Genomic DNA, 72,089 nt, shown 5'->3' with positions numbered 1-72,089 from the left:
TGAAATTATTCTAGCATGCAATTTGTTCAAAGCATGTAACATAAATTGCAGTTCAACTGCATTGCTTTAGAAGAAGGTTTCTGTAATTTATTTGCTGAATGAGACCTCAGAAATGGGTTTATTTCTTCCTTCCAGTACCAACTTCCTCTTGTAATTAATGCAAATAAACTGGCAGGGCCTCATGATTTGCTATATTCAGAATCTTTCATGATAATGAAAGGTTGTACCCATATATTTACCAAGATGTGATGGAGAAAAGACATCTCTGTTTGCAAAAAATATTTTGTCTGGAGTAGACAGAGGTGTGTACTTCTGCAGAACTATGATTTTATTCACCCACCCTCTAATTTTCAACTGTTTCCCCTTCAGATTTGGAATTACTCGGGTGGTGACCTAATCCTATTTTTAGGTTCATAACAATTTCATATTCTTTTTTAAATAAAAATGTATTCTTTATGCAGATGGTTTTCTAGGAGGCTCTCAATCCAGATAACTCCAGAATGCTAACTTAAGCAAAGCTTCATTGACACCTTCCACGTCTGCCCCAGGAGAAGTAGGGACTGCAGCTGGTTAGCATAAATCTGTTTGTTGGAAAACAAATCAAACCACACCTAATTTATTGTTCCTTGCTTACTAGAAAGGGGACAGGCATGGAGATACATATGCTTTTGGCCAGAATTAGAGTAGCATATCCTCAAACTTCTGTGTTCATAAGATGAATGGTTGTGGCCTGATAACTTCCTATATCTAAAGAAGGTACCACAAAAGACAGAGCCAAGGATGTGCTGATAGATGTAATTTTTTTTTTCTCAAAAAAGCATACAAGAAGTTTTGTTGACTGGCTCAATGTGAACTTGTTTTTTGGCGGTGGTAACTTAATTTTTGTGAATGGTTTTGAGGTTTCTAAGGCTTGTTTGTCATTCATCTCCTTCTCCAGATTATTTCAGGAGGACTGTGGTATAGAAAAACCACTGACAATGATTGTCCCAGATTCACCCAGCACAGAGGATGTGCTGCAGAGTTGTTCCATTTGGCTCAAATTCAGAGGCGTATGTACTGGCACCACAATAAAGAAATCCACAGGAAAAATCATTCCTGCGACTTGATCACTATCAAATGTAAAAAGAAAAAATAGGGAAAGGTTGTGAAGAACTGTTGTTTAAACCTCTCTCATACCAGGCCAGTAACAACTATATATCTTCACAGCAGCAGTTTTGTGATATCTTTTTATGACTAAAACTATAGCTAGGAATAATAATGCTTTAAATGTTTAACAACAAAAAAAAAAAATTGTGTCTAAATACTTTATCTATGAGGAACAATAGAAGTATTTTAAAAAGAAATCCCAAAAGTCTAAAGTAATTACAAATTTTGAAATATCACCATTTTCCATATTATTCTGGAAACCAGTACAAAATGAATGGGCATATTAGTGGTTGATTAAGTGATTACAGGGGATACTTACTAATAATTTATTTTTTTCTTAATTTGTAAAAAAAAAGACCTTTTATTCATTTTTAGTGACAAACATCTTTCACAAAGTTCAGATTTCACTGTGAGAGCAGAAACCTTCTCCATGAGTAACTCAATTTTCTAACTATGAAATTAATGTTTTCATAATTAAAAGAGTGGTATTAGAGCTGTGAGACATAGTGAAATAATAATGAAAAAGCTCCATGCATGAATATGTTCAATGGATATACTAAAAATTTTACTTTTGCACAGGTTCATTGTAAAAAGTGTTGGCAAGATCTGAAAGCACTCAAGAGCTTGAAGAGTTGAAAGATGCAGAGGGACATAGGTTGTGAAGGATATACAGCCTGAAGAATTTTTCAGAGTACTACAAGGCTTAAATAAGTTTGAGAAAACTAGAAATTGTCATTATCTGATTAACAGTTTATTGTGAAACTTTTGTACTTGATACACATTTCCAGATCTCATCATCTGCTAATACTTCAGCTATTTCTCTTTCTTCTTTTATTATTTGCCTCTCTAAGTCAACTCAACATGTTGTTTATAATTGCTGACAGTCTTTCTGTTAGACATGCTCTACATCCCTCCCAAATCTGCTTTTATCTTTTACACAAAATAAAGCTGCTCTTATTGCAGCCATTAATGGCTGTTGGCCAATCTCAGAACCAGTACTGCTGAATCTTTGACCAGCTTCTCTGTTTATCCTCCCTTGTGATTAATTTCTCTGCAACCTCATCACAAAACCGAATACAATTCTTTTCTTACTGACTCCCAGACGTGCATTCTAGACTGATCTGCTTCTCTCTAGACCAAGAGTCACTCAAGGAGAAAGCTAAAGTAGTTTCATCGTCTCCCTCCCCACAACTTTGTTTGGCAATATTTCCACTGCTTATTTTTTCTGATCCGTATCTTGCTAGTCCATGCTAACTCAGAATCTCCTGTAGATCTCTCTGCTTAGGCTTTGCCCAAATGTTAGTCTCTGTAAGAAAAATATGCTTAAGAACATTCCCATTTAAACTAAATTAAACCAAAGCGTGCGACTAAAGAATGAAACTCCTTAAAATTCAAACCATCTTGCATCTTTTCTTCTCCCTGCTGCATATTATGATGTCAGATCTATTCTGAATACTGCAATAAAAGAAATTTTCTGCAATGATCATGTAACATATCTCTGTATATTCCTCTGTTGCTAACCCTTCTTCCTTATCAAACCCAATCTGCTTGTCTTCCTTTCAGAAGGTTCTATCTGCATCTTCACTGAAACCTTATTTTTCACTTAAGACTGTAGGTGCAGATTTTATCTCTCTCTAGTCCTTCCAAACAAGCAGTTGCTCGGAGACTGGCTGGGCATCAGTCTGCTAGTGGGAGGCGTTGAATGCTTGCCTTTGAATCACTTGGATTTTTTTACTTAGTTTTTCTTTCATGTATTCAAGTGTCCTTATCTTGACCAATGCGTTTTTCTCACTTTTCCTATTCCAGTTCTCTCCTGCATCCTGCTATGGGGATGAGCAACTGACTGATTGGTGCTCAGGTAACTCAACTGCTGAGTTACTGGCCAGGGTCAACACATCACATGAGAAAAATGTTGGACTTTTTCTCCAAAAATTCCCCTGGTATGACACTCTTAGGAATCCTGCAACTTCCACCATTTGATGGCAGTTGTGTAATTCCAGCTTTAGGAAAATTTGACATAATTTGATCTAACTTGTAGTGAAAGCGTCTGTATAGCAAACCAGGTCATGAAAAGCTTTTCTCATATCTACTTTCAAACTCTTAGACTACAGTTATACAGTTTGAAATTTCAATCCTTGCCAAGTAAGACTCTGAGAATGAACCAGTACCCGCTTTGTAGTGCACTAGAGGGGAGGGGATAGCCCTGTTTCATTGCTTTATTTTTTTGCCGCTTTTTTTTTTTTTTTTACCTTTTTGAGAATTTCTTTTGCTGGTAAAAATAAAGATTATATAGAAAATAAATGCTGCAAATGATAGTGTTCCTTTCCCATCCTCATCACATGAATGTTAATGCCATAGAAACACTAAAGAAAATATATCCAAAAGTATGCACATTTGCAAAATTTGAAAGATTTTTTAAAAGCATCTTGCTGTTTAAGCAAGTTTAAGCATATTCAGTTTCATCATGTATGACTGTTCATCCTTCATTCCTATTTTTCAAGGTCAAGAGATCTGCCTGTCATTAAAAGCAGAAAAAAATATAGAAATAAGAGAATAAGGAAATAACTGTCAGAGTGTTACTGTCTGGACTATCAAGCTGGTTAACCCCCTGAAGGGTTTAACTTACATTTCTATACACTATTATCAAGACAAAAATCAGAGTGAAATGAGCTGGGCTTGACTCAGTCAGTAAGATAATGTTTCATCACTTGCATAGCAAATGATTCCTTGAAGGAGGCAGGTACTAGCTAATCAGTATTAAACTTTTTTGGCAAACTGAGCTTTTGAAGTGATTGCCAGACTCAGATACCTGGGGTAGATCTTCAAGAAACAAAGCACACCAAAATAAAAATTAAATAGCAAAAATAAAATACAAGCCCCCCCAAAAAAACACAAAACCTCAACAAACCAAAAAAGCTTGCTTTATTGAACAAGTATCACCAGCAACTTAGAGCACAAAGTGTGTCCAAAAGACACTTTCTGCTCAAAGTAGGATACTATTTGAGCAGTAGTATCCTCAGCATTACCACATCTTCTTGCACATGTACAGCACAAGCAAGTCCTTTCAAATGCTATTGTGCTTCTCCAGATAATGCAAAACACAATTTCTATATCAGTTTGTGAGTGAACTGTTATGATAAAAGTAAATTTATGCAATACATTTGAAGTGTTAATGATTTATTTAATTTTACACAACATTAATTATCATGTTATATCTCAAACTACTGAAGCCATACAAATATAAGCCTAATACTTTGAATGGTGTGTATAAGTAAGTGTTTTGGTATTTTATTTTTAAAAAATTAAGATGTTACTTATGTGCTGATATATATCATAACTTGGCAAAATAAAATCTTAAGTGCTTTGCTTAGCTTTTATAATCATAAAAGTCTTGTCCTTGAGATTGTACATAAGTTCTCAAAACTTACTCTTTTTTATTGCTGATAATTGTAGCATTTTCACTGAAGACATTTATAGAAAAGAAGCTGTGAACTTTGCGCCCTGAACTTAAAGACCTTAACTTAAATTCCTGGACCAATTTTTCAATCAGGGCTTGTCTGCATATATGATTGATTCATGTTGTAAATGCTGACTTTAGGAAGAGAAGCTGAAATTAATATGGAATTAAAAACAAAAGCATCTTGATCAGTTTTGACATAAAAAATGCTCTGATTTATGTTCTTTCCTAATAGCATTAGGGGAAATGTTACAAAGGTAAGAAATGAATGTTTTTTCTATCACCATGAAAAAAACAAGAAGTTCTAACTAGACCGAGATTTTTTTTCCAACTATTTCACTATGCAGCCAAAATAGAAAATACCAAGAAAAATCTTTGCACAGTCTCCACAGAGTGGTAAGGACAAAACAATTGGATTGTACCAGAGTCATGCTCCATGCTCTTTACTCTGGGAGATGTTTATATTTTTGGAATTAAAAAGTCTTTGGCAAAGACTGCATTGACAGGAGGAACTGAATCCAGGACTTGTCATTCCAGGAGTATACTCATTTCCAGAACCCAAATGCAAGACTTTTTGCCCTAAAATCTGTCTATTCTTTAGAAGGAGGAATAGAAAGAAAATGCAACTCAGTGATGCAACTCACTGTGCATCTACTTCTGGGAGGTATTATTGCCCAGAAAACTAGGACCAAAGACCGCAGTCAACACTTTCTATCATCAGGCTGTGATGACAATCATGTGGCTTTTCTCCAAGCTCTTAAACACATAAAGGAATTTCTGTCTATCAATTCCAGCTCTTAGGAGTGACAAAGCCACAAGCTGGTGCTTTAGTCTGAGGAAGCAATCCAAAACGTGCTTCTTGGCCAGCTTTGGCTTACCTCTTTTCATATGCTGGGCATTAAGTGGCCCATGGAGAAGTTCTATTCACATAGCCTTGCTCTGCTCTGTGAATTACAGAGACAGTCTGAGGTGTCTCATTGTACTGACTGACATTTTGAGGATCTGGACAAATGCATCCCTTTGTGAATTCTACAGGACCAAGCACAAAATCTAAGTTACAAGGGGGATATATACATATATTTTTTTGTCTCCAAACATTTAAAGAACTTTCGGTCTAAGCCAAAGGTCTGTGGGCAAGTAGGACTAGGTTTTGAAAAACATTGTGAGAGATTTTTAGAGATGATAAGGATGATGAGCCTGACTCAGTAGGTCTGTATTATGCAAGGTGTCAACAACCAGAGCACCACTTGCTATCTGCACTAAGAACCTGTTATACTTGCAAATGGTGACAAACGGTGCTGTCTGTCATGTCAAGCCATATCATGTGAGACCTAGTCTGCTTTGGAAAAGCATATTTATTTCAAATGCAACCTCATATTTACAGTGGTTTTTTTTCTTTGTGTTTAATGTTTTTCCATCCTCTACAACTCAAGGCTTTCTGAGGCAAAATCGGTTTTCATTTATTCTTTTTTTTTTTAATTTCTATTTTTAAAACATGGACAAGTGACCAGGAGTTCAAGAGAGCCATTACAAAGCAAAACAAAACTAAAGCTGGTTGAAAGAAAAAGACAATATATTGTCAGGTATATTTAAGGATCTGGAAGTCATTTGACTCTTTCTGAATACATGGATAGGTGTTTCTATAGTTGTACTGATTTTACCTAAGTTTCAGTATTTATTTTTACACATTTCTGATTGTTTGACTGTGTGAGTAGGTGTTAATTTCTTTGCTAGCTAAAGCTCAATTTAACAAAGGACCTAAGTGTTCACTTAGCAGTAAGCACTGGGGTAGAGCCATTCATGGTATTAAAAGTAGTGTATGAATCTTTAAAACTTAAATTGTTTTCTGCTTATCTTTGCTGAATGGTTCCAAATTTTCCATGATCAAGCTTCAATTCAGCAGAATCATAGAAGAATTTGGTCATTGTAAAACTAGGTTTCACTGGTACATCTGAAAGTAGTTTTTAGAAATTATTTTCTTAAAATATTATGGACTTCTTTATTTGCATTCTGGACTGGTTTAAATCTCCATTATACTGACCAGCCTTAGGGAAAAGCACAAAATATTTTCAGATTTTAACATTGGAGTTGTACATTGAGTTTATGCAACACAGATGTCAGAAACAAAATCTGTTGAAGCATTACTGAGAACAGAAAATCTATTTACTGACAAGGAATCATGAATTCTCAGCATTTTTAAAATCAATATACTTGGAATATGTTAGAATCCAGCCATATCAGTGGAAAGTTTCCCTGCTGCCAGTTAAGAGGATGAACATTCATTTAAAAATATTTAAATTTTTTGTCACCTCTTGTACAACCAGTTTTATTTCTATAGATCTGTGTCATTGACTGCTCAAGACAGTCTATGATTCTATAGAATCATGGAATTTTTTGGTTGGAGGGGACCTTAAGGGTCATCTATCTCCTTCTTCCCTGGCATTGGGAAAAACACCTTCTCCTAGACCAGAGAGCTCAAATCACAGAATCGTATACTCATAGAATATTCTGAGTTTGAAGGGACCCATCAAGATCATTGAGTTCAACTCCTGCCCCTGCACAGGACACTCCCAGAATTATGCCTTGTGCCTGAGAGAATTGTCCAAATGATGAATCCAGTCTGGCCTTGAGCACTTCCAGTGATGGAGCGTAGACAACTTCTCTGGGCAGCTTGTTCCAGCGCCTCACCACCCTCACAGTAAAGAATTTCTTCCCAACATCTCATCTAAATCCACTCACTTTCAGTTTAAAGAAAGGGAGTCTGTTTTATCCTATCATTACAGACCCTTGTAAAAAGTCCCTCTTCAGATTTCTTGCACCCCACCTTTAGGTACTGGAAGGTGCTGTAGGGTCTCCCAGGAGCCTTTTCATGTCCAGGCTGAACAACCCCAATTTTCAGCCCAATATTCATGAGAGAGGTGCTCCAGCTTTCTGATTATCTTTGTGACCTGCTCTGGACTCGTATAGTACCACATAATTTTTGCTAACACATAGTGCTGCTTTTATCCTTTCAGAAAACTTGGTGCAGTTTTATTTCTTCTATATAAAATATTTCTGAAAACTGAATTGAGCAGACTACGAAACATTTCCACCAGATTTAATCATGTTTCTTTTTTTTTTTTTCTTTTCTTTTTTTTTTTTCTCCTTTTTTTTTTTATTCTTTGTTTTTAACCTCTGGAAGAATTCATCTATACTTTTGTATTTTGTAACATTAAGAAGAGTTAAAAAACATACCAAATTGGTGTCAGACTTAGATATTAAATGAGTCAGAAGGGAGACTTCATCCCAAACACCAAATTGCTGTTTTTTTTTTTTCATATTCTGATAGAATAGATTATTTCAATATTGCAACACTAGATGTCATCACATCATGGTCCAACATGGTGAGACTATATTTAAGCTTTTACCAGGATACAGATGAGTGAATAATTCAAAATTAATAATTTATGTACTGGATTTTGCTGCCTTTTTTTTTTTTCTTTTTTTTTTTTTCTGCATGAAATATTCAAAAGCAGATTACAAGGTTCTCTTAAGTATTCCCTACCAGAATTTATTTGCAAGTTGTATCCATTTTGTATCCTAACAAATTTTAACTGCTCATTTTGAACTTTAAATTCACAATTAGTAATTTATTAGAATGTTACTTCTGTTCACAATTTATTGAACAGCAGCGTAAAGTGACAAGCTGAAAAGACAAATGAAAATCAGAACTAACAAAAATTCAGATCTGTTACTAAATCAATATCTCCAGTAAAATAGCAGTTAATATTTTAAATTTATCTAAAAAATATTAAAATAAAATTAAATAGTAAAAATATGTTTATTTATGGTAATTGCTAATCTTTCTGTAAAATGCTCTTTAAAAAACAAAGTGTTTTCCTTGAAATCATCTTAAAACAAGTGTAGTAACAAGCATACATTTTGACCAATGAATGACGAGTTTTTAAAAAATATTACTGCCCATTTATGCACTTCTCAATACAATTGGATTCCACAATTAATGCTTTCCTGCATAGATATTTGTGGAACTTATTTAGAAATTACCTTGTTTATACTGGGCTTTTTATCTTCCTCCCTTTTCTCCTGTCTTGTGTTCTTGCATATTACACCAAAAGGAAAATCCCCATATCTCCATAAATTTAGTCAAATGCAAACATAAAAAGTGTTGATGCCAATAAAACAAAAAGCAGAAGGAAAACATACAACTTTGCAGCAACACCTACTTTTAAAGCAGCTAAAAGTTCTTGATTATTCCAGTAACTGGGACTTCTGAAATGAATTTGTAAATGCAGAAAGGGCCGTTGAATTCATTACCTTATCTGATGAGTCTTTAACACAAAATGTAAAGCCAGTGTGAGTAAAGGAAACTGAACCTTTTATTAATACCCCTCAGACTACAGAGCAAGGCTTACTTATGTTTTTCTACTGATAACCCAATTAGCATCAAATTTTGTTCTGCAAAACAAAAGGTTGAGAAATAATCCCTGTCTAGACTAGACCATGAGGACTCAGCTGCTCTCCTACATTTTTGGATGACTGGTCTACCAACTTCTAAAAACTAATTAAACTTTTTTCTTGAGAACAGGAAGAAAAAGTTCAGATCACACACCTCAGTTTCACTGATAATGCCACAGCAGCAAAATCAAGGCATCATGCTCTTGTTAGGCTTTCCATTGCATTCTCATGTATTCCAACACCAAAGTGCAGTACCACTTTTAAGATACTTAGATAAGGATTCATGGAAACAATACAGCACACTCTGGATGTTTTTGTGTTATTTAGTGTGCTTACCTCATGCATTTTCCTTAATAGGCTGGAATTTTCTTCTTGCTCTCTGGCATTAGTACTTTATTAGTACTTTATTTTTTTTTTTTTTGTATTGTTGGTGACCAATATCCATTTAAACTTGAGCTATATCTCAGATTAGTCTCAATGGTTTAGTTAGTCATTATTTTAACCATTCACACTTCTTGCTGACATCATTATCTGTGATTCAAAATAGATAGATGCTACTGAGAGGTTTTGATTTTTAAAAAATTGTATTATGTGGATCTCTTTGCATATATATACATTTTTTCCTTGGCACCATCATTTCTTAGTCCCTAGTCTGGCATTTTTTTTGATCTTGCACTTACTCCTAGAGCACAACCTGATTTCTTTTGATGGAACCACAGATGCAGGGAGATATTCCCCAGAGCTCTTAGCTCTCAAGGCCTGTTTGCATTAACTTATGATCTTGTTACCAGCCACTTCTTGGGCTGAAATCAGTGCAAGAGCAAGTTAGTGCTCATTGCTTGTGACTGTTTTCTCTGCTGTGCTGATTCCTTAATGGCTATGTTCTGTGGGGGATGGAATGAGGAAGGCAGTGACCTTGGAAAACACTAAAAAGACAGAGCCAGGGTTTATTGAAACAGATTTTTACATGTCTTTTTGCAGCCTAGGGAGGTGTAATAGAACAATTTATTGTGATTAGCTGAATAACTTGGAAAAGAATGATGAAGAACAGTAAGAAAGGGAGGCCTACTGTTATATTTCAAAGTATTGCAGCACTAAATCCAACTTCCTGCTCTTTTCATAAAAAAAGTCTTCAGATTCTACATTATAAATATTCAGATCTTGCAACAGCAGCTAAGGTATGGTGTATATTTAATGATAATATTCCAATAATTGCAACTGAAGAATGGGACTTAGGACATGAAGTTCTCTGCCTCTTACTAATATTTCCTAACCATTTAATAAACAAAACAAGAAAGAACCTAGTTATTTATAGCAGTAAGTAATTATATTCCTTTATATTTTGGTAGCGTTTCAGTATAAGAAGGGCATTTTTATTAATTGATTTGCTATTAGGAGGCAATTAATAAATACTTTATTCAAATATGAATAGAGAGTAAGTATGATAGCTACCTAAAGACTTGATGATCAAGGTCTAAAGCCTTGATCTGATTGCCTAAATCCAGTAGATTTGTTACTATTCTTATGCTTATAAATAATTAAATCATTAAAGCATTTCAGGGATGCAACATCATGTTATTTATTAAGCTTTCAGATATGAACATTTGATCCTAATCATCTTATAGGAGCACAGTTTCCTATATGAAGATTGAGTGTAGAAGCTAATTCTCTCACTGCTATTATAAAAAAAAAGAGGGAGGGAGAGGAGAGGAGAGGAGAGGAGAGGAGAGGAGAGGAGAGGAGAGGAGAGGAGAGGAGAGGAGAGGAGAGGAGAGGAGAGGAGAGGAGAGGAGAGGAGAGGAGAGGAGAGGAGAGGAGAGGAGAGGAGAGGAGAGGAGAGGAGAGGAGAGGAGAGGAGAGGAGAGGAGAGGAGAGGAGAGGAGAGGAGAGGAGAGGAGAGGAGAGGAGAGGAGAGGATTTTTTTAATCAATCTGAAATTTAAACTCTGCTGCAACAGCAATTCATAACTATCTGCTATTAAACTCTCCTGCCTTTGAGCTTTGACAGATTTCTGGAATGCTGGATGACAGTCATATGAACTCTTAAAATTCTGAGAACCCAATCCTGTCATGGAAACTGAGTGGGTGCAAGGATTGAGAAGCTATTACATACTCCTTCTGTCTGCAAGAGGCATTGATGACACAAACACTGACAGAGGGGAGTAAAGAATCAGTTCATAGTAAAAAAAATTTCACTTACGATAATATTAAGAATGGTACTCAGATTTTATATGTATCTCATATATGAAATATCAAAAAAAATCCTCATCTTTATTAGTGCTCATGCTGGTGTTCTATATACAGACCTAACCCTCCAGGAGTTTTCAACCTGATTGCATTTCATACAATGTCTCAGCTTTACAGCCATTGTTTTAGCCAAGCAGAAAAATCATTGTACTGTGTATTTAACTATTTTCATATTGCAGGACTGAGATATTAAGTATTTTCAGAACAACTGTTCTGTCTTCCTCCTTTCAAGGAGTTTAGCAGATGACAAATTTATGGAGGCAGTTGTGCTGACTTTACTACTATTGTTTATGTATTTCAGTATTGAATCAGATCCCAAGTTAAAAAATCCATTTGGTTCAAAATCCACACTTAGTTCACTTAGAACTGGTCTATGATGAAAACTATTTTGTAAAAATTATTTTTTGAGGAAAAAATATTGTCAGCCATTTTTAATCTTTTAGATCAATTTTAAATGCCTATAAAATGTGTCACCAACATTGTAAATATTTCCAGCTCACCTTGTGTGGATTGAATTCCTCATTGACATACACTTATGTTATTGTTTTCCTGGTTCCTTTTTAATGAATTCATTTTTCTCTTTACCTGAACAGAAAGGTGTGCAAACCTTTTGGGACTCCTTTGTTTGTATGAAACTTGCTCTCCAAGTCAAAAAGGGCAGTACTGATCATGCATCATTTATATACAAGTCAGGCAGACGTATGCAAAGTGAACAGTTATAACTGCGTTAAATAAAGTAGTATCATTTTTGCCATGTATTCATATACCTACATTAATCCATCTTTTTCTAGGCAATAAATCAGTCACTTGATAAAATACAATGGAAAAAACTGCATGATGCTATTTAAATGCCCAAATGTTAAGAACCACCTAGAATTCATCATCATACCATGCATGTGGGATCCATGGGTAGCACATCTCCCTTTTGACCTCCTCAGACACAACTGTAGTGGTTTTGAAGCATCCTGACAAAGCTCAGACAGTGACCAAACTTCAGGTATCTATTCGCCTGAGTTCAAGACTTCTTATCCATGTAGACAGAATGGAGCACACTGTTAGATTGGAGAAAATAAATGCCTAATCTATTGAGACTGGATATACATTGAGGTCTTGGAGACAACAGTTTTAGTACTTGTCTCAAAACATGTGTAAGTCCTGGTTTAGTTCCCTATATCAATTTTTTTACCTGTTTCCAATGTTGTAATTTAGTCCAGTTCCACACTAATTATTATATTATCAATAAACATTCATCATTTTCCTCATTTCACTAAGATCTCTGGTAAACCTTTCATTACATCTTTGGGAGTTAGCATATAGCTCATTTAATTGATCAGATTTCTATGTATTTCTACCAATATGATGGGATGATATGCACTAGAAGACAGTATTGGCCACTATCCATATATTTAAAACTGTTTTGTAGGGGTTTGCTTTTTATTTTCATTTTTGTGATTTTCTCACAGACCTTTCTCCACATGGAGCTAGAAACAGAGTTAAGATTTCTGCATCACTCACATCAGAAATGTGTGAGAATACACTGTAGCAGTGAAGAAATTAGCCTACTGTTGTGGCTGTGCCCATGAGCTCTAGTGTGGACCAGAATGAGTAAGCAGGCTAAATACACAAAAAAATATTTTTGAGAAGAAAAACTTAAATACTACTTTCTAAAAAGGACAAAATTATGTGCTTCATAATTTCTTATTATTTTTCCTATTCTCGATTTCCTTTCCCATTTCCTGATTTTTTTTTGAACTTTTTTTTCACTGTGAGGCTGGGGAAACACTTAAATGTGTTGAGATTCCAGGATGGAAGTCCTAAGAATATAAATAACAAACACTGACATTTTCCTTTAAGGGGACTATGTTTTATCTTTGGGCCCAGGAAAAAAAACCAATAAAACAAAAAAAAAACAAAAAAAACCAAAAAAAACAATCCAAACAAAAAACAATTGTTCAAGCCTGCTCTTTCATGATTAATCATGCTTGATACCGACAATGTGTGTCAATTTACACTAAGAATAAATGGACTATAAAGAAGAAAAATGAGACTAGGTGTCTTGAAGAAAGAGTGGCTCATCCTCTTTTGGACACTATTGCTCAAAAGCAAATTTATTTTTACTCTTGCATAATGGGTGTAAGATCTGATAGCACATTTTAGTACAATTTCATGTTCTGGAGCTCATTTTCTATTTCTCCCTTAGACATTTTCTTTCTGGCTCTGGGATTGTTTTGTGGCCAGCAAAGTAGATTCAGTAGTGCACAAGCCTGGTCTGTCCATGCTGCACTTGTGCTGTAGCTCCATCTTTACAACTAGGCCAACTGTCTGATGAGGTAGCAATAATGCCATCACTTTACAATGAAATTTAATGCTACATTAATGAAACTAAAAAAAGATATCAACTAACAGTGGTTTTGTCCTTCTGTTTGCCAAATAATAGTAAGGCACAGTTTATGAACTCTGTCGGACATGACAAAGCAGTGCCTTGCACAGCTTGTACAGAGCCATGTTGTCTGTTGATGTAATCACCACGCCAGAACTAATTAAACTCAAAATTACATTTTCTGGATAAGGCTATTACAAAGTTCTATAAAGAAGAGCAAACTGTATCTGATCAGGAAATCTCTTGCCCAAAATGTCTTCCCATGCATAAGGTCAGATCAGGCTCACTTTTCAGAAGCACAGTAAATGTATTTTTTCCTTTCAGCTATTTAAAAAAAAATTAAAAAATGCAATCTGTGTAAATTGAATAACAACATGAAGACAACTATAATTTAAGAATGTCGTATTCTTAGCTTACCCTTTGTCCTGACATGATGGCAGATTATGGCAAGGGCATTTCAAATGCACAAGGCTGGTGGGAGATTTTAATATTTTAAGACATAAAATCATTAATTTTGCAGAAAGTCAAGGCAGAAGGGAAATTATCAGTTAAAAAAACTTGTAGCAGTGTCTGTGTGAAAAAAACTACTGGGCATTTGCTTTTCCACCCTGTCAGTTTGATTGTTCATCAATTGTCTGGGAAGCTTGTACTGGTGTAAGAAAGGGACTTTGTAAGATGCTACAAAAAGAATGTGAGTAAGCAATGCTTGGATTATAGACTGGTAATGCACAGTAAAACAGAAAATGTGGTATTCATATATATTCATATATATACTTGTGTTGATACAGAAGTAGGGGAAAAAACATCCTACTTACTTATGTTGTTCTACAGTGGAAATCATATGGTTTAAAGTCTTAAAAATTCTTTACAATTTTAATTGAAATGAATTTCAGAGAAGACAGTAAGGAATTTAAGGGTAGCATTATTTTTGAAGTGCTACCGGGCAAAAATCAGATCAATTTGTTTACTGCAACACTACATTTAAGCTTATTAATGAGCATCCAAATATAGAAAACAAAAAAATTTGGAACAGACTTAGTAAAATATATGACTACAAAAGTCTAAAATCAATTTATCAAACCCTCACCAGACAGTAAAAATGTTGATTCAAGTAAAAGGATTCTGCCTCTCTGCTGAGCTGTATGAGGTACATACATGGCTTTTGCAGATGGAATGAAAAATGAAGAGCAAATTGGCAATGCTGAAATGAAATCTATCTTAAATATAATTATGCTATTGATATACACCAGTTCTGAAACAGATTATAATGTCATACATCACAAAATATTTACTCTGTAGCAATGTCTTGTTCTGAAAAATAAATTTTTAAGAGCAGATTCCACAGATTTTATCTCCTAATACTTGTAAGTGTTTCACTACCCAGTCATGGACTGTCATTTTGACAGTAAGTATTTTTATTTTTTTTTTTATGTAAGACAACAAACAAGCCCATGGGAAATTCTATGTGTGTGACTTCCACAGATTATTGTTTGCACCATTATGTCCTGATTATTTCACAAAAATGCCTGTTTCCAAGGGTGTGCTTTACAAAAAGAAATTGTATCTTTTACATGGTGGACAACAGTTACAATCAAAAGATTTGATATTAGGTAACTAAAATGGGAAGCAGGGAAATTATCTACCAGCCGTGGGGGGTTGTTTTTTTTCTGGTGGAATGAGATGGACCCTTGAATCTTCTATGAGACATGGCAGAAATATCAAAGAAAGACTAAAATATCTTTTTGGCCCTACCCCTCTCTTATAAGTTATGCACAATATTAGCTCAAACTAGAAGAATCCTTTCAAGAACTTTTATTCCATAACCATACAGATTTCAGACATGTATTGATCAGCATTGCAGATCAGCTCTCAAAACATCTTTTTGTGGCACTTGGTTATTATTCAGAAATAAAGACACTGTAATTTACTGATTCATTTTTTGCAAATATCTACTCAGAAATACTGTCATTATTTTAGGTGTCAGACTATTCATGCACCAGTTCTATTGTTCTCATTCAATATCTTTATGGACAATATTCAGGCTAAGCATTCTTTTTTCAGTGTTGGATTTAACATGACAGAATCACAATGCTGGATAAACAAAGTTCATCGTGTTCTTTCTCAATTCCTAATTACATGAGGGAAGAATCAAAAAACAGATACAGCAGTGATCTGTATTTAAAAATCTGTAATTAAAAAAACAGATACAGCAGCACCTTTAATAGGTGATGTGTGTGGCTCTAATTAGATGCTGAGTCTTCTGGATTGCAGATATTTTCCTGTTAGTGAGATCTTACAAACAAGGGCTCCCAGCCTTTATTGACTCTAATATTTTATGGTCATTCTTTTTGTGTCATTTTTCCAGATGCCATTTTTATAGATTTCTGAGTTTCTATAAGCTTTTACTTCTATATAAATTACTAATAAACTGTGTGAACTACATGGAACTGAGGATTTACAAATGTTTCTGAAGTTAGGTAAATGCTAATTCATTTTAATAGCACATGCAATTATTTCTACTAATAACAACAATCTAAACTCTGCATTTCTCTGTAAAAATGATAACTAAGAATTATGTTGTTTACCTGTTCAGATACTGTAGTGTAAGTCCTTGTGAACCACCTTTTTAGACCTTCAAGAGGATATGTTGGTATCAAAAGAATTTGTATACTTTTGTTATAGAAGTTTATTGATTGTCATGAAAAGATATGTGGAGGAGAGTTTTAAATAATATCAGTCAAGAGCTTTCCTCTTATTTTTGGGTCAGGGTCAAGTACAGAGTAGAACAGAAATAGAGGTTTTTAGTGAATTTTAGTCAAGAACAGAGATTCCAAACAAGAAAAAGGCACCTGGTTGTGTCATCATCTCACCTAGATTGTTTAAATGTATTCAGAAGAACACTTTGACACAAAATTTGCTTTTTAATATAATTGTATTTTTCTTTCCCCTTACCCAAACTGGCTTTCCTTCTGCAGCTGCTATGCTGCTGTTATCAAAATAAAAAATGCCTAAAATAATAGTAAAACCAGATATTATTTTGAAAGTGGCAATATAATTGATTACAGCTGAAATATTATATAGAGAAGTATCTCTATAAATACAAATAGCTACAAGTCTTAAAAAATATGATTCAGCTGTGTCATTTCTCTGTGTTTCTATTTTCCCCTAGAGAAAGAATTTTGGCTTTTCTCTCTGGAATACAGTGCTGGGAATGTTCAGGACTATCTTCCATCCTGAAGTCCAACAAATCTGTAACATCCATGAAGCACAGAAGCAATACTTCTAAAGAAAAGTCTGTACTCTGGTGGAAACCTATTTAATTATTTTTATTCAAACATCACACTCACACAGCTCTCATGCCCCAATCTGTTACACAGAGGCAAAGTTTTTGAGATGAAAATGTCTGACATAGTAAAGATCCCTGATCAAGGGCTTGTTTCAGAGATTTTAGTGTGCTGAGAATTAAAAGGTTATATTGGCTAAGAAGGCAGAGCTGTCACTCCCTCTCTTTGCAATATCAGACCATTCTTCAGGCCTTCCTGAGACCATATGTGGCTCTGACAAGCTTATCTTAATCTAAAAATCTGACATCACTGAAAAAAAGAGTCCAAGCTTAGATAAGGCAATACTTCCAAAGAGCAATCAACAAGTACATTATCTATTGTGTAAAGATAAAGAAATAATAGTCAGAGGTGAAGGCTGGGAAAAATGCATTAATGAATTTACAATTAGTGCGATTGATAAAAAAATTTTAGAAGCATTGCCTAAACAAACACAGAAAAGGTCAACTGACCCTTTTTATTTGAATATGGATTTAATACTTCATAAGGTGTAAACTGATGCCAATATTTTGGTATTGTTTGGGCATAACTCAGTAAAGAGATTCTGGGTTTTCCATCTTCTAGAGCCAAAGATATCATGCTCTTGAGGAGTCTTGGCTGTCACAGCATTTCTACCAATTCATTGCATGTATCATTTCATTCTTCAAATATACAACATGAGAACAAAGTGGGAGAAAATCAATAGGGAATCAAAGAATCTTAAGTTGTCTGTGAATAACTAAAGTGGGAAATTGGTGAAATTCTCATAAGCATTAGAGGGTAAAGCTCTAATAATGGCTTTACAAAGACAGCAGTAAGAGAATATGATAACCAGTTTTAAAATGTAACTGCACAAATTGCTGAACAGGGATGTTTTCTTAGATGAGATCACTCTAGACAATCCTTTAATTATCTTAAGAAATAAAATTGAAAATATTTTTTTTCCTCTTTGTTTCAAGTCTTATAAAATTAGATGAAATGTCTACCCAGCAAACTTTTGTGACTAAATAAAATGGACAGACATTTTTATATTGAACACTATTTCTTAGACAAAATGTAAATTAATGACCTGAATAGCAGCATGAAAAATATATTTTTGAATATATATTAAGCCTATAATTATTAGTAAATACGTATTTTATATATATATATATATATAAATATATATATGGGGTTTTTTGGGGTTTTTTTTTGCATCTATAGGTGTAGTGTATTATGGGCCTTATGTATTATCTATAGGAATTGTATATGAAGCATGAATTTATATGTAGGGAGACATGTAACTGAGCAGTACAGTTCAGGTAATACAAGAAGAAAAGTTACCTTATTGTGGAGTCTCCTTGCTCATGATATTTTCACATCTTTTGACAACCTCTCAGCCCCCCCATTCCCAATCTCTGGCTGGAGAGGTTAGGTGATAAGGCAGGCCATCCACTGCTTTTCTTCAGCTACTTGTATTTCTAAGGCAGTGTTGATAACTGGAGATGTGAGTTGTGCATATGTGAAACACAAAGGAGAGAATTTTGTGCATCATTTTAGCTTCTTGCTGCTTTATTTTTATTTTATCCTTTTGTGTGTGTTCATATAAGATCACTAAAGGGATTTTAGGCTATGACTGTCAAAGAAATTTCTATTTTTAGAGAGGATGCTAGATATAAAAAATAATTAGAATCTAAGAAAACAAAATCAAAACAAATTCATTTAAAAAGAAGCAACCTAAGCTGTCAAATGGCAGCCTTCATAGAATCATCTGTGAAACATTCGCTTTGAAGTTCAACAGAGAATGAAATAATAGTCTGTTAAGGGGACTGTGATTTAGTCAAGGGTATGCTGCCCTGCTGGTGGCTGACATCTGATAAGCAATAAAACTTCATTACACAAGTGTTGGGATATTCTTTCAGTTTGATGAGGTTATCCCATAGCCAAGCCACTTCATATTTCTCTTCTCTGACACTCTCAGACTTAAAAGCTGCAAGATTTGTTCTTACTGTCTTAATCCTGGAAACTAAAGTTTTCAGGAGGATGTGTAAATGTAACACACAAGAAAGAGTTTTAATTTCATGTAATTTCTTGACCTGTCTGTTCTGCATTTTTGTCAGGGTGAGAAAAAATTATTTATGTGTTTATCAAAAATATTTTCATCCCTTGTGCAATACAATGTTAACTTGATAAAATATTCCATGAACTTAGCAGAAGAAAGTACTTTTCAGTGAAAAAGTTAGTAACTTTAACCAAGATGTCAGATGAGACGTCAAAGTCAGGTTATCTCTCTTTTAAAATAACATTGATTTAACTTGTCTGTTAAAGTTAGTTGAAAAAAAATGTATAATTCAGAATAAAAAGGGATTCAGTCCTATCAGTCAATGGTTTAAAACCAAAATCTGACCCAATTTTGGCTTTTTAATTAGGAAAAAAAAATTAAATTGAGGGTTTGTTCCTCTCGGACCATGGCACCATAAGTCTCATGTCTGAAGCTATCCAGAAAGCATTAATCATGATCTCTTTAGGACAGCCCTACGGGACATTTACACAGTGTTTGTATCCCTATAGAAATCTTTTCGTCTTGTCTGAGGTGGTAAAAGTATCATATATATTATCCTTAAAAGATATAAATACAAAAATGCAAGTTCTTAATGGAATATGAATTGCTACTATTGTAAGACATTCAAAACCAGATCATGTCAAGGTAAAGAGAAAAGTTGACCTGTGGATAGATCTGTCAAATGCTTTAGGTGTGTTCAGTTCCTGAATATAGGGGTACTCTGGCACAGACAAAATCTTCATTAGACTCCACAACTTCAACCTCACCAGTTACCACTGTAAGGATGAGAATTCTCTCATTCTATGTTGTGTGCATAATAAAGCTGAAAGCTGCATTTCAGGAGTCAGTGAACACTTCCTGGGAGATAGGTTATCAAATAAGATGAGTTGTTGAACAATTTTGATGCTAAAATTTATACAAATGTTAACTAGCTCAGTCTTTTCCATCTTCCACTTATCTTCCTCTCAAACATATACCCTGTTGGTATACTTTCTCTCTATGGAGAAATGCATGTTTATGATAAGTAAAAAACTAAACCACCTGGTATAAAAATAATTGTTGAAAGAGATGTCATTTTACTTCACACTGCATTCTAGTGAGACAAAAGTAAATCACAGATAAAATAACACTTCCTCCTGAAGATATGAAAACAATTTCTAGGAATAGGTTCTGTCATAGAACAAATATAAAATCTTTCATATTGTGGAAAGTAGGCCCTTTTTGTCTTTTGCTTTATTTGCTGTATCCTGTTTCCAGGTAAAAAGATGCAATGTTCTGCTAAATAGACCAGCCTATACTTAAAAAAAAGAAAAGAAAAGAAAAGAAAAGAAAAGAAAAGAAAAGAAAAGAAAAGAAAAGAAAAGAAAAGAAAAGAAAAGAAAAGAAAAGAAAAGAAAAGAAAAGAAAAGAAAAGAAAGAAAAGAAAAGAAAAGAAAAGAAAAGAAAAGAAAAGAAAAGAAAAGAAAAGAAAAGAAAAGAAAAGAAAAGAAAAGAAAAGAAAAGAAAAGAAAAGAAAAGAAAAGAAAAGAAAAGAAAAGAAAAGAAAAGAAAAGAAAAGAAAAGAAAGAAAAGAAAAGAAAAGAAAAGAAAAGAAAAGAAAAGAAAAGAAAAGAAAAGAAAAGAAAAGAAAAGAAAAGAAAAGAAAAGAAAAGAAAAGAAAAGAAAGAAAAGAAAAGAAAAGAAAAGAAAAGAAAAGAAAAGAAAAGAAAAGAAAAGAAAAGAAAAGAAAAGAAAAGAAAAGAAAAGAAAAGAAAAGAAAAGAAAAGAAAAGAAAAGAAAAAAAGAAAAGAAAAGAAAAGAAAAGAAAAGAAAAGAAAAGAAAAGAAAAGAAGAGAAAAGAAGAGAAAAGAAGAGAAAAGAAAAGAAAAGAAAAGAAAAGAAAAGAAAAGAAAAGAAAAGAAAAGAAAAGAAAAGAAAAGAAAAGAAAAGAAAAGAAAAGAAAAGAAAAGAAAAGAAAAGAAAAATGTTGATTTCATGCTTTCTCTTGGCTGGGTGTTTTTGTTGGTTCATTGGTTGGGTTTTTTTAGTCAATGTGGGCATTTTACAACTTTTTGGAAGCATTTATCCAGCTTGAATCCAGCTTGTCTAAGGTTTTTTCTTCAACTTTAAAACCTAGTCTCAAGGCTCAAAATTGTATATTTTTAGTCTGAATTTTTCATCTTAGTACACTGATGATAATGTCATTAAAATTATGTGCTATTTGTGTCCATTTCACATGAAACATGTTATCTATAATTTAACATATTGATGAGAGACAGCTTGTTTGCTGGTCTAGTTCTGTTCGTGTTCTAGAAAATCTTCTTAACAATAAATTAATGTATATAGATAACAAATGTAAATATTTAGTCATATCTGCTAAAATGGGGTTGAGTAATAAAATTGTCCCAGGAAACAAACAAGTTCAATTTTAATAAATATGACTGTAGTTAATGAACTTTCACAAATGGGAACAAATATATGAAAGTGGGTAGGGGTACAGTTCATGGCTAAGTAACATAGAAAGTGTCACACCTTCCATATCACTGATCCTTCTTTTAAACCTAATTTATTATTCCTGAACATTTGCTGAAAAAAAATTCTGCAAGAATTATCTCTTTTAAAAATTTAAAGACCTTATAAACTTTATGAGAAATGATAAAAGTAAACAGCCTCTGTTACAGACGAATATTTGCAAGGTGAGCAGTAAAACTTGAATGAATATCACTCTATAATTAGGAGCCACAAGTACTAGATGGGACCCAGATTAATCCTTATTTCACTACTTCTGATTTATCTGTTTTGAAGAGAATGTTTTTATAAATACAATAAAATCTTTATTTGGCCTCATGTAACAACTGCTGGAGTAATTAGAATTCAAAATGCTTGCAATGACCAAATGATTAAACAAAATCACCTCAGGAGTTACTCAGAAATACTGATTACTTTTTTTCATGGGATACTTTTAGATAACAGCTCTTTTTCCTTCCCTTTGTAAGTTTTGTATTTTAATGGAGTTCAGAGCCTTAAACAAAATTTTGGGAATACAGGGAACAAAGAGAACATTAAGAACTTGCTATCCAGGTGATATTTCTGCTTGGTGTTACTGCAAGGTCTTGCATATTTCATTCAGATTCCAGTATATGCCCAGTGTTCTCTTTTTTGGATTTTAGGCCTCTTTTTTCAAAACCTACATGTTCTACAATTATTAGATCAGTGGAAGAGCAAAACAAAATTATCAAAACATTGATAATTATGTATCAACTTCACTTTTAAGGATGATATGAAAGTCTGGAGAACCACTGACCTTCCCTATGTCACTTTTTGAGTTATTTCACTTCCAAAAGATTCATTACAAACCTCACTATTGTGTTGGGATTTTCCACAAGCTGTTTAAGTAAGATATTCCCTTGGGGTTTAGATGTTATTCTAGTCACTCAGCACTCAACTATTTCATTTGTAGCAGGGAATTTTCTGGACAGGAAAGCATACTTTCAATTCCTTCTTTAAAGCAGACCTTTATTTTTAATAGTACCTTCTCTGTTTATGGTAGTACTTGTACTTTACATACTATTTGTATTTACTGCCCAGTTAAAGGGTACTAGGAGAGTTTACAAGCTTCTAAACAAATGCATTTAGTTCATGCTCTGCAGAACACTAAAGCACCTATTCAATGCTAAGTAGCATTACCTACACGACCACATTTAAAGCCTCATAAAATTTGAATATGTCTATAACTGTCTTGTTGCATCAGCACCTTAATTCAGTTTGGAATATACATAACTACTTTCTATAGCAATTTGTAGTTGATGACATTTACAGAAAATTAGATCATCAAATTGAAACCTCTTCAAATGGTCTAGTCTGTCAAATGGCATCAGTGAAATAAGGAAGCTACATGACTGACATTGGCTGAGAATTTGGTCCAGGAAAAATATACAATAAAACTACAAAATTATAATTCATAACTAACTAATTCTACAAATTCAGGCCCATAACACTACTCATTGCTTTATGCACATCTGGGAATCAATAAGAAAAAAATAGCAAATCATCTGGAAACTTTTTTGTGGAAAGTGCTTATTAAGGAAAAATGAGATTTACAGTAAATCAAGCAAAAAATAAATACACATGAAAAAACACATGTGCGTAGGTAAACAGCCTATTTTGGGTTTAGACTTTTTATAACCAATCTGTGCAGTCCCTCTAAAGCCATTGATTATAAAAAAAATTAATTTTTTTATTCAGGTGTATTTTTTTCACTATTTCTTTTTTGTGCTTTTACATCTAACTTAAAAAAAGGATGTGTGCTACAAGTTGGAAGCATGTGCTGAAATACTTAAACCATCTTATGAAAACTAGTTACCTTTGCAGCTTCTCAAGTTATAACCCCTTTTCCTCCTTTTGCCCCATCACAAAATTCAAACCAGCTTTATGGGAATAACCCTTTAGACTGAAGAGATAGAGAGCTATGACAGGGAGACATCTGGGGTAGTACACACAGATGTCCAGTGGAATTTTAGGCAATTTAGGAAAGCCTGCCTGGGCTCTAGCTGCCATTTCAGAAGGAGATACCACTCCTCTAGGTCCTGTGCCTAGCTTCCAGCAGTGTGATATCTCAGACAACATCAAGAGCATATATATTAAGGCCTTGTCAGATAAGAGTTAAAAATTAATCTCAAAGTTCAAGACCTTCCTATAAAACTGCTCTAAAGCTGATCATGCAAAGTGTCACTGAAAAAAAAATTAGCATCTGTTTCAACATTGGAGGAAATATTTGCAGACTTCAATCTATATAGGGATTTTTTATTAAAATTAATACCTCAGCCATTACTAGTAGTCAGTCAAGATTATATTTAATAAAGAAATGCATCATTCCTACACAAAATGGACTGAAACCACTATAAAATTATCTACATTTGGATAGAGTAGCAGATAGCTCTAAGTAAATGTGCATCTGAAACAAGAGATTGTAATGCACAGATGAAAAGTATTAGTGCTCCTGAACATCCCATCAGTGCATCCACCCATTACTTGAATATGTCAGCTTGCTTTGCTCTGAGAGGCTGAATCAATTTATATCTATAACATTAGAAGTGGGATTAGCATAGTTTGGTATTCTAATATATTATCACACTCTCTTTAAATTCAGCAATCTAAATTAATTCTATTTTCTTTTCTTTTTCTTTTATCTCTTTCTTTTTGCCTTTGGAAGTACAAAACAAGATACATGATTTATCACAGTGGAATTTGCTTTTTCGCAAAATATCCAAACATACCATCAACATATGGTACTACTAAAAGTGGGTTCAAAGGGCTAACTCTGATAATGAACTTGAAGAAAAAGCAATGTTGGAGACTAAGATAGGAAGGAAAAAAAAATGCATCTTGGGGCAATTTTAAGGTAGGATTACCTACAATTTTTACAGAGGGGAATATACCTACAATTACCTTAATAAGCAAGACTGAATAATTTATTATCTACATCATTCACAGGTGATGATTTTTTTTTCTCTGGAGAAATTTATGCTTTTCAAACCATATAATTAAAACAACAGAAGCTTTGACCACAAAGCCCTAATTTGCTGATACTGTTATTAATAGCAATATATTTAGAAATGTAAAAGAAATAAGGTATTTAAATTTTGTCTTTATATATATATGCAAATAATGAATGAACAATAGCAATTATAGTAACATTAATAAAGATTTGCCTTGGAATATAAGGTAATGCCTATGGTAATAATAAACATGAAATCTGAGAGTCAAGTAATATGTAAAAAAAATTTTAATAGCGACCTAAAGGATGCAGCAAGACTCTTGAAATCCCTAATCATTTCAGGTTGCATAGTCTAATACTCCCATTTTAAGTCATAGTAGACTTGTATTCCAGGAGCTTCAGATGCAAGTCTTGGAAATAGTCAGTGTAAAATGTTAAGGAATTAGTGCCTAAATTTAAATTAGTGGGAAAATGAATCATTTTATCACTGTGTTTTGTAACTACAGTGTTGTGGGGTTTTTTTGGGTTGGTTTTTTTTGTTTGTTTGTTTTGTTTTTTTTTTGTTGGTTTGTTTGGTTTTTTTTTTTCTGGATGGAACTGAATAAGCTATTCCACTGCAAGAAGACAATTAGAGCAATTTCCTGGGAAAAGGTTGAACTAACAATTAAAATCATCCAGGCTTCGTCTTTAATAGTGAAACGAGAGGAATACCTCCAAAGGATATTTATTTTTTTATGTATCTCAAACGTCTATCTTTATCTGTCTTTAATATACTAAATGGCCATCTAGAAGTGTCTATCTCAGCAGTGACTTTACAGAGAGGCTGGCATAGCCAGGTTGCTTCCCTGGAAATAGCCAAAGGGAAGAGAAGAGGAAATCTTACTTGGGAGTCTCACTCGGATGCCTTCAGATACCTGAAACTCAATGAGACTCAATTCAGCCTTTGCTAATAAGTTATTTTAATTCACCAAAACACAATGCTACTATTTTTATCATGCTGTTTTAGCCTGACTCTGGTAGCTTAACACATTTATACATTAAAAAATTAACTTAGTTCACAGAACTGTAAATAGTTTTATTTTGTCTTGCAGAATAATTAGGTGTGAGGCAAATTGAAAAGACAAATTTCCCTCTGTGTTCAAACATTTATTTTATTGTCTCTAGGTAACTTTGCAAGTAAGCTGTGTAAAACTATAGTTTTTCCAACTTTCTCTTGAACTCCAAAGGGTGTTGAATTTGCAAGATTCTCTGATGCTAGCTAGTTGAAATATTGGGATTAATTCAACAATTTCTGCACAGTCTAAGATACTTGGATACATTTACACTGAATAAATATAGGATCAGCTAATAAAATTAATTTAAAGTAAAATGAAAATTAGGTCAACAATTTGTTATAGACTGAAATCTCTCACAGAAAAAGGGATATGTTTTGATATGGCAGGGTGTATAGATATTTGTGTGTGTGTGTGTGTGTGTGTGTGTGTGTGTGTGTGTGTGTGTGTTTAGATTTATATACATGAGAAAAAAATTGCTATTTAGCCAAATAAGAGCTACTTAGGTCAAAAAAAAAAAAAAAAAAAAAAAGAGAGAAGAGCTTTAATGTATTTCAGTAGTCAGATGCATTCATCCTATTACCAGAATGGACCAGCATCCTTTCAGCAGTGGCACATAGTTATTTAAAAAGAAGATACTGTGAAATGAAGGACCAATTGAAGCTCATCTCTTTCAATTAACTGTCAAAAGAATCATAAAATCAACTATAATATATGTTTATTTTTCTAATTTATAAACACAAACCAAGATGAAAAACATACCCAAATAAAACTCACCATGTACTGACCCATTGCTTGTAGTTGTCAGAAAGGAATAACTCACATACTCATTAAAATTCAGTTCTAGGGATGAACATATAAATATGTAATAATCAGATAAGATGCTGTGAAGTGGTAGTAGCATTTTCATATGTGAGGACAGCAAATTCAAAGAGACCAATTATTGGCCACACAAGGACAAACATTAATTAGTTAAATGGGTTACTGTTCTGAGTAGTACTGAGTACTTACTAAAATTATGAGTCATCAAAATAATGCTTGGAAAAGCTGACAAGAATGTGAGATAGAGCAAACCTTTTTTTTTTTGCCTCTTTCATGTAGACTACTGTGATTAACATATAAATTAATAATATACCTGGGTAATTTTAGTCCATGTCATTAATCACTGTAGACCCTGATGCATGCTTAGCTTCCCCCCAGAAAGTCAGGAGAGCATGTACACTTCATGCCATACTCTATTTGCCCAAACACCATTAAGACAGCAAAAATATTTTAATCGAGGTGCTGTGAAAAAGATAAAATTTTAAGGAGTTCATCTCTAACAGGAAGCTTCTTTCCTTCTAGCACTTCTGACTCCATCATTTGTGTGAGTACACAACACTGAGAGCAGCTAGAAATTGTCAGTGCAGATAAGGTAGTTCTGACAGTTCCCACAGTGTTTTTAAAATTCATAAGAATCTTAAACCATGAGTCAGAAGAGCAGAAACTGTTTATCCTCAGCCTCTGGAGTCATCTGATAAAGTAGTGAAAGCAAAAGGCTTGAATATCATGATCCTTCTGAGGAACATTGCAAGTATCAACTAGTAGCATTGTTTACACATCCTCCTAGTTCTGCTATTTATTGGAATAATTTGCAAGCAAAAATCCTCTTACAGGGCAGACTTTCTTTATAGTATTTCTGCTTAATAGATGTCCATCATGTCTCTTCATAATCTGAATAGATAAATCCTCCTCTCTTCTCTATCCCCTTCCTCTGCTTTCACACCAAGTCAGGTTTGAGTGGGATGGATCAGTATCACTAGACAGCATTTCTGGGGATGTCACTCATGAGCATGCAGCCGTAGCTCTCTGGAATTGCTTCACAATAAAAGGCTTTTTTTTTTTCTAAACACTTTCAGCTATTGTTGCACTTCCACAGATTATCAGAAATAACAGGAGGCCATCAAAAAACATGTCCGGCAAGCCTGAAAATTCGGTCAGCATTCATGTGAGATTATTCTCCGGTTCTTGGTCTTTGCAAAGTACCTCTCTCATAATTTCAAAATTCTCCTGAGTGTTTGAAGAACAATAATTTACAAGTTGCTGTAAAAATCTTACAAGTTAGCTTCATGGCAAGCATGTATATCTCAGTCATCCTCAAAAAAGAAAATATGAGTCAGCATGTGCCAGAAATCATACATATTTTTCTGTCAAGCAGATAAATGTCTGAAATCTTTCTGTCACTCCTGACTCTGTCATTTTTCTTGGGCTCTGTTTATCTGCTGTGATCCAAAAATTCCTGCAGGCCAGTGTGGAAAATCACAAATCCTGCTGCTGCTTTAGGCTGACCTACATTCCCCAAAAGATCAAGCAGCCCAAAATACTGTCTTTAACTTTCTGGGACACTTCTGAACAATAAGCTTCACAAGGAGGAAAACACATTAACACAAGCTCCAATTTGCATCAGTTTTCTCTCCTGGCAGATTCTCTGAAGTAGCAGTGTCACTGAGGGGCAGGCACTGCTCTCAGATCTTCTGCTGAGTGTGTTTGACTGGTGATCACTTGCCTTTTAACTGCTTTAGAAAACAGCAGCAAAGCAATCCTGTCAATGCTGTTTTATTTACCCCAAAAAGGGGCCACGTGGCCTCTTGGAAAAAAGAAAAAAACAAACAAAAATCCTAATTAGATAACGATGAAAGTCTAGAGGACACATCAGCTCCTTTGTGCAAAATAGATTCTGGGAAACAAAAGTTTCTTGTAGGCTCTGCTTGCTTCAGTTCACCAAACACTGCATTCATGTACATAATGTTCACTATCAATGCAATTAAAGAAATGCTGGATGGGAGTCCCTGCACTTCATTTGTGGGAATAAACTGTGTCCTTCCTAGGAAGTGCTTACTGAGAGTGTGGGATGGGGATTCTGCTCCAGATTCATAGATATGTACATTTTACATTAAGTGTATAAAATGCAGGTCTACCTGTGTTACTGAGCATCAAAGGTCCTTGCCTGGTCATAGAGATCTACTCAGTCTAGTGGGGGAAGCCAGTAAATCCACTGAGCTCTACCTCAAACACCTGCATTAAGCCAACTAAACAGCTCTCCATTCATCATATTGCCATATTTTACACTCTGAATTTTTGAAATAAGTATGTTTTTTTAAACAAAAAGCCTTTGCTTAATGCTGCAAGTTTTGAGAAATTTTGGTGATGAGGTGCAGACATGGTGATACAGAAAAGGAAAAAGAATGAAAACATATGAAGTTGTAACATTTTGAAAATTATTTCTCATGTGTGCAAGTTAAAGGGAACCAAGTACAACATATGTTAAGGAGACTGTTTCAGTACATGGTACCTTTGCAAGTCTGTTGTGTAAAACTTTGTGACTAAAAGCAGAAAAAGATTGTGTTAATATGATTCACAATAATACTTAAGTCATCAAGCTTGCAGGAGATCTTCCTTTGCAATATCCTAGTATGATCATAACTGTGCAGAAATATAAATGAAAGTGGTACCAGTAGTGGAACATGGCATAGAAACACTTTATGGCTAAGGGACAACAGACAGGAATTTGGAACCCTGTGACATCTGCCTCACCTGAAAGTGACTTTCTCTGCCTTCTTCATGAGCACTTCTAACAGCAAGCCCCAAACAGGGAACCAAGCCAAGCACAACATCAGGTCCTAATCAGTGGCAAAGCTTGTAACAGGGTGCTAGCCACAAAACTACTCTGAGGTGTAAATACCCAGAGACAATATTCATTCTTGCTTCAGTGGTGTCAGGTATTAATGCCTACTTACCTTCTGTCCCAGTTTTATGCTTTTCACTTAATTTATGAATCTCAGTCCTAGCACCCTGTTGCTTCAGCACAAAACAATCTGAAGTGAAAAAGGAATTGTCAAAGAAACTCCAATGAAGCTAGGTAATCCTGCAATGCTTTAGTGACTTCAAGATACTCAGACCATCATAATCTGAGCAGATTTGAACAACTTTTAAACTTTTTCTCCTATCATGAATGAAATGAGCCCTAAACAGTACTGTCATAGTTTCCTAAACATTTTTTTCCAGGTACAGAGGTTAATCACAATGAAAGAACAAATATTCAATTCTCACATTTTACCAAATCAAGAGTGAAGAGGCTTTTAGTTTATTAATTACATATATTCTACCAACCAGTAAACTATACATTCAAAATTCAATAGCAGTAACACAAGAAAACCCCAGTATTAGATGCTCAGAAAATGTTAATAAACAGCTACACATTTCTAAAAACCTTTCTGCAATTAACCCCCAGAGCTCTATACACCCAACCCATGCTTACAGAAGTACATGCCATCCAAACAAAATTACCCACACCACTGTGTGTCACACACATGTTCCCATTTTTAGGAACATAATGTTCTAAAAGTTCTTTGAGAGATGTGGATTACTCTTTGATAGAATGTGTAAGCAGACAATGCAAAAGACTCTGCAATATATATGTTTCAGCAAAGACCCATCAGCATTTAAAGAGGGTGGACAGTAGGAGGACTTATAAATTTGTTAGAGGAAATTAAATTGAACAGGGCCTGGAATTGTAATATTGGGATGGGGTACAGTAGTAAAGAGGACTTTAAATTTTCTAGAGGTGGGTGTGTTGGGATTTTTTTGCCTTAGAAGTCAAACTCTTATTGCTATTAAAGAAGTTGCTTAAACACTCCTGTGTTAAATCAGAATGGTTCATAAAAAGATTCCTTTAGGTAAAATGCATTTCTTGCTACAAAGCTCACTTTGATATTTGTGTTCTACTGATTTCAAAAAAGTAAAAGTGATTGCTGGGTTTGTTTTTTTCATGCCACATTCCACTGGTACAGTTTCTTATACACAATGGCAATTTTCAGCCTGAAAAAACCTAACTTCATTGTCTAATGATGTCTAATGGTGAATCCAGATAAAATTTTTTGTTTGTTGCACAAGATTTTTAAACTGGCTGAGCTTTGCACTGTCTTGCTTTAAACTATATGTACTTTGCAAACGTGTGTAAGGATCAGTTGAAGAAAACAGAATGTAAATTACCTTAGCCAATAGAAAATATTGCTTTTATGCAAGTACTTTGTTATCACAAATGTCCAGTAGAAAAATATTAGCCAAGGTTTCAGAAAAAGAGAAGGTGTGATAGACTTATAAAGATGGTGAATTACACTAATACCTCAATTGACTTTGTAGATCTTAAACTTATACAAAACTTGTATTCTCTTTCCATTCTGAAGATTATTTGAAATAATTTTAATTATTCAGTTTGGTGATAAGTATTGAAATGAATTTGATGGCAAAAATTTTAGATTGTTTAATGTCAGTCAAGGCAAAGTCATGCTTCAGGGCCTCACTACTAGAGAATAGATCTGCCTGTAGAAGATGGACCATGAGGCACCATAGGAAAATCCTGTAACAAAAAGATAATTCATAAATGGCATGGAAAATTTTTCAGTTGTGTGTTTATTGTCTTATAATGTTTACTGTCAACATAGAGAGGCAGAGCAACAACAAGGTAACTAACAGCCATGGGGTAGGTTATGTTCTTATAAAGCAAAGAAATCTTGGCTTACTGTGTTCTGAGCAGGCAGTAAAGACTTGAAATCTCATAAAATGTTCTTTGATTGCTTTTCACTTTGTAAGGCTTTGCATTTTCTGCTGTCTTTAGGAAAAACACTCAAATATTATGAAAAGAAGGAGGGAAAATAAATAAAGATCAAAATGTATTCTGAAATAGACTGTGACTGTGGCATTTCTGTTCTGAGAAGCAAAATATCAAATAATAATAAAAAATAATCAAGAAGCTTTGCACCCTATGGAAATTTCAATTTCCAGATGAAAGAGGTCTACAGGTGGGTATCCAAATAAAACAAATCTTCTAAAGTTCACTAAGTGTGATGAATGAGTTCTTATTAGATTGTATGAGTACCTATTTTTTATGTTATATAACTAATTTCACCACTGTGTTTGAAGTATGATACTTTGTTTGAACTTAGCCTCATAAGAAATGTGTTTTTTTTAGTGGAACTGCAGTTCACTAGGCAGCAGTGCAAATTCGGTAGACATTACCTGTGTCCTGTAATAAATGTAATGAGGCGACTTCACATGGTTCTAAGCCAAGCAATCAGTAAACTCATGAATAAATTAAAAGCAAGACAGTTTCTGGAAAAAGATCCTAAGGAAGAAATGTGGTTTTAAGTTCCTCACTTCTGGGCTCTGACTTGGCATTTTATTGCTCTTTGCATTCCAAAGGCTATAGGAAAACTCATGAGACCTCCTTGCTTCCTTGGAAAGGAAAGGAAAATATCACCTCCATAGAATAGCTGGGCCTAAAACCAGCTTCCATTGAAATATATGTACAACATACAAAACATATCTCACATATATAGTTTATACTTCTGCTAAAAATCTTGAAATAATTCAGGTTTCCTGTGGGGGCAAAACCTGAAGTTTTTCTAAAATCTTTCAAAGTTTACGGAGTAATAATGCCTCTTGCAAACTGGATCAAGAAACACATACAACACTGACCAAAATTTATATTTTCCCAGGGTTTGTTTCTCACCTTGGTAAGCCCTTGTTAGAAATGACTTTGCCCTGTATATGGCATCTTATAAGTTTGATGAGTTTTTCAAAAAACCAATAGCTCATTCTTGAAAACAGAATCAGTGTGCTAACTCAGCTGTCATAAATATGGCTTTCCTCTAACTTCCAAATGGGAACAATTTCTCTTGTGTGTTTTGTGGCAAAATGCAGAATAATTAATAACATTTTGTTTAACAAATTAATTGCAAAACAATTCATAACACAAGTATTTATAAGTGGAATATTTAGGTTATAAAATATTTCACAGATAATGGTTACTTTATAATTAAAAATATTTAGCAGTTGTTAGTGACTTCTCATGTTGAATGCAGGTATTTGTGAGAAAAGACAACCTTTGGGATGCAAAGAACAAAATCTAACCCCAGCCAGACATGAAAAGCCAAGTTGCTGCCTGGATTGTCCATCTATTAATGTTCAGATTATCTGTATATGTCCTCCTTATAACATTGCTAGGAGGGTTAAAATCTTAATTTAGAAGAATGTAGATGCAATTACAAGAATAGGACTTCTTAGTACTCACTTTTATTTTTTTTTTTAATTCTGTCTTATAAATACTATTGTCTGAGCCACAGACTGGGAAACAAGCAACCATGTCAAGGAGTGAATAGAGATTTACTCTTTACTTTGGAAACAATTTTGGAATTCTAAAATGTTGGAACAACAAAACCAATGAGCCATGTTATAAACAAGGGGCCATCTACATTGAAATTTCATTGCTTAGAATACCCAAAATAAATCAGGAATAGTATTTAGTGCACCTAAGATTGTGGACTCTACAAAATTATACTAAAAAGAGTTTTTACTTAAATCTGAACCTAAATATCCCTGTTGCTCTTTAATCTACAATACAGATATTAAATAAAGCCACACATGTCCGTGTGGATTAGTTTAGATTAGTTCCAATTTCTGTGAGGAAGGTATGAACTTTCACAACAAGTTAGCATGCACTCACACACACATATAGGCAAGGAAAGGTCTGAAAGAATAATTCTGATCTGGTCTCATCCTCTCTGCTAAGGCAGGGTACCCTAGAGCATGCTGGTGAGGATTTATGGCTTTTGAATATCTCCAGAGAAGGAGAACTTTACAACTACTCTGGGTGAGATGATCCACTCTTCTGTCACTTCTCTCTCGTTCTCACAGTAAAATTCTTCCTCATGTTCAGCTGGAACTTCCTGTGTTTCACTGTGGTCATTCAAGATGAGAAAAAAATCCCAGTTGTTGCCCAGGAGTTCTGAGCTCCTAAAACTGAATTTTTCAAGGGCACCTCTACTACACTAGCTGACCTATTGCAGTCCTGGTGCTAGGCAGTCTGTAGTGAAGCTCTTACTTCAAAAACCTCTTCAAACTTTATTCTTTTAAAAGACACAGTTGGTATTTCTTTATTGCCCCACTGCTCATATTTAATATACTTCCTTAAGAATGTCCATGTGGCATCTGACAGCAACAGTTACTGCTTGGGAGCTGTGGTCTCTTAACCATTTTACAGGGAAGGATAGATCTTTGGATTTATCTTTCCCCCTCACAAAATATTTTTTTGTAAACTCTCCTTCCTCCCTTTATTCCTTCCAGCTCCAAATAACCCTGGAGGTTAGAGGTTCACTTCCACATGACTTTTAGTCCCTATTGGCTTTTTGTAAGCAAGCACTCCCAGCTGTTACTTAGCTGCCATTCAAAGATGGCAATCATAACCAGTGATTTTCACATTCTCCTAAAGGCTCCATTGCAGTGCCTTTATATGCAGGCATCTTCAGGAGGCTGTTCAAAGGTCTGTTCTCACCAGCACGTTGAGCACCTTTCCATATTAGGGCCTCAAGTCTTTTATTCCAGGACCAAATTCAGCTGGGAATGGCTGGATAAATATTAGTCCTCAAAGGCAAATGCTATTGTATCTCATATTACTATCTCTGGAAAATGGAGTGGTTTTCAAGACATCCTGACTGAAAATGTGTGGGAAGCCATAATTGTTCTAGTGTTTTATGTGGGATGCTTATGTGTTTGAGCATATGTAGTTTGAAGGGTATGAAAATTAATCCATAGCTGGAGATACCCTACTTTCATTACTGCTTTCTGAGGTTCTCTGGAGACAAACATTTACTTAGAGTTTTAAAAGTCAGCAACTGAATCATGGTAACTGCTCCTTGGATTTGCTGTCCTAAATATGTTTGTCATTTTAGTAATGGTTCAGAAAAATAAACAAATAAAATTAAAATCCAAAGCCATTCTGTGCTATCTCACAAAGTAGTAACACCACATCACTTCTCTCATCCAATTCTTTCTAAAATAAACATACTTATGCAATTAAAAAAGGAGCAAAGTGTTCAGTGCAAACAAACAAAATCAATCAGCTGAAGCAGATAAGTTCTGCTTTGCACTCAGAGAAGGGTATGGAGCATTAGGTCATTTTACAAAGGAAAGATGAAAACAAATCACTAATCAGAAGAGAAAATATCACAGTAAATGAGCAATACTGCTTCTGCTGTAGCATTACTATAATTTAATAAGTGAAACAAAACTGCTTAATTTTCCTACAGCAAGAGTTTCAATTATTTGACATGAGGAGATGCCTATCTTTTTAGATGCGACCAGACTCCTGTGAAACACAAAGAGTGTAGGAAATTGCTCATGGAGAGCATCTGGGAGCCCGGGTGTTATGTTGAGAGGGAATAAGGTGAGAGGAACGTGTTATAGTACATCAGCTGGAGGAGCTCATCCTCAAAATAGAGGACTCAAATCTTGAACCAGGTATGGCATGCAGTGAAAGTAAACAGATAAAAATGCTGCTAAGAAGTAATTAGATTTTCCACCAATATTAACATTTGGTATTTTCTAACACGAGTTGATTTATTTTGAAACATTTATTTGTACACTCATTAGATTTGTATATGGCTTTGGAAGACACTGCTTTGATCCTGTTTGCTCTGCTTTGAGACTCATAGGTCTGTCTTGGTTCATAGTGGTATGCTTGAGTAAAGATAATAGGAAATATGAAACAAATAACCATCTTCCATGTAGTCCCAGTTGTAGGAGTATCTGAACAGCTCACTGTCTTAAATACATTTATCAAAGACCTTATCAATGACAGATCTAGCACTCCATCATGAATTTTCAAGACCCTTGATAGAGCATTGTAGGTTATGTGGCTGATACACCATGCCAGCAAGAAACAGAGCAGATAAGACTGTCACACGTGCCAAGGTAAAATAAATGCACTTTACAGATAACAGACTTGTGGTAGATCACGTGGAAATTCTCCTCAGACCTTGGAGTGGTCTATACTATTGTGTCAAGCTGCAGAAGAGGGTCCTATAGAAAATAAATTATGAACAAGGAGTGGCTGCAAACTTAAAACCATAAAACCAGGTAATCTGAAAAGCATCTGGTTTTAGGCAGCAAAATCCCATCCATCAACCAGCAGAAGTTTTGCTTAAGCTTTGTTTCAAAGGCAAATTTCAAAGAGTCAATGGCTAACAAAAAACCAGAAGCTCTTAGAAATATCACCTGCATAAGAAAGAAAGTTAAACAATATCCACAAACTCACTGTGGATCACTGGAACACTTCAGATTACTGAATAAAATTGTGGTTGCTAATAAATGATTGGCCATTGCTAGAAAAACAATGTGATAACTAGCCATGTTCTGTTAACATAATATATAAGCCAAAGCATGATCTGAGCCCTGGAGCCATGTTCTCTCTAGACACAGACCATCTAGGAATGATATTTCTGATTAAAATGGGTATTTGTGGATGAGTATACATACAGAAGCAATGGCAGCAACTAATCCAAACAAGGAAAGAGAAAATTGTATCAAAACTGAAAAATGTCAAATTCAAAAATGCTTGATTTGTGTATCTGATGTCCCTACATAAAGTAGAACCAAACAAATTCTTCCAATTTAGATTTGAGTCTTTTGAGTTGCTCTAGAACTTCCTTGCCAAATTTGTATCTGTATAAATAGGTCATATTTGCATGAATAAGGTATTGCTAATCTCTGCCTAACTACAGGCTCATGCATGTATTCAGTCCCTGTTGTCATGCTGCTGAGGTGAGAGGGAGACATTTGTGGCCCCGAGGAAGGCTGTGTTCTCTCCACTGGAGCAAGGCCAGGGAAACCATAGGCATAGCTGGGAATCCCAAGAAGGATGATAGACAAGCCTGGTCCCAGACAGGAATCTCAGGAAAGAATTAAAGGAGATTCCTGAAAGTAGGATTGGAGTCAAGGGTTCCCACATCAGGTCTAGGACCAGCTCCAGCAGAGCAGCCAGTGAGTCCAGCCAGCAGACGCAGGATCAAGCACAAGTACGCTGAAACATATCTTGGGCAAGGCAGAGGTGCCCAGCCTGAACCAAAACAGAGACCACAGATCAATGTGCAGAACCCAATAGGGATCTTCAGGCTGAGGCCAGCACATACTGGTGTATTAAGAGCTGTGACAGTTTTGAGTTTTCCTATTCCTCCAGCATATTCCACTGTGACTAATTTTACAACAGCTGCAAAAAGAAATTATCCTGCAAATATAAAAATTGTTGATTGGAGTAAGTGGACCTGCTCAATCCATCTTGTCTGGACTCCCACAAGGGCAGCATTTAGGCTCAAACCTGGGCACCTGGTGGATTCAGCACCTTGATCTTTCTTGGACACAGTGCCCCAGAGTAATCACTGTCCCTGCCCTGCTCCAGGAGTACCCACTCTTGCTGTTTACAGACACAAAATCACAGCAATCTGCAGCATGATGCATCTGATTTGGAGAGGTTGAGATGTCATTACTGAGAAATGTAAAAGTAGAACTGATCCAGACCCCAAGATCTCAGCCAACAGGGGTTGTGGAGATTAGAGAAACTCATTATGCCAACATATAATTTACTTCTATAATAATTAGCCCAGGTAAAGTAGAGATCACGCTAGTCATCATTTCCAGAAAAGGCTCAAAATAAAAAGAAAATAAGCTGATTGACTAGAAATTTCAATTATGCCCCAGAATTGTGTTTCTTTCTCTTTCCACTGCCTATAGAGAAAATCTGAGATAATTTCCACAGATGCAGGGATATGTAGTATATGTATACTGCAGTATGTTAGAAAGTAATATGGAACAGTAGGAGAAGATTTGTGGAGTAAAGACTTGATGCTGAGGAATTGATATGTCATCTGTGTCTGGGGGATTTTACATCCTTGGTCCTAGTTTCATTGTCAGGAATGTACATTGGCATGTCTATCATTAGCAGGTGTAGTACATCAGGTGCATTCTTGGAATAATGTTTTACTTTAGTTGAGGAAGTCCATTTGTGTGTTCTGGGGCTGCTCTGTGATATGAATGGATGTTCAGAAAATTCTGGACAACTGGGAGATTTGTTCTAACTAAGACACCAGTATGGATGTTTCCATTGTCATATAAGGTGGACGAGATTTATCTCCCTGTTTACAGACACAGTGTCACATATTGTTTTTCTAGCTGATTGCAAAGTAGCCAAATTTCTGCTCTAGTGAAGTGTTACCTGCAGGTACAGGTAGATTAGATATCAGTGCCTTTGCAAAATTCAGTTTTCTAAACAATTATATTTAGTTTAATACTGCAGTCTCTGTGCACCTGTACAAGAACCAAATGCTTACAAATAATAGTAACAAAAGCCCCCAGTCTCTTATTTCTTTCATGCTATTACTTCAGAGTGAATGACCAAGATGACAAAGAAGAGGTGAGACTCTTATCTTTGGAAAATCAGTTCTAGAAACTGCTCTTCCAATATCCTTCAAATACACTTCCTTATTAATTTTCCTAGCTTTGTTTTCTTGTTTCCTGCATATTCAGGAATGAATTCTTGCTCATTTATATGAAATAATTTTTTTTCACCATCACTCCCATGGTGCATTTTAATGTATTAATTGTGTTATACCATATTATACTATTCTATTAATACTTAATGCAGTATTAAGTCCCTGATGTACCAAAAACATATCAAATAATCACAGAAACACATCTACATATATGCAGTAAAATAAAAGCAATTTGTCCATACAGGAAAGAGACTGATTTCACAGCATCAGCTGCCTGTGCTGCCGTGTGGGAGGAGCCCTAATTCACTTGGTGTCTTTGAAGGCTTGTTCTTTTCTATTTGCCTTTCTATAATGTAGAAACACCAATATTATCTGAAAAGGGAAATGCTGCAGTGAAATTACCTTTGATAACCTTCCCAGTTGTCTTCATTTGAGAGTAGTTTTGATGGAATTAGTACTTGTTGGGGAACTCCCTGTTTGGCAGAAACCACCCTATAATGACAGGGACTAGCACAGCCATGAAGGGGGGAAGGAAGTAATACTTTTTTTGAATTAAGGAAAGTGCAGCTCTACCTTTTTATGTCACTCTCACATTTCATTCTGCTCATGTCTCAGATCCTTGAAGTTTTATTCTCAGGATTTGTATTTCTGGAACACAGGCCTTGAATATTGACATCTCAAACTTGAAACAATTCATATTATTTAGACATTTTAAAATCAGTATTGTCTTATGCCATGAGTCTTTCCAGGAAACATGGGAAATAATGCTGGAGTTCTCTTCCAGAGTGATAAGAGTTTGTTAACTAAATAATGAGAATGGATATGTAGGATTTTCACAAAACAGCCAGATAACTACACTCTGGATTGGAATATTTAGTATTGCCATTGTAAGGTCAGATTTGACATTGAAATCCATGCAGAAAATGCCCCCTTTCAAAATTTTGGAACAGTTAGATTTAGCTTATGTTGACTCTTTTGCCCACAAATTACAGTCATAAATAGAACTTCAACTCAGAACAAGGTCCTTCATGTTTTTTCCTGCTTGGCTAATCTGTTATATAACAAAGAGATTTAAGATTAAAATAAAATTGCTTCCATGAAAAAAAAGAAGTTGTTTTAGTGCAGCATGCAACTTAAGCAAAGCTAAGTCTTAAAAAATTGGAGATCCATTAATATCTTCTCAGTGATATTCTCTAGGATAAGAAATCAGGAAAAAAAAACCAATCAGAAAAAGTAAAATTCTAGAATTCTATGGGACAAGCAAATTTTGTGATATTAGCTGACTGATTTTGTTATTTTCCGAAGCTAACTGTTTGAAGGAATCAAGAAACTTCTCACTGAACCATCTAAGTCCAAGGAAGCATCTGTAACATTTTTTTTTAATTCTTATCATGCATGTGTTCATAGTGAGATTTCACCAGATAACTAAAATTATCTCAAAAAAAGACAAAAGTGTGCAAAAAGCCTTAATGTCATAATTTATAAAGGAAATACTAGCTTCATAAGAGGCTTCATACAATATTGTTAAAAGATTAATATTTGCTTTGAGATATGGTTGAGCACAGAGTACCAGCCAAGTCCTGATCATCTTTACAGAGGAAACAAAGAGCTGGAATTATCCTTAGATAGGAAAATGTTGAAGTAAGAATCATTTGGATACTTAGTCTGCAACTATTTCCATGTGAAGAGGTAGGAAGATTGCACAGCTGTGAAGATCTATCCTCTCAGTTTCAGCCTGGGTGATTGATGGCTTCCTCTGACAGCCCGAACTACGGCTTTGGGAAGGCTTAGAGGTTGGGAGCTGGTCTGCGTCTGACCCACCGACTCCTAGGAAAGGATCCAAGGAATATGCTGTTAAGAACAGATACATCAGGGCTTTCTGATGTATCATAAACCACAGCAATGAGAACCAGACATCTTGTTGGAGTTTTTTGGCTGTGATAGGTGATAGTGAAGTGTGCTCTGTCCATGGCAGACTTACAGGTTGGATGGTATTAATCACTTCTGCCTAAGTGGCTGGTTGCAAGTACTTTGTACTGTAGCTTGTGGATCTCTGTAGTGCTCAGAATTAAAAAAGTCATAGCAGAAACTATGTCACAGATATGTTGTAAAAAGAAAATTTGTAACAAGTTATAAAATAGCTATTTTAATGGAATTATGACATGATTAACTGGGAAGAAAGTTAAATATTTTTTTTTAATCTTGTTTGTGCAATCTCTTTAACAAAAATAACTATACAATAAGATATTTTTCTTACTCTCAATCTGCTGGCACAAGTCAATAATATGTGTAAACACTCACATTTTCAGATATTTTGTAATGTTTTGCCTTTATCTTTTTGATATTTCTTTTAAAGATTAATTCCTTTCCTTTGCAGAGACAGTATGAACTGTTTCAGCAAATAAACCAGTTGAGTTAACAACTGGAAAGAATGAAACACTACTAGCACCTAGAGAGAGATGTGTTTCCAGCAATCACCTTAATGAGGTGATTTCCCTTTGAAGTCTGCCTGACCCATGGGTAATAGTTTTATAACAACTGCAACACCAAGAGCAGCTTGCCAATATTCTTGTCCTTTAAGACTCAATGTAACAACCATGTTCTGTGTTTTAAATTAACTGAATGTTCTACAGATACACAGCTGCAATGCTTCTCAGATAGAAGAAAATTCTTTCAATTGCTTTGACAAGATAGACCTTTCCCTCTTTATTTGAACATAAGTCAGGGCCTCAGATGTGTCCTTAGTAAAAGTTTGGATTGTGGGGCCAGTAAAAAATGAGTAGAAAAGTAGTACACCAGAGGCAGTAGGAGTCTTTGTTCTGATTCATTGGTCCAACCATCCAATTGTCTGAAAAATGATAACAATTTATTTGAAGGTGTTTTCTTTCTCCTCTGCCATGCCCATGGCTATTCTCTATCTCATTTCTTTATCTTGTATACATAACTTTTACTTCTCTGGTTAGATGAGTAAATAAGATATGACTTATAAAAGCTGCAACACCAAACCACTTACTACTGCGATGTCGAATGAAGTCTAATTCAAAGAAATATCTTTCTGTATGAGAAATGCATTTTTTTCATTTCATAATTTTCATTTTTAATGGGAAATATCTTAGTGAAACATTTCAAAACAAATCTGTACAGATAATAAATACTGCAGTCAGGTATTTTGATTTAAACTTTGATTGAATATATAAATAAAAAAATATTGGAAATTGTGGCAGGATAAAAATATTTGTGTTGGACTAAACCTTTAAGCAAGAAATTCCCTTAACTTTTATCCTTCTCTTTACTCTTTCATTCATGCTTATTCTACAAATTCAAAAAGGAGCTCTGCCCCCTGCAAATATTAGGGCCTAAGGCATGCCAGAGTCAGTGTCCATCTGAATTGAGCTGAACCAAGTATTCAGGAAGTTAAACATACATATGTGTGTGCTAGAGTGGGACCTTTTAAGAAATCTTACTAAGATAGAAATATAACCAATTTTTCTTTTCAAAAAGTGGCAAAAATTGCTTAGATGAGACTTAAGCTTAGAAGTGATTAGCACATTTTTGAAAGTACTTTTCAGTATTTTTGAAAATGTGTCCCCTCAAAATGCCAGTCACATCTCCTGAGCACTGAGTTTGCTTGGCAGTGTCAGAATCCCTGCTGCTGGTGGGACTGCCTGGTGTGAGGCTGTGGCTGAACTTCTCACTGCTGCTTTGACAGGCTTCAGGCACAAGAAAGGTGGTATCAGTTCTCTGTTGCCGTGCCACAGCAACAATCAACCCACCTGGAAAAGAAGGTGGGAAAAGGAAAAGATGAAGGGAGACCTCTTAGAACTCAGTTATTAAAAAGAATAAATAAAATGCATTTCAAAAGTTTGCTTAAAAGCTTCTTATTAACAAATAAATTTGTTAAGGAAAAAAGAAAAACAAAGGGCTACACCTTCTGAAAAATACACTTTAAATATTCCTCATTGTTATTTTGTAGAATAATTCCAAAATCAATTTTGACTTGTTTTCTAACAAGAAAATAATTACAGCTTCTTCTTTCTTGTTTTACTTTTAGTTTGTTTTATATTTTTTTTTTTTGTTTTGTTGTGTTTCCCAGATGTTGCAGTAAGTTATTTGTAAGAAAGGATAAATCTCTTTTTAAAAAATTACTGTCAGAAACTTAAATTATGCTGGACTTCATTTCAGTCATTAGGGGTAACTAAGATTTTCAAACATGTCTAAAGAAGATGGATGAGAAAATGCCTTTAAAACATCTTTAGTACTCTGGCCAGTTCTATGATTCTTAGATATGGAACTATACGTCATCAGGAAATCTGATGCCAAGACAAAACAAAATTTCAGGGCTGCAGACACTTGTAAAACAGAGACAAAGTGACAATTAAAAAAACCCTTGATCCTTGTTGTAGAAGCCTAAATTTCCAAGTCAGCTTACTGCAAGAATGGATATGTGAATTATGACCTTTTTTTTGTCTTCAGAAGCCTTCACTTTTTCTTTGAATACAAACAAATAAAATCAGATTAAATTTCCTAGGATTTAAAAGAAGTGCTGGAAAATCTTCAGACAATTATTTAATAGAAGACATTAGAAATATAATTTATTTTTCTTCATTAGATTTTTAATTTTTGTAACACCATTTCAACTAAATTTGTTGAATATCTAAAACCAGGATCTATACTTTCTTTTTATTATTATTCATTTTTCTTACATTTTTTTTAATGCTTTCTTGAACCAGCACAGGACTAGCAGTCATATATGTGATATCACATAGAAATAGCAATTGTTGTTGTTCGTCAATCACAACATCAGCCTGTGTCTGTATCAACAACATCTGTACAAAGATCTGCCAGGCTCCTCGGTGACTCTCAGTGATAGAAATTTAGAGGTCCAGGGGCCTTGTGCATTTCAGTACTTATAGGTACTTTTTATCCACTCTTTGCAGAGTGGATATATTCAGAATATTTCAAGGACATATATATATTTAATTAGATGTTCAAAATCCCAGAAAAGTTTTGAGGAGACTTTTTAGGAATACCTGCTTTGTCCAGGCTTGGTGACTGTCAGTGAGCAGTAAAAAAGTGACAGGATTCCACCAAACCCTACTATGGTTATGCTAAGGTAACTTACAAGCATGGTCACAAACACAATCCACACTGTCTCAGTAAATGATGCAGGTCCTACATGTTTATTTACTTTGTTCCTCTGCCCCACATCTGCCATCAAAACAAAACATAGTTGGTCCTGAAAATCCATGTTAAACTAAAAGAAGGGTAAAGCCATATGACAAAACTTAAAAATAACCAAGGAGATTGTGCTTAAATTTTCCTAAAAAAATAATTTACTCTTCAAAAGGTATAGATGTTGAAACTTTTAGTGGCAAAGGTGAAAATTTTGGATAACTGGTTAGAAAGTGAAGAGATTGTAATAGCAAATGGTTTATATCATAAATGGTAAGCTCTAGAAAGCTGTATAATCCTTGCCTACATAAGTAATCTCATTTTTAAGATGTAAATAATGAAAGCCATTTGATCTAATAAATATAATGGTATGTTCATACCTAGTTATATATATACATTATTATACTGTGGTTTTTTTCGTATAATTTAGCAAGAAGGACAGCAGCTGAAAACAAGTCAGCCTAAAATTCATTTCAAGAAAAGAGGGGTTTGAAGTAACAACTTTGCAATCTTTGCAAGGGAAAAATAACTGAGAGCAGAAAATGCAGAAGTCAAAGACAGTCTGACCTTTGAGTCAGAGAAGATGAAAAAATTTATTCAGAAATGTACATTTTTTAAGAAAAAAGAAAAGAGAGAGGCATTGAGTGCAGAAAGCTGAAAGCAGAATCTTAAACAGTAAATGGGAATAAATGAGTAGACATGAGGAAAATGTCATGTTCATGTTCCAATGTAGAAATCACGAACTAGAACAGCAAGAAGCATTTTCATATCATATCCTCATCCAAATCTTAAATATGTCATTGTTCTCTCTCTGAATTTCTCTTCTAGGGGTATCCTTGTGATCATTTCAGATTACCTCTGAATTAGCCTTTGGGCTCAGTTGTGGAGATAATGATCGACCTGATGATTTTGATCAAATTAAAATGTGTTTAATGAATCAAATTTTGTGTATGACAAACCATGGTTACTTCAGACAACCTGCAGGATGTGCAGGAGCCATCCTCCCCCAGTATAAGTCACCAGCTTCCAATCTCAGTCATCATGGAAATATCCACAGCTTAGTCGAAGTACACACTATCTCCACCTTCAGTACAGCTGGGGGTCCAGGCCCTCAAAGAAGATCAAGTCAAACTCATTCTCTTGATCCATGCCATTCTCATACCTTAGTCACAGATTTTAAACAACCCTCTTTAAAACAATACTTTTTTCACTTTGGTGTTGTCATGTGAGCAAATTTAATTAAATCACACTAATTCTGAGCAGACAGGATGAAGAAGTAAAGGAAAAGGTCTGAAAGGGTAATCAAGGGATTGATTCTTAGTCTGGATTTCACCATAGTTCCAGCAGCATGCTATCATTAAGAAAGTCGGGATCAGTCAGAGATGATCAATCAAAAATAGAAAACTCACAGCTAGTTCGTAGTAAAATCCCTGTGCGATTAAAAGCCAGTAAGAGTATTTCCTTGAGTCTCTAAAGTCATGTTTGAAGCCAGGATCTCTTCAGTGAGGAGGTCATGGCTTTCCAGAGGGTTGTGAATCACTGAAAATTTATTAGTTACAGTAAACAAAATCTTGCCTTTCCAGTCCCATTCTATCCTTCACCTTCAAAAACAAATGTCAATCTGTCAATAAGTCCACAAAATGTATGCACAGGTAATTCTTGCAGGCTTGTCACTCTTCCTCTGTGTATGTGTTTTCCTGCTGGCTTATAGGAAATTAAAGTTTCCTGGCATCCTGCTTTCTTTTTTTAATTTATGGAAGCTACACAGGCATTCTAATAATATGGATAACAGGGCACACAAAAATCTCTGAGGGTTCAAGACCACTGACAAGGCATGATTTCAGAAATAAATAAACATAAAATAAAGAATCATAGAATATCCAGCAAATCCCCACCTCATCTTTGCAACTGGGTTTTTGTTGCTGCTGCCAAAGACAAGAGGGAGGACTGGAAAAAACATGAAGGATGTTTATTTCCTGACAACAGTAGCTCTTCCTCTGAAACTCTCTTCTGGCTGTTTTCCCTGGCCTGGGCCTGAGATTCCCCCACACTGGGAGTTGGAGTCTTCCAGATACCTGCCAATTCTTAGGGACCTAAGAAGAGAATAGGGACACTTGAGTGTGAAACACTGGTGTTTAGTGGGGGCTATCACACCAAAGAGAAGAAACAAGAGTGGGAAACAGGAACTGAGATGGGAATGTGGACATTTTACTCCTGAGGAAAAGATGAGGGGGTTCCAGGAATGCAAGAGGAGGTATGGCCTCACTCATGTCTCCTGGAGCTTCTTGACCTCTTGGCATTTTTCTCCATTTACTATTGTTTGCTATTTCCCCATGCTTACTATTTTTGATGGCACCTGGGCAAAGCTGCAAACACCTTTTCTGAGTTTATCTGTTCAGTCCCATGGGTATGGGAGTAAAAATTTTCTCACCCCAAGCCCATGCAATTCTATTCTTGATCTCATTGCCCCATGGACCAACACCTCCATTGGTTTCATTTAGACCTGTCTCACTTTCCCATGACCTATACCTATTTTTCTGAAGGGCAGTAATAGATCTTTGCCTCATGGAAAGGGAATCTTAGGGAAGCACTACCTATTTGCTAGAGCACAATAATTCTCAGCTTTCCTATTTGATTCTATTATCTGTCTTTTAATTTGTGCTTTCATCCAGTCAGTCGCCCTGTTGCTTTGTTAGTACAAGGTAAGGCACCTTGATGTTTTATCATTTGCTGCAGTATACAATAGCTAGTTGTCTCAGCAGAGAATGCCAGCTTTGTGTTACCTTACAAAACACAAGATATCTCCAGATATCTTCTCAAAGTTTGGTGTGCTCCAAACACCCACTCCAACAAAAAAACAACAATCGGGAAACAGGCACAGTCGGATCACACCAATCTGAAATGTCAGCATCAAATGAACCAACAAGGCAAGAACAGAGCTCAAATACAGCACTCTTGGTTTAACAATCAAATTCCAAATTGTTGGGTAAAAGAGATCTTAAAGAGTCAGCATTAGCCTTATCAGTCTTTGGGACTGAAATCAGAGGCATTTCTATTAGAAGCAAAACCTCCAGCTGGACATCTTAAAAAAAAAAACCAAAACAACATAAGAGGTAATTTTTGAAAGGTGAAACCATGTGAGTCCTGAGCAGATAAAAGATAAATATTTGGGTCTTATGCACATCTCTGTGTCCATGTTCACACTTAAGCTGGGCTCTTCCGTGTTAGAATTCAAATGAAGATAATGTCAGAACTGCTACATACTTTACACCAATAATTAGCTATGACTGGTTTCTTTTTTCTTTCAGCCTCAGCTTCCAATGTGAGTCACATCCATACTGAATTAGGTGAAAATATCACTTGGGACTTTAAGTGTTATATCATTGTAACTTACAGTATCATAAAAAACAAGTTGCGCTTTAAAACACTTGTTTTAGCGGATATCAGACAGCTACAGGTAGTAGGAAACATGCATGAGAAACTGTTGAGATGACTTCAAGGAAATATGTCCATGACTTCTTAATTATAAAAAAAACTTTTTAGCAACAGTAATAGCTTTTTTAAACAATAAACACTGATTACAAAAGAACATGGAAGGTATAATTCAGATCTTGAGTTGTTTCAGATAGCACTGAAAGCTAATGTGTGTTGGCTCTGACACCTTTCTTTCAACAAGATACATTTTTAAGGTTTTGAATCTTAATTTCAAAATTTAAGAGAAGGAAAATCACACAAGATGAGCTTTTCAAACACTGGAATTCATATTCAAATCACTGAAATATTTATTTCTAAATCTCTTAGAATCAAAAGATAACTTGTCACATTCACATTTGAATATTGGTTGGTGATGCACAGAATCTATGATTGCAGTATTTAATATGGATTAATACAATATTAATTGAATTTCTAAAGCACTTGTTCTGGAAAAAAAAGTTCCAGAAAATCTTACATTTATCAGTAAATTGGCCAGAAAAGCAGACTAAATAAATGAAAAAATAATGTCTTTTCAGTTTGTATGACAAGATTAAGATGGCAGTACATATCTGCATTTTATGAAAAATTAAGATTGACAATAAATTAGGGTCAATCTCCTATGATGTAGCCAATGAAAGTACAGCACAGATGTGAGAATGACCCACAGGTTGATAGGTTTTTAAGGCCAGAAAAATAATCTGAATTATCTTCTATGGCATCTGCTATAATATAGACCATAACCCGTCGTCCTGTTTCTTTCCTTCATGCTATTAACATACCTCACTTTAAAGTATTCCAATAAATAGTATAACATTTCTATAAAACTCTTCAACCTCCCTTTTAAAACATATAATGTTTTTTTCATGAAGTATGCTGTGGTTAAACATTGGGCTGTGGGGAAACTTCGGGCTATTTATGACATTCACTGGAAGTGCTATAACTGTATCTCTCATTACCAGACCTCACCTGCAGGTTTGATATAATTACATGGGTCTTTTTGTCATTAAACCAAAGTGTTTGAGGTTGAAAAAGTATGCTTTATGATAGGCTGTGGGAGGGGACTTGGGAAACTGTCCCCCCGAATTACCCTGGGAGGTGACAGGTGTGTAGTTCCCCGCCTCCCCTGTTATCAATCAGTATGTCTGTCATCCCTTGGTTCTAGAAAATTCTTTGTTCTTTATACCTCCATTGGTTCCTTCCCTGAAGCCGCTCTTTCCCCTTACCCTCATTGGTTATAACCCTGCCACTCGACCCTGACTCTGCCCCCGAAGCCTTCCTTCACTGAACGCTTCATGCCTGGACCCTCCCTCTCTTGTCCCAGTTATAATCCCGATTCCGCCCCCTGTTCGGCGCTCTCAGAGCGAGCTCCCTCCCGGAGTGGTTGTTTTCCCTTCGCTCCCTGAATTGCTGTTCCTCAATAAACGCTCCTGGAAATAAAGCCGCCTGTGTGCCGTCCCGCCTTCATAGAGGAAGATTTCATTACGCTATCCGGCTTTCGAGGACTCGGCTCTCTGACAAGCAGAGTAGTCAGAGACCCAGAAGCCGCAACTGGCGCCCGAACAGACTGGCCCCTCTCAGGAGTCAGCCGCAGAGCGTCTCCTCGGCTGCCTCGGCTCTGTGATCCGGCTGCCCGAGGACGAAAAGCGCCGTTCGCCGCCAGTTCCACGAGCGGCTGCTCTTCGTTGAAGAAGATCGCCTACCTCGCGGGCTGCAGACACCTCGTCCTGGTTCGACTTCGAGTTTGGGAGCAGACTCCGAACGGGACGAGACCTGCAGCGCTTCCTCTCCCCCTCAGAGGCTTTTTCGTTTTGACAGCGGTCTTTTTGTGGTGAGTTCCTGGTGCCCTGTCTGGCACCCGACCCTGTCTCTTTTCCTTTTCGTTTCTCGCTTTGTCTCTTTGGGGATTTCCTTTTTTCTGCAGTGAGAATGGGCAATCGCCTGTCTCCTGCCCGGCGGGATTTTTACCTCCACGTTAAATCCTCCCTTGTTTTGGGTAACATTTCTTTTAAAAAGAGGGACCTTAAGGCTTTTGTTAATCTTATTTTCGATAACTTCCCTGACACCTCCAGGGATGATTTTTCTTCTCTTATTTTCTGGGGAAATATTGGGAAACTGTTATACGCATTACAAGTAAAGGGGAATTTTTCTGTGGGGCATTTTTTTCCACTTTTTCATTCTATTTACACTTTATTTAAACAAAAGGGTGAGAGTTGGGTCCCCGGTTCTCCTAACCCTCATTCCGCCCCCCCCACTCCTAACTCGGTTTCCCCTAAGGGTGGGTCGGGCAGCAGACCCTGCCATAACCAGGCACAGGGCTGCTACCGTCTCCCTGCTGCTCCCCGCCCCACTCTGCCCTCTCCTCGTCCTGGGACTGGCCATCCCAGTGCGAGTCTTTCCTCTCCCCAAAGCCCTCAAACCCCTGTACCCAGTTTAAAACCATGTTATTCGATTCCTGATCTCTGTCACCACACCTCACAAAATGGCGCCGGCCACATGGCCGAGCAGCCCGCCACCGAGGGACAAAATGGCGCCTCCTCTCCACCTCCTCACTCCCTTCGGGCCCCTGCCAGTCCCCCTCAGGCTCCACCTCCGTCGAGTGCCGCCCCTGCGTCGGGTCCCGCCCCTACCACCGCGTCGATTGTTACGTCGTCGGGACCCGCCCCTCCAGCCCCCATGGCCACACCCCTGGGTGGGCCCCCGGTGGGAGGGACCGGCCTGCAGGAAGGCCACGCCCCGGCGGGAGGGACCGGCCTGCAGGAAGGGCACGCCCCTGTGGGAGGGAACCCCCTGCCGGAAGGCCACGCCCCGGTGGGTGAGCCTGGCCACGCCTCCCCTCAGGCCTCTTCTGGTTCCCAGTCCACCGGAACCGGAAGTCGGCCTGGCCGGAAGCAGGCCATCTTGGCCTGCCGGGCTTCATGCCACCGAAGCCCACCGGCCAAGGGGAAGGTCCGAGCCCTTGCTCGTCCTGCCTCATCCTCCGATGAGGATGAGGACAGCGACAGCCCCCGGCCCACACCTAGGCCGGGAGGTGGGTGGGCCCGGATCAGGGCAGAGGCAATTAAGGATGGGGATTTAGAATTCGCAAAAGATCTGGGGCCGTTCGCAGCACCTGTGGTGAGGACCAGGGGGCAGCGGCCACACTGGGAGCAACTCCCATATGTGGAGATTAAAGAACTGAGGAAGGCTGCCAAAGACTATGGTCGAGACTCTCCTTTCTTTAAGAATGTATTAGACCTCGCTTTCTCGGGCCATACATTGGTCCAGCATGACGTTAAATATATTGCCAAGTCCCTGCTCACTCCCACCGAGCTTTTATTGTGGGACATTCAATGGAGAAAGCTCCTCAAGCCTCTTCTGAAAAAACACAATTTAGCAGAGGCAATTGGAGAGGGAGAGGAAGCCATAGAAGCCCTGGCAGGGGAGGGGGAGTTCAGCCAGCCAGAGGACCAAATACTGTTACCCACGGAGGTCCTAGATGACATCAAGGAGGCTGGCCGAGCGGCACTGTTAAAAATCCCCGATGGGAAAACCCCCCTCCAGAACTTTTCAGCTATTACCCAGGGCCCAGAGGAATCTTTCATAAAATTCGTGGACCGGCTGAGGGAGGCCATCGACCGGCAGATAGACCATCCTGCAGCGAGGGAAGAGCTCCTGAGAAAGATGGCCATGACCAACGCGACAGCCGAGACAAAGAAGATATTAAGGACTTTACCTCAGGACCCCGAACCCACCATCGCACAGATGGTGGAGGCCTGCACGAAAGCCGCCTCCACCGAGACCACTGTCGCCCTTGCAGTAAGTAAGGGGATTGGGGAGGCGATGTTGACGATGAACACCATCCGGTGCTTCGGGTGTGGCCAGATGGGCCACATACAAGCCAACTGCCCATACTGGCCCCCGGAGCAACCACACTACTCGTACACACCCTCCCCAAGACCAATACCCAGGAACCCGATGCCCTACCATCAGCAGGCGGGAAACGGGTCGCGGAGCGCGGGGAGGGGCCGCGCAAGGACAACAAGTGGCCCCTCACAGCGCCCAGGCCTCCCCACCATCCGGGAGGACCGGTGGCCCAGCGGACAGTTCCGGAGGGTTGGCGGAGCCACGACGACGGGCTCCGCCTCTTCCGTAGAATCCGCAACCTAGATTCAGACACTCACCGGGTCCTCAAAAGCTCCATCACTGTGACTCTCCAGGATGAGGACCTGGTGAGAGTTCCCGCTGGGTTCCTGGAACCCCCTTACCGTAATTGTGAGGTAACAGTATTAATACTCGGAGATTGCAGGCTCACACCAGACCGTGTTACCGTCGTTCCTGAAGTGGTGTGTTTTCAGCCGGGGTCCGAGGTCACCGTCTCAGTCGTCTGCCATCAACCACCTTGCACCATCACCAAGGGGCTCCCCTTCGCTGCCATGTACCTCCTCGACGTGGCCGACCTCACCGATCCACCAGCACAGGACTATTTCGCTGGACATGACTCCGGGGAAGACAATTTTGTCTTCCTCACACAAAATGTTTGCAAATCCAGACCAATGATTGAGACTGTTTTATCGCTTCAGGGAAAGTCCATCAAACTGGACCTGATGGCAGACACCGGGGCAGACGTCACCATCATACCCCGGTCAAAGTGGCCCCGCGACTGGGAGTTGGTGCCTCCTTGTGGCACAATCTCCGGAGTGGGAGGAGCTGTCAACTCCATGCGCAGCAAACACCTGGTAAGTGTGGAGGGCCCTGAGGGACAGATTGCCACCATTCGGCCTTTTGTTGTTTCATCTAACATCATGTTATTAGGCAGGGACGTTTTGTCCCAATGGGGTGCCCACCTCGATATCCCTAGCCCTGCATGGGATTTTTAGTATGGGCCACTGCGGAGCGCACCTCCCCACCGCTGAATTGGAAGACCGATGTTCCAGTGTGGGTGGACCAGTGGCCCCTTGTGGAGGAGAAATTAAAAGCGCTCCATGAATTAGTAGAGGAGCAGGTCCGCCTGGGGCATTTAATACCCTCCACCAGCCCCTGGAACACTCCTGTCTTTGTTATTAAAAAACCTGGCAAAGACAAATGGCGCCTGCTCCAAGACCTGCGCAGGGTCAATGAGGTAATCGAGGACATGGGCCCCCTGCAGCCTGGCCTTCCCTCACCCTCCATGCTTCCCCGGGATTGGCAGCTCGCAGTCATTGACATCAAGGACTGTTTTTTCAACATCCCATTGTATCCCGGAGATGCCCCCAGATTCGCGTTCTCTGTCCCTTCCATCAATAAGGCGGAGCCTTATAAGAGATACCAATGGGCCACTTTGCCCCAGGGAATAAAAAATTCTCCAGTGCTCTGCCAAACTTTTGTGGCCCAGGTGCTTTCGCCGATCAGAAAGCTGTTCCCTGAAGCGATCATCCTGCATTATATGGATGATGTCTTGATCTGCGCTGAAACACAAGCTTATCTGCAGATCACACTTTCCAAAACTGTTAAAGCCATTAAAGCTGCAGGGTTTGAAATTGCTGAAGAAAAGATCCAGCTGTCAGCGCCATGGAAGTATTTGGGCTTTCACATTACGGGAAGGACTGTCGCGCCCCAATCTGTCACCGTCAAAGACGACCCACGGACCCTGCGAGATCTCCAGCAGATCTGCGGTACCATCACGTGGATCCGACCTCTCCTGGGACTCACCACGGAGGAGCTGGCGCCGCTCTTCAACCTGCTACGAGGAGATGGCGACCTAGCTTCCCCTCGCGAGCTAACACCTGCCGCCAAAGGAGCCCTGGAGAGAGTCGCTGAGGCCATACGATCCCGTCAGGCCCACCGTGTGGATCGGCTCCTTCCCGTCACCCTTGCCATACTGGGTAAGTGCCCAAACTTCCATGGTCTGCTTTTTCAATGGGACGCTGGGCGGAAGGACCCACTCCTTATCATTGAGTGGCTGTTTCTCCCGCACCAGCCAGCGAAAACTATTTCAACTCCTGCAGAGTTGATGGCTAGGATAATAATAAAGGCCAGACAACGCCTCCGGACCCTCGCAGGGTGTGACCCGGCGTGCATTTACTTACCTCTTAATTTGGAACAATTGGAATCCCTGCTTCAGACAAACGAAAGTTTGCAAATTGCTTTAGACAGTTACCCTGGACAGATTTCCATTCATTACCCTAAACATAAAATATTCAAAGACACGTTATATTTGGCCCCAAAGTCATTCAAAAATAAAACACCTATTAAAGGTGCTCTCACGGTGTTCACCGATGGGTCGGGAAAATCCCACAAATCGGTGATCACTTGGAAGGACCCGGAGAGTCAGAAGTGGGAGTCTGACATCCAACTGGTTGAGGGTTCCCCCCAGATCGCAGAACTTGCTGCGGTCGTGAGAGCATTCAAAAAATTTCAGCAACCTTTCAATCTGGTAACAGATTCGGCTTATGTTGCCGGGGTAGCAGAACGGGCAGAACACGCCCTGCTCAAAGAAGTTCAAAACAAACAGTTATTCGATTTGCTCACAGAATTAATCTGGCTGATCTCCCACCGAGAGCAACTCTATTATATTATGCACGTCCGGGCTCACACAGACCTGCCAGGAGCTATTGCAGAGGGGAACCGGATGGCCGACCTCCTTGCAATGACATCTCATTACTCTGCACCTGCACTTTCATTAACCTTACCAGACATCTTTGCACAGGCAAAGCTCAGCCATGCGTTTTTCCATCAAAATGCACCTGCCCTTGCCCGACAATTTAAAATATCAAAAGAACAAGCCAAAGCCATACTAGCCACATGCCCAAGCTGTCAGTCCTTCGCCCTTCCACCGCTGCCAACGGGGATAAACCCCCGAGGGTTGGCAGCATTGAAGCTGTGGCAAACAGACATCACTCACTATAATCCTTTTGGCCGCCTGAAATACCTGCATGTGTCCATAGACACATTTTCTGGGGCCGTGTTCGCGTCACTCCACACTGGTGAGAAAACAAAAGATATCATCAAACATCTATTCATGGCATTTGCCACATTAGGAGTCCCAAAAGCCATCAAAACGGACAATGGGCCTGGATTCACCTCGACAAAATTCGCACAATTTCTACAACAATGGGGAATTGCCCATTCCACCGGCATTCCCCATAACCCCACAGGACAGGCAATAGTGGAACGCTCCCACAAAGAGTTAAAAAGGCTGCTAGAACAACAACACGATTCGGCTCTGGCCATGACACCAGTTGAAAGATTATGCAAGGCACTTTATGTTCTTAATTTCTTAAATTGTTCTGACCGAGAGCCGAATCCCCCTGCACTCAGACACTTTTGCAATAACACCAGGGCAGTTTTGAAAGAGCGTCCGCCAGTCCTCATCAGAGACCCAGAATCAAAAATCATCTCAGGGCCGTACCCTCTGATAACGTGGGGGAGAGGGTACGCTTGTGTTTCCACAGCCCAGGGTCCCAAATGGATTCCTGGAAAATACGTCAAACCGTACCTGGAGAGCACTACCACGGACCCCCCAGCGAGGAGCAACCCAGCGACCCCATCACAATCACCACCAGATAATGCAGTGGCGTGGCGACGGAGAAAAAAGAAGAGGACCGGAAGACCACCCAACATCGTCTCCCGGGTCCTCATCACAAGGACATACCTACCTCTGCAAGACTTAACAACTTCCGCCACCCCATCCCCTCCTGTGCCGTTCCCTCTACCCTCATACCTAACCCGTCATCCCTTTACCCCTCCGTCCTGAAATTTATTTTTATTTTAACCCAAAAGGGGGAGCTGGGGGAGGGGAGGGAACCAAATGTATGTTGGTAATATTGTTTTGTTTAATTTTAGTACTAGGATGGCTGCCAGAACATCATTCACCCAAAAGGAACAACAGAAGATGTCCCACTGCGCCCAGCTGGTTGCAGCCACGCTTTCCATCCTCCTGTGGCTGCATGTAGCAGATGGCTGGGTGGTACCACAGCCGAAAGAAAATGTCTGGATCACGCTGGCAAAGTCCTTGCAGCAGGATAACCTATGTCTGGCCATGGGCAACGTGGACAATCCCCTGTCCACTTGCCTGGTAGGGGTCCCCTTGGTAGCTGATGATTGGCCGGTATCCAATTCCGACCTGCTCCGAACCACGGGTAGGAGGCCTAACCCGGTCGATACTTGGGATGAGTGGACCAAAATTTTGCCCAACAGCAAAGAGGAACCCCAAGAATTGGACTTACTGGGGTCCTCCACAGCTAGATATTGTGTCAAATTCTATTATAGGAGGCCAAGTCAAAATTGGCACGGAATTGACTTGGCCAAAAACACATACCGGAAAGATGTAACACCTATCAGTAAAAAATATAACAGCCAAACCTGGTGCAATTATACTAGCCAGGTGATTTCGGTTTCATCCACTCATCCCAAGACATTGCCCAGGGGGATGTTTCTTATCTGTGGGGACAGAGTATGGTCGGGAATTCCATCTCGGCTCCAGGGAGGCCCATGCAGCCTTGGCAAGCTTGCTACCCTCACTCCAAACAGAACTCAAATTCTAGATTGGAAAAAAGAAAGACAATTGGCACGCACCAAAAGATCATATGCTCAATTCGACGAAAATTGTGACTCCGAAATTTACGATTGGGGAAAAACAAAGAGGGTCGCTGTATCCATCTTTTTACCATGGTATGCAGCAGCTAAGGCCCTCGGTGAGCTTTCTCACCTGGAGTGTTGGATAAGTAAGCATGCCAACGCCTCGTCTGCCGTCCTCTCCGATCTTCTGGCAGACCAGCAAACCACCAGGCAAGCCACATTACAAAACAGAGCGGCTATTGATTTCCTGCTGCTCGCCCATGGCCACAGCTGCAAGGACTTTGAAGGATTGTGTTGCTTCAATTTAACATCACGGAGCACTTCCATCCAAGCCAACATCCAGCGGATCCGGACCGAAGTACAGGACATCAAAACGGAAACTTCGGCTGTGGACCCCGTCCACAAACTATTGATGCAGTGGGGCATTCCCGGGTGGGCAGCCTCCATTTTAAAAGGACTCTTTTGAATTTTCATAATTATCCTTCTCATTTCAGTTGCCTTAACCATCTTCAAAAAGACGCTTACCAAGACTTTGGCAAATATTTATTTAATTAACAAGAACGGGGGAGATGTGGGAGGGGACTTGGGAAACTGTCCCCCCGAATTACCCTGGGAGGTGACAGGTGTGTAGTTCCCCGCCTCCCCTGTTATCAATCAGTATGTCTGTCATCCCTTGGTTCTAGAAAATTCTTTGTTCTTTATACCTCCATTGGTTCCTTCCCTGAAGCCGCTCTTTCCCCTTACCCTCATTGGTTATAACCCTGCCACTCGACCCTGACTCTGCCCCCGAAGCCTTCCTTCACTGAACGCTTCATGCCTGGACCCTCCCTCTCTTGTCCCAGTTATAATCCCGATTCCGCCCCCTGTTCGGCGCTCTCAGAGCGAGCTCCCTCCCGGAGTGGTTGTTTTCCCTTCGCTCCCTGAATTGCTGTTCCTCAATAAACGCTCCTGGAAATAAAGCCGCCTGTGTGCCGTCCCGCCTTCATAGAGGAAGATTTCATTACGCTATCCGGCTTTCGAGGACTCGGCTCTCTGACAAGCAGAGTAGTCAGAGACCCAGAAGCCGCAATAGGCAATGAGGCATCTTACCTGATTTCTTCATAAGAAAGGATTATTTTTCTTCTTGACATTGCAAATGGCTTTCAATATTGCATTGCATTAGGATTTCAATATTAGGGCCAAGATAACAATTTCCTTTGGAGTTTCACAAGACTTTAATATGAGGAAAATATATTTCCTTTTTAGAGGGGACTATCACAACCTCTTTTCCCAGCTGGACTACCATAGATATGAAAAGGAAAGTTACAGATCCACTAATGCAATGGTTTCAAAAATCTCTGACTAAGAAAACCAAAACTGCATATAAAACTTGGGTGTTTAATACACAGAAATTGTTGGGACATTTATATTTTCTTTCTCAAAAGTTTTGACAGCCAAATTTGACAGGTTGCATGGGTGAAATTTGTTTTTGAGTGGTACTCTAAACAGATTGTTCTACCTGATCTAGAGAGCAAGCCAAGGTCCTGCTAGATCTAACTGGTCCTATACTTTCTACATCTGCTTTTACAGTGGATTTTAAGTCTAACAAGTGAGAACATCTTTTAGGATGCAGTTATCCTAGTAACAGTGTCTGTTCAAAGATGCTCAGTGCTCCTCTGTTTCTGTGCTTTATGTAAATTGGAAAAAAATTATATCCTTCAATCATGTTATGATCTCACTTTGTCTTCAGGAAATGCTGAGAGATCAAGAAGGCCAAATGCAAGGAAAGTAATTCAGGTATGCCTATGCTGACAACTTTTTGTTCTCTTTTCAGAGAAAAAATTTTAATTGCTTAAAAAAATATTTTTACATTGAATAAGGAATTAGTTTCTGAGGAACAACAGAAAAACAAATCTCTAAATCTAGAACACAAAGAATACGTTCATAACAAAGTCGTAGCATAATCGATAATATGTTATTTCTCTCAGAGACTGTTGCTGGATGGATTTATCAGGAGCCTATCACAGCAGAATAGCTCTTGTAAGACCCTCAGCTCTATAAAATTGACGCAAGGTATAGATGGCCCTATCTGTAGCTGACACTACTGCTAATAATGACCTTGATATAGTCAAGATTAAAAGATCTCTTTATATGAGTGCCCACATATTATACATTATGAATGCTACAGATTATACATGCTGATATTATTTTTATCACCATGGGAGGAGGCTAGGTTTTTAGCTTTCTCAGAAGTCTCTAAACCTTTCATTCTTACCATAATTTTGATTTTTCTCCTTTTTTTTTATCCCACAGTCAAAGAACAGAAAGTTCATAATAGAACTTCTTATCTCTGTTATGTTTTTTTGAAGCTTCTGTTACAAGGGCTCGCATAAGCAAAATTCTGTCTTAGTAAAAACCAACTTTCTGCAGATACTAATTTTAAGGAGCTATTAGTTATAGATTTTCATGAAGGGGCATTATCAGATACCTTCCTGATCCTGCCAATTCTATTTAGTAGGTGCTAATTCTGTCATGGTTGCATGTCTCTTTAGAAATTCCAGCCAGAGGTATTGAAGTGCCTATTCTAGCAGTCACATCTATTCTGTCTGTGGGGGAACCCTTCTGAAATGTTGTCTGCCATGTAGCAAGATGGATACAAAAACCTTCTGTCTTTTAGGCTAAAGTGGAAACTAATGAGAACATTCAAATATTTGAATCCAGCTGTCGCTAGTCACTCAGGGTGACCTCACTGTGCTAAGGCAGAAGTATATTAAGAGCTGCCATGAGACATCTCCAAATGAGATGATATATCTACATGATACAAGTCAGGGTTCATAGAAAGAGAGAATTCATTAAGATAAGTGGAAAAAAATAGATTCACTTTCAAGCAATCAAGAACTTTCTGTCAATAAAGTCATCATACTTCAAAGATAAATACAGAATTAAAAAGATCAGTCAAAAAAATTTTAAGTTTCACTCAGCTGTGGTCAAGAGTAATTTTACTTTGCCTTTCTTAGGAGAATTGGTTGTCAGAGCTAGTTCATACATTGTATATGGCTCTTTGCAATTAAGCATCTGCTGCTTTTTCTGTCAATTATTGCTTCTATGTTATTCTATATCTTTAATAGAGCTGATAGATAAACTCATCTGCAGTGACAGTGAAGGATTATTTCTCTCTCAGATCATTAGGAAGATTCTTTATGCTTATACTGTCGTTTTTGTCAGTCATAGCTATGTTTCTCTGTCATATTTTACAATTTTTCTTAATTAACAGAAAAGCCAGTTCTCCACCAACTAGTGGGAACATTACTGCTAGGAATTCAGTATCATCTCCCCATTACTGCTGGGATCTTCAGTAAAAGGATATACCTGAGCCACCTGTTTATATTTTTCATTTTTATGAGCTCTTTCTCATAAAAGAATTGTGTGGCTCCATCCACACAATTCATACTCTAATTTATTGAGACACACATTGATAGCAATGTGAAAAAAAGGACTGTGAATTTCTAGCCGTGTTTTTGTATTTCCTATCACAGCACTAAATTACTCAATATGATCTTTGCAATTTACCTATTAAAATTTTAAATGGCCTGGAAAAAATCCTGTGTGTTGTTAGAGCTGCTTTGTAATGACAGACTGATGCAAACTGAAAAAAGAAATTATGAATAAAGTGTGATTTTTTTTTTTTTTGGTGCAGCCCATCAATGTTACTGCTGTTAAGCCCCACACAAAATACATCAGTATTCACATTTACATTTTCCGCTATTGAAAGATTTGGGTTACAGAACAAGCTTAGATGCCAGCCACCTGCCTGCATTTCAGCTAGTTATCTTACTTCATTATTTGCATTTAGCAATTGTTGATACAGCAGCTGTTGAAAGTACTATTGAAAGTCTTCTACTAAGACACAACACTTTTAAAGATAAAACTGTTTGTGCAAGGCTTACAGACAATCATGATGTGAGATACTGCTAACATCTTTCAACAGGATTTCCCTGTTACCTGTGTGAGTTATGAAGGGTGCATGGACAAGACCAGATTTGACAAAGGTTATTCTTCTATGCTGCCTCTGAGTAGTCAAACTAGCTAGCTCAATTTGTGAGATCAATTTTCCATTTGTTTGCTTCTTATTGACGTAGAACCTGATTTTGTAATGCGGGCAGCTCAAGGATGCTTTTGGTCACTGATAGATCATTTAAAGTATTATCAATGTAAGCGTTCATGAAAGGCCTTTTACAGTTTTACCAACTTGATGAATTGTTTTAACTTTTTTTACAGCATTGGGCACACATTAAAATTTGCAGATTTATTTAATTTGTTGTAAACTTCAGTACAAACTGTCTCCAACAGTGACACCTTCATTACTGCTAATGTAAGAGCACTAATAAGAGCCACTTTTCCCTCCTAAGCAACACCATGGAACAAACTACTGGTTTAAAGCTGCCTATACAATAGCTTTCTATAGACTGGTGATATTATGTCACCACTGGATGGAATTCTAAATTAAAACAGTTTAAGTGTTTTACCTTCTGGAAGCTGTATTACTTCCTCTCTGGTGTTGATCTAGGACCTGACTTACAAGAGTGGGAAAAGTAATGAGACTTTCATAAGATAGCAAATGAAGAAGATAAATGCAAAATTGAGCTGACAAACTCTAAGGTGGCAATGTTCTTGTGTGCACTGGTGACAGCTGGTTGGAAGATTTGTGCTGAAAAAAGTGGTTCTCCAGATAAAAGAGGAAAAAAAATCTGGGTTTGGCATTTACCTTTGAAACTAATCACATTCCCCAAGAGAATAAAAATGATTGTTCTTTTCAATAAGACATGTGTCTATGTTGCTAAAAATGTAGAATAGGAAATTGTGTTACTTCATGGGTAAAGCATGTGAAACATGCCTTTTTAACAGAGGTAGAGAAAAGCAATAAATGAACTAGTTACTATCTACACTGAGATAGATAAAGATGACTCAAAAGGTGAAAAGCACTGGAAGAAGGAGCACCTGCAAAGGCTTCAGAATTCTAAGTACATTCTAAAAAGATGATTGATATGGATTCATTGTGTGTATTTTTAATAAACATGGTCACTCATCTCTATTTAGACTTTTAAATTTTACTCAGATCTTTTTAGTATCTAGTTAAATAATATATCTGTCATATACATACACATAAAAGCCCCAGCTATCTCTATATTTATGGATGCTGCCCCTGGGATTTTGAGGGCCAGCTGTTGAAAAAGGAGAGCTAATCAGTGACTCATGAAAATGGAAGGGGTCAAAGCTTACCTTTTCCACTTCCATAAAGTCTGAAGATGTCAAAACATGAACAAATCAATAAAACAAAAGGCTGTGTGTTTTGTCAAGGCACATTTTACTCTACAATAAAGATGATCATACAAAAAATGTTTTCAAGTCTTAAAAATTTTTTTTAAATCCCCCACACATAAACAAAATCTAGCAAAAATACAAAACACACCACAAGATACCTGTGGTGTGTGTGGAAATATGAACATTTTTTATGAACAACTGTCAAACAACAGTTAAAATTACAGTTAAAATTATTCAATATGAAATTTTTGTTTTTCTCTAATTTTTTTTTGACATCTTATGTGAATTTAATCTAACTTGAATATATGGAGCTGCAATAACTTCTTTCAATTTAATTTTGTGAGACACCCTACTTTTTTGTCACTGTACCCTTTAGTTAAAGTTACTGTCCAGTTAAAAAGGTTTATCTGTCCGTCTAGTCCTCTACATCTTCACCAATCTATAGGTTTTTGCTATAGAAAACCCCTAAAACTATTCATTCCCATGCTTTTATCTCATTGAAATATTCTGGAGAAAAATACCTTAGATTTGAGTGAATGTTGATACTGCAATTAAGCTACATATTTATTATAAAGGTCTGTGCTCTCTGTAGATCATCACATTTTACGGGTGCATTAGAGGTCAACATACAGTATAGTCAAAGTGTAATCTCCTTCAAACAGCAGGAATTAACCTTGAAGTATCACAGAAATTATAACTATGTTCTCCAAAGAGAAAATGGTATTTTTCTTTCTACCCTGAAAATGTCAAAACAGCTTCTTTTTTTGTTGCCTTGGAGGAAGATGCTCTGTTCACACATTATACATTAGAATGATTGAAAAGGAAGAGGAAAAAGACAAGTTGATAAAATGATCAGATCTGTTATTGAGGACTATTTGTGGATGACACTTTTAACTATGTATTCAGAAAGAATCTATGAGAAGGCTGAACATAACCAGTTATCTCAGGTTATTTCTGAACTGTTACTGGTTTAATATTTTTGGAAGACAAGCTCCCTGGGGCAAACTATGTTTCTCAACACATGAATACTGTGAAAATCACAATATGCAACAAGTATGATAAGGAGATTTAATTGACTAATAAGATTGGAGTGTCTAGAACAAGTTGAAGGAAAGACAGAAAAGTTCCTATGAAACATTCAGTTACCAAACAACATACAGTTAAGACACTAATATATAAATATCTTCTTTTAAAATGGAAAATCATATAAAAAATTCTTAAACAACTGAGATATTTTATGTAAGTGTTGTTATGGGACTTATTTTTCATTCTTGTCAAGCACAGACAGAAACAGAATGTATCTGCATGTCCACTGTGTCTATTTTTTACACATTCCATTAGACTGATGCTCACAATTATTTGGTATATTGAATTTCTTCAGGACATGCTTTATACTATTAGAATTTGCACTGAGCACAGAGATGAATGTTTTTTAGCAATTAAGTTTGTGAGCTAAACTACTGTACATCAGATCAAACATTCCTCCATTGTGATGGATGACTTCCCTTCAGCTCTACACTTCTGAAGCTGTTCTGTTTATTTCATTTCAAGCTCACTTTAATCCACAGTTGGAGGAGCCAAATCTATATACAACATTAAAACTGCTCTGTGTTCCTGTCAGATCTTTCCTTTTATTTTTCTACCAATGCTATTTAAAGATTCTCTGCTAGAAAGCTTAGACTATAAAAATGCATACATGTCAATTTTACATTTTCTGTGCAATCTCTATGATAAAATAGCAAGTGATTCAATAACCTTTAACCACATACCATGTCTTGTTTCTCCACCTAAGGATTTCTTTTGCCTTTAGTAAATTGGTACATTGGGTCTTCAGTTTAGTTTAGCAAGAGAATCTTTTTTATTTGTTACTGTCCTAAAAATTAAAAAGAGAGAGGTTGTAGTTGTACTTGCATGTCTTATTTTTTTACCTCGAAATTCAAGACAATTGACCTCACATATCTGAAATGTCTGCAGAGCTTTCAGCATTGATAGTAACTGGAAGCCTCTGGGTTTTAATGTAAATCCTTTGAATTTTCTGCCAAGATGATATTAGGCCAGAAGAAACACTCATTAACTGGCCATCCTATAACAAGCACAAAGTCTTGAACACCAGCCAAAATTAAAATGTGTCCCTGTTGTCTTTACACTTGGTATCATTTGTGTAAGACACGATCATAAGATCACGGAATTCAGCTTTCACCATCTCACTGCTCCTGCCTGTAAGCTCATCAGGAGAAGCTGCACAAAGGGGTGAGCTCAGCAGCACGGTGCAGATCCCAGGCCACTGGCCCGGTGTTTTGGTCTCATAAGCATATTAGTCAGCTTTATGGGATTTGCATTTGCATTTAACAGAACTGTAAGGAAATTAATTACAGCTCCTTAAAATACTGAAATATGATGTAAAATCAATTACTTTGTTATTGGCTAGGCCAGACCTCTTAGTGGCAGGCAGGATGAAAGTAAAATGAGCACAGCACTCTCGCACTCCTTTTCAGATTCCCATTAGCAAAGATTTTTCAGCTATGTGAAGATGATAATGAAATACGGGATAATATCAGCTAATTTTTAACAAGGCAATTTGGTTTTAATTCTGTGATGCCTATCCATAAGGCCTTTGTGGGACTACAATGGTCTTTTTTATTTTACTGAAGACTGCTGAAAAATTCTCCAGATAAAGAATAGAGGTCCAATGTTTTCTTCCTGTAGATAAACAGCCATGGATTTATCATTTGATAATAAATGCATAGTTCAGTGGGAACAATTCCATTTGTCTGCATCTAGTACAGTCCTTATACTGTACTGAATTCATGAGATATTTTAAACAGTTCATCATGCAGAAGCAGATAAAATTTTATTTCAGGGGTTTTGAAAACAGGGTTAAAATAATGGAAGGGTTTTATTTAGGAATAGGATTGTAAAACAAATAAAAGTATAAACACTGTCCTCGCTTAGGTATGTTTTTCTCTCAGGACATATGCCTGATGTCCTCCATCTTCTACAGCTTCTTTTGAACTTGGGGTACTTATAGTACCCCAATACACATTTAACACAGACTAAAGTCCTACTGGACAGAAGTGCATGCAACCAAAGCAGGAGCAGTCTGAGCTGAACTTTTCTCTCTTCCTTCTCCTGGCTTCAGGTAATATTCCACAGCAGAAGACCCAGTCTGCATGGTAAATCACACATAACTGCAATAGAGGATGGTGCAAATCTGTATGCATGGGACAGAGCCACACTTCCAGCTGGTGCAAAGCAGTATAAAGTCTCATTAGCTGTGAAGGAGGCAGAGAGCAGCTAAAGTGCTGTGAAAGAGCCAATTTTGTATGAATTGCTAGAGGGAAGATAATGGGGGGTAAATCTAATAAGCCCAAGACTGCTATTAGTATAATGGCTATTAAATTCTTTGCAGTTTTTCACGTTCAATAGTGACTCCAAATCCAAGTATTTTGTGACCCATCAGGGATCCTAATTCTTGGTGTAGAATGTATGTGCTAACTGGAAAGGAAATCCTGCTGGGCTTTGTTTCATTTCATTATGACACAAAATATGTATTTGGAAAAGAACACTTTCAAGTAATATTCTAACTGAGGTGAACTATGAGCAATGTTAATCTAGGAACATTGCTACTACCATTAATGTTCAAAGATGGTTGAGTTGTGGTTGTACTTGTTTCTGATCAATGAAATGTAATTCTCAAAGCTTGTCCAGACATAGGTATTCTAACTCATTCCACACTGAATATTTTTTTTCTACAAGAGAGGCAGGACAACATTGAAAACTTTAAAAAATGCTAGGACTTAGTTTTATAAGATGAGCTTGAATTTTCTGGATACATTGGTGACACATGACGCTATTTTCTTGTACAACATATCATATCACTTCATAACAGTGCATGGATAGAGTGAGATAATTGTTGGCAATGGGAATGTAAAACATCTTCACAGCACTGAAGTCATAATAGGATGTAAATATCCACTGGTAGAAGTCTCAATAAAAACAGTCTTTAGATTTAAAGATGTAAATATTAATCAATTCTTGAACCATATACCTAAAGTGCACTGGGATGAATTCAGACTAAATTAAAAGAGAAATAAATTAACAACAAACCCAATGAAATGCATTGAATCAATTAATATAATTTTTAATGCTCAGGGCCATTAAATACAGATTCTTTCAGGAAATCCACACACCTCACTGTTGATGTCAAAATAATTTTGTCTTCTGGTTTGAAAAAAATTTGTATAAAACAGCACTGTCTGACCTCAAATCACAAGAATTTTGGCAGGAAACACAATAACAGTAACCACAAAAGTAAATTTTAACAAGCAAAAATCTTGAAGGACAAACACTTTCTGGGAAGTTCATTATGAAAAAAAGAGACTGGTAGGTATCTGCTCTTGTACAAAGCAATAAATTTTAGCAGTTTAAAAAGCAGAGGAATTATTTGGTTCTGCTGCTTCCAAGTGGGTTAGAGAGCATATCCCTGCAGACTGTAGCTCTGTTGTGGATTAGAGATGGAGACTCTGTGAGAGCTCTCATTTGGATGCCTCAGCTGTTCTCTCATTTGGTCAGTGGAAAATAGATGGGTGTGAACAATTATGTAAGACATTCTGGAAAAATAAACAAAGCAGCTGGTGTTGCCTTCTACATTCTCTCAGTCAAAATATTCAAAAAACAAGGCAGTGATTAGGAGGAGTCTACTTCTCCTGTCATAGGTCAGGAATGTGACTGTCTGCTTTTAAGATAAGGCTTGGCAAAATCATTTCTGGCCGAGCCTTGGCACTTTGAGCTAGATAGAAATCTAGTTGTGTCCTTTTTACAGCTGGTTGTCAAATACTTATCTGATGAGTGAACTTGTTGAAATTTCCCACTCAAACCACTAAGTGTCATAACAGTCTGAATACCTAAAAAGATGTATTGGATCAAATAAATCTCTTTTAGGGGGAAAAAGAAATTAAAAACACTCTTAGGTTACTCAGGTTTTGGTCACCTTCTGACTAATTGCCTCCTGACTAATCCTCCATAAAGTTGAAGTCTCAGTGATTTCCTTTTACCCCCTTCCTGATTGGAAATTCATATTCTTTTAGAGAGGAAGCAGGAGCAATCTCATATGACATACACAATCATTAACAACACTTTGAAAAATGAGCAGAAACAAAAGCACAATCTGAGGTTACTGTACATTTTTTCCCCTGTAAATTATTCCCTCATTTCTAGCATATTTGTAAGAAGAACAACACAGAAAGTGTTGAAAGAGATATATTGTGTCTGCTTAATTGAGAACATGCTGATAAGGAGTAGCACGTGTCATGACAAGTATTTCTCCTTACCTCATTACCTCTCATTCTCCTCAGTTTCTCCTCTTCAGCAAAATGCTGAAATGTGACTAGAGCAAAAACAGTGATTAAAATGTCAGATTGCTCTTTCACTTTTTATCTTATTTTTATCATCTACTCAGATAGGTACAGATAGCTGTAGAGGGGAAATGGTAACTCAGTGAGCCTGAAGTTGTTACCCTTTCAAAAGATGAGCATCATGCTTTGCTGCTTACTCCATATGAGGGCCTGTAAGTGCAGAGAGAAAGAGATGAGAGTGTGTGTGTCTGTGTGAGTGTGTGTGTGGTTGTACACAGAACAATCTCAGAAGGCTTATTTTTGGTGATATGGATGGCACCACAAATTTGGCAGCACAGATTGCTTCCTTAGAAAACTGCAATGCTAATATTAAGCAACATTAAGAACTCAATGATTCTGCCTATCTGTACTATAAAACATTCATGAAAATTTCATAGATCCCTTTTTGCAGCAGGCATGCTAAGGTTCTGTACAACTGCATTATGGCTGCAGTTGCAATTTTACAGTTAAAAATATATTAGTACTTTAATTATTAATCCTAATACACAGGGCCTGATAGCATCTGATAAAGTCTCCAGAGCAGATGATGTCTCAATGAGAAAAGGCAGAATATATCTGAAATAGAAATCAACATGCTCTTCCTCTTTGTAGAATGCAAGTAATCTTCACTAAATTGAATTCATATGAAATTTACTCATCCTTTGGTTGGATACAGTAGTCTGTGTTCCATTCTTCCCCAGGACATTCCTGCCTGCAGAAGGACACTACAAATTTCAACCATCCATAGGAGATGTCAAGAAAGGACTGGTCATCCTGTACCTCACATAAGAGAGCTGCAGTCTGTTATATGTTGGGAACAGAAGAGTTCCTCAGTGTCTTTGCCATTGTGAGTGCTCCTGAGAAAGGATAGGATGTAGTGTGCCACAAATGAATGGTTTAGGTCCCCAAAAGGATCACTGACAAAAGCATGTTTAATACAAAAGTGAAGGCAAAGTTCATTGTCAAGTTCACATCTACTATGTACTGGATGACTAAAGCACACAGAGAAAAACCAGATTAAAAGCTACCAACCTAAAAGTAAAATCAACCTGAAATTATCTATTTGCAGTCTGGGGATGAAGAAAAGGCAATGATGGGAACAGGTAAGGATAAAAAGAAATCATTGTGGAACAGTATTCCAGCCTGAGTCTATTTAGATGCAACCACAGCACTGTGGAGTATTGAGATTTAGACTTTAATGTACAGTGAAAGTTTAGAGGTTTAGAAGAAGATCTGGTAAGCAAGTCAGAAGTCCCTTTTGCCTCATTGTTAGGCTCTGTGTCTGTGTTTCAGGGCAGAAAAATGTCCCTACTGTGTCAAAGGCAAATCAAATCATCCTAATTATTTTTTCCAGAGATTCCAAAGTCTTACAGTCCCTGAATAGTTTGTTGTACTTATGTTACTGCTTTAACTTGATACTTAGGCTGTGCCTATATCTAGCTAGTCTATAATCACAGCTGTTTCTGATCACATTTCTATTGAAGGCAAGATAGACATATCTTCCTTCTTTTCTTAATTTCCCATAGAAAAATTTCCTTGATTCAAACTGAATGCCAGACAGATAATGTGCCATCTTCTTCCCTTTCTTATGGGTAGTTATAAAATTCTATTCTCAAAATAATACCCAGTTTTATGAATTTCTTTGACCTCTTTAAATCATGGGAGGCTAACTTTTATGGATAATTCATAGGAGTGTGAAATTTGTGATCTTTATTCTATTTGAATCAGAAATTTCAGATTCTATGTTCACTTGTCTTGGGTGAAATTTTACCCCTATGAAGGGAAAAATGAAGAAGTTGCACAGCTCTTTATTCCCTAGCTGTATTCTAGATAATAAGAAATAGAAAATTTATTTCCAAGAGACACAAATTAAGGAACAATTAAAGCATTGACAAACTTGGAGATATAATCTCTTTTCTAATGAGAACTTGTAAACCAAGGTGGAGTTCTTTCCTTTTAAACACTCATCTTTGCTCAGACTGCATACAGTGTTCTGACCAGTGCTAGGGGGTTCCAGTCAGAAGACTGCAGTGTTTTCTTACAGTTTTCTATTAATTTATTTGATTGGTTATAATGCCGAAGTCTAAAAGTTATTATTAACAAGATAGTTAATCAGTCCAAAAAAATTTGGAGGTTCAATAATGCAAAGATTTTACCTGTAAAATTTTACATTGTTAATTAGAACTGAAAAATGGTGGGGTTTTTCAGGTAAATTTTCAAATTTGTGCAAAAATGTGATTCTCCATGGATCTCATGTCATTTTGTTTATCCTATACATTTTAAAGTTCTTAATTTTACTAAGAGTTGTGAAAAAAGCAACAAGGCTGTATTCAGAAGTTTTTGTTAAAACTCATTCTGCCATGCACTTTTGTAGTCAGAAACACATGTTCTTCAAGTTCTTATACAATCTTTCCACGAAGGAAAAGAAACCCTGTGATTTATCACCCAGTCAAAACTGAGTTGCACACCTAGCAAGAATATTTATGAACTTTTCACTGTCTAGATCCTTATCCTGTACTGCATGCAGTGAAAACATACTGACTTACACTAGTCAAGGGTCTTTGCTTAATACAGGAAATCTTATCAAAGACATCAACAATAAAAAACCTAAAGACAAATATTTCAACCTGAAATATTCAATTAGTTCCATTAGCAATATACCTATAAATGCTGTAGTATCATGTCTATTTTAAGTCTTTTAGCACCACAATTTTCACCATTTCCTACTCAAAAGTAATATCATATAAAACTAAAACTCTGTTTCTGAAAGCAAATAAGACTGTACAATATGCTGAGGAAACTTTTTTTTAACTAATAAGCTCCAAAAATATTGGAAATAGGGGCAAGAGTGAAAAATAATGTTCTTAGGAAATAAATAAATAAATATTTCTATTTATTTGGTTTTGACAATGACATGGCTTAGGTCAGCTGGAATCTAGTGTTTCTTGTCTAAATATTCAGATGTCAATATATTTTAACTAAATGAAATTGTTATAAATATACTTAATTTTTAATCCATTCAACTTTAAATGGACATCCTAGATTTCATTATTTATTGCTCTGTATGTTGATAATCAAGCTTGTAACATTTGAAATGGTGTCAAATCTAATACAAATTTCTGTTGGAAGCATGTTGTTTTCTTCAGTCTTGAAACACACCTTTAAAAATCAGAAGTTGAAAAAGAGCAAGCACCAATCTATCTCACTTCAAAGGATATTGCTGAACACAAAAATCCCTTAGTCAAGAGCAAGGAACAGTTTGCAGCAAAATATATTTGCTTCTGAAGAACCAGACAAAAAAAAAATATAGGCCATTGTAGTCAAAACTCTGTATTTGTCTAAATTGCATAGATTCCTATTTCTAAAAAGCCCAAGAGACAAGGGGGAAATTGAATGAAATTCTGCCTCTTTCAAAAGGGGAAATCATGCCTGACATATGTCAAAATTCCATCCCAAGAAATATAGTGGGATGGATTATAAGAGAAATGATCTCTACACTTTTGCAGCCAATTGGTGTTGGCTCTAGCTCAGGTATGTGACAGGAGGTCACAAACTTGAATTACCCTGCTTAAGTGCTGACTTGATAGAAAAATTTAAACTTTGCTTGCTGCCATAGTTTCCTCCAGGTAATAGCCATTTATCTATTTGCATGCTCTACACACCCTCTCTTCTGTAAAGCTCTGCACTTTTGTCAGTACTTCCATAAAACGCAGCCAAGGGACACTGGTTAGTGGATTGATTTATGTTGAAAGACTTACCTCGTAAAGAATTGATATACTGCCTTCACAATTTTACTCTTTCTAATCCATATTGCAACATGCTAACCATAATTCCTTGGAAAAAAACTTTATTTACTTGATTTACAGTTGTTACTTGGATATAAAAAATACACAGCACAAGACCTTTCCCTTCTCTTTTAAAAGTGTCTTGGGAGAGCAATATCTTACCATAAGTTAAATACAGCTTCTTTAAACAATCCAACTTGTGAGACTTTGCTTTCATAACTGATTAAGTAATGAACAGTCTGGGTGTTTTGTGGCTAAGAATGTACAATATTTTCTTTTGTTGGAAAGTATATTTTATAAAGATCAAATGTCTGGACTGAAAGCAAAAAAGAACGGAGGCAAAGTAAAGCAGAATGTCATCAGGAAGGGTCTAAATAAAGCATTTGATTTACTTCCTTCTATTTATTTTCTTTAAAATTAAACAAAGTCTGAAACTCTGTGTTAAGTAGAGGTTATTGGGAAACCAGGTTTTAACAGGCTAATTGGTCACTCATTTCTTAATACATTAGTGATATAAACATCACTGTCTGAAAGATTTCTTATACCCATAAATTTTGAAAGAAAATGGGACATTTAATATAAAGCAAAATAACTTTAAGGGGGATTAGCTGAGAGACTCTTCAAGATAAGTCTCATTACTGTTCTGTTTATAAAGAAACAGTAGAAAGGATATTGCTTGTCACTGAACTAATGTTTGTGTCCAAGCCAGATGTACACAACACCTACACCAAATGTTTCTGTGAGAGTGAAAGCTGGTCATGTTACTACATGTCTGAGTCTGTGCTAAGTTTTACACTAGAAATTGAAACCTGCTTTTAGACAAAGCATTAAAGATGCTGTACTTGGTGTATGGGCACTCTGTTGATGGCTGCATATGTGTGACACACTTTAGTTCCTTTTAACAAGATATCTTCTTGCAGGCAGAAAGGAAAAAGAAAAAGAAAAAGAAAAAGAGAAAAAGAAAAAGAAAAAGAAAAAGAAAAAGAAAAAGAAAAAGAAAAAGAAAAAGAAAAAGAAAAAGAAAAAGAAAAAGAAAAAGAAAAAGAAAAAGAAAAAGAAAAAGAAAAAGAAAAAGAAAAATTAGATGGCTTTGATTTGCTTTTTGTGCTAACACAAAATAAAGAAATAAACATTGCTCACTTTCTTAATACAAACACCTTCAAAATTATTTTTCATCCAAGCTTCTGTGTAGACTAGGTTTAGTTTAGGGTGGCTTTCAGATTAGGCTGGCTGATGTTTTAAGGGCCATAGATCAGAGCTACAAAAACACGAACACGACGTGGTCTTATGACTAACCTCTTTAGCAATATTGGATTCTCTTTAACCAATTTCAGTTTGGACTCCTATCTTCTATTACCTTCCAATAGTAGATGGGTGTTTCTGCCTGTTTTCTGTTTCTGTTTTTTTCCTCTTCAATTCAAATCACTGGTCTGCTTACATCCCTGTGTTGGTCATGTTTCTGCATTCACATGAGCCTCACCCCTGAAAACAGAAAGCACCTGAGAGATCAGGTTTCTGTATGTTGCAGACTGGTTCAAAAACCTTCCCTTTAAATCCTTGGAGAGCCTTAATTCAAAGACATCTGATTCAGCTCTACAGGCATATCATGCCATCTCCAGAAAAGTAGGGGAAAAAAAATGATTGTCTGGATGACATCTCAGTGCAAATGAAACCAAATAGCATGAAGCTGAACAGTTCTTTGGTCAGGAGCCAAAATAAGGAACCAATGATTATTGTGTGATGCACTCTTTTCCTACTCTTCTTCAGCCTTAGATGTTATGTTGGATTCATACCATGTTTCATAATATTCAATTACTTGCACGGCAGTGTATCTGCAAAGCTGGAATTATGACCACAAGACAAGCAATACGGCAAGCACAGGCTGTTATCACTCATATATGTCACGAGGGGTGGTACCAAGTGAGGACAACCCTCACATGTGGTTCTCTTTTTGAAAATTTTGAAATAATTTTCCAACAAAAGGTGAAATCCCTAGAAATGAAATTACAAAATTTTCTTAAAACTCACACTAACACAAAGTCCATTGAAGGTTTTTCAGTAATGAATGCTAACAATCAAAACAAACCATCCCAATTACAATTGCATATAAGAATGGGCTGAGTGAAAATGCATAACCTGAAAAAGCAGAAATAATTATAATTGCTTTGAGGATATAAATCTATTTCAGCATAAAGGCCCTGAAATGACCAATGTGTTTTCAGCAGCACAAAAGAACAGCTTGCATGGGGCAGTTTAGCACAACATTGAAAGCTGGCAAACTGGCCTCTTGAACTTCTCACACTTCACATCAGTGAGCAGAGCACATGCTTAAATTCAGCACCTGGCATGTGGCCATTCACACATAGCAAAGAGTAAAGCAGGTGCTGGGACCTCAGCACTGACAAATCAGGTTATTTCTGCAAGAAAGGTAAAAATGGTACTATTTTCAAAATGACTATGGCATTTCTGATCCATAATGACTCTGGTAAATCTA

The sequence above is a fragment of the Lonchura striata genome, chromosome 3 (genome assembly GCF_050655825.1).
Source record: "Lonchura striata isolate lonStrDom1 chromosome 3, ASM5065582v1, whole genome shotgun sequence".
Taxonomy (NCBI): Eukaryota; Metazoa; Chordata; class Aves; order Passeriformes; family Estrildidae; genus Lonchura; species Lonchura striata.
Note: the sequence above shows the minus strand (reverse complement) of the source record.